Source organism: Xyrauchen texanus, chromosome 11 (assembly GCF_025860055.1).
Source record: "Xyrauchen texanus isolate HMW12.3.18 chromosome 11, RBS_HiC_50CHRs, whole genome shotgun sequence".
Classification (NCBI taxonomy): domain Eukaryota; kingdom Metazoa; phylum Chordata; class Actinopteri; order Cypriniformes; family Catostomidae; genus Xyrauchen; species Xyrauchen texanus.
Genome location: NC_068286.1, coordinates 11,747,324 through 11,819,412, shown reverse-complemented (window position 1 = coordinate 11,819,412; position 72,089 = coordinate 11,747,324). Strand labels below are relative to the sequence as shown.

At 38.4% G+C, this 72,089-nt stretch overlaps 1 protein-coding gene across 1 annotated transcript; it reads right to left on the bottom strand.

Annotated features, from left to right (window-relative positions):
• Positions 1–33,807: 33,807 nt before the first annotated feature.
• dtx4b (deltex 4, E3 ubiquitin ligase b) lies at positions 33,808–62,869 on the bottom strand. Its single transcript, XM_052137831.1, has 9 exons — positions 62,580–62,869; positions 62,165–62,379; positions 51,610–52,672; positions 42,269–42,330; positions 41,983–42,144; positions 41,805–41,866; positions 40,507–40,827; positions 38,947–39,036; positions 33,808–36,320 (listed from the first exon to the last, which is right to left on the bottom strand). Coding segments are annotated over exons 1-9 (2,205 nt in total). The 5' UTR covers positions 62,582–62,869; the 3' UTR covers positions 33,808–36,092.
• Between the last annotated feature and the right edge of the window lie 9,220 nt (positions 62,870–72,089).

The window sequence follows — 72,089 nt, the reverse complement described above, 5'->3', positions numbered from 1 at the left end:
TTTCTCCCGGCGAGGCATGCCCCCGGACCCCTCGAGTGTTAGGATTTTGCCACCTCTGCCTCATTTTGAGACAGGAAAAACCCTGACATTGGTCCATATATATTTTGCCTACAGTAGGCTACATAGCAAGGTAGTCTTCAGAATTTATCATTTTATAATTACATACATTTTAGGGGACCCCCCAAGAGTCATAAATCAATTCGAACCCTGCCCATAGAAAATCATTACAAGAACGCTTAAAGTGGTTTAGTGCAGATTAGACTGTCCCGTTATTACGTCGAAATAACTATGTCGAAATAACAGAAACTTATGTTGAAATAATGACTCAATATCTCAAAATAGAAAGTTTTCTTTTTTCCCTGCACCATTTGTTTCAGGGCTGCATAGAACACAGCCTGAATATAGGCTAATCGATTCCAGAAATAATATTTGGCGGTGCTTTGGTCTTTATTGGGGGTGCTGAGCACTGCTAGCCCGCCCTAGCGCCGCCCATGATTAATGTTACCAATATTAAAACACATAAATATATAGCCTGCTGCCTATATAAATGAGATATATAATAGTGTTGTAAACCCTCAAAAACATGAAAACAGTGTGTGTGTCATGATCATATCCCAAATTTAAAAGGTACAATAGTGAGATGATAGAATTCAGCCTAACTATTAGGCTAATAGCCAGACGTTGATCCACACGTTGATCCACACGTACGTTATCCAGACGTTGATCCAGACGTTGATCCACACGTTGATCCACACGTACGTTATCCAGACGTTGATCCACACGTACGTTATCCAGACGTTTATCCACACGTTTACCCACGCGTACGTTATTCAGACGCAAAGTAAATACAATCCTTTTTCAGCTACGTCGCCGCCACGCCGCCACCGACTTTGAGCGCAGCTCCAACACGTGACCGTAACGTGTGACGTCTCAAAACTTACGTCTGACGCCTGAATACTATGGGATTTTGGCCAGACGGCCCGCGAGCGTATACACGTTAGTTCACCTCTCAGTTTGCGTAGCGATCCCCAAAAAGTGCATAAATCACACCTCATACAATCAAACATTCGTATGGCGCTTACTCCGTGCCAAAATCAAACATTCGACCGACCGACCGACCGATCGAACGTCTATCCGAACGTCTTGTACTTTTGAGCGTCTTACCGAGCGGGTTGACCCACGTGACGACCTGACGTGACGTCAACGTCTTGAAAATAGCAGTTTTTTAACCATGCAAGTATCCAAGCTAATGTGTAAAGACTATAAATGGACATTAAAGGCAATACATATAAATATTGTACCCCTAAAACAACACTAAAACATTTCTCCTGAATCCTGTGCATGTGAGGCTATGTGTTTTACTTTCAAAGAGCAGAAATACTGTAGGCTAGCCTATATACAGTCATTCAATAGTCTTAATTTGACCAATATAATCATTTTAACTAGTTTTTATTGTTCATTTTATTGCCCAATGTACAATGTTCTCACAGTCCATAAAAGAAAGCACTCCCAAATTAATAAATGTAGCCTTTCATTTAAAAAGAAGGTTTTCATAAATATATATTATATTTATATATTTGGAAATACAGATAGACCTAGCCTATATAGAATATCCATTTATACACACACACACACACACACACACACACACACACACACACACACACACATTTATATTATAAACTGTTGTGACCTGTGAATCTACAGTTTAAAATATTTGCAGAACTTAAAAAAAAGCTAAGTACAATTTATTGTAATAATATTGTTACTGAAAGTTTTATATAGCATAATTAAAATAATTTACTTTTCCAACAAATGTTACAAGTCCAGTACTGTCATGGTGCTCTTCGGTCACTTTTGACCAAACAATTTTCTGTTTTGAATTTTAAAATTCACAATTATACACAAATGAACTGGTAGGGCTATTACCACACAGCATAATTGAGTCAGAAGACTGAAATAAGAGGTGGAAATGAGATCAGATCCAGATGGATTAAGCTGTGATAAAATATTTGCTGTTTATTTTTTATTTATTGATTTTTTCTGTTATGTGTAACAAAATGCTTTCTCTGTATTCAGGTTTGACTGTAATAATAGCCTAATGCAAATATATTTTTTTTATTGACTCTTGTGTGCATGATCTGAAAGCACTGTTTGATTTTGAGCACAGATAAAATGGTTTTGAGTCTTTTTTTTTCTTTTTTCTTTGTTTTGAAAGAAGAGTCAGATGTTCTCTGAATGTAGTTTGAAAATTTGGTTTTGTGTTTAAGGTTTTAAAAAATTAATGATGTTTCCAAGAAATGTGTTTTAGCAATTCAGGAAACCTGTAGGCTAATATATTAAAAACATTCATACTATTTTTTATACATAGGCTATCACACAGATAACAAACTAATAAAAAGTTAATCTAATCAAGCATAATCTCAGTCTTAATAAAATTACTAAATTATCATAATCTTTCACAAATAGACATCATAAATGTTAAAGTGGAAAGGTTTATTTAAAAAAATTGTATAACAGTTCTAATATTACATATAGACATAGTCAGCTGAATATACTTTGTAATTAAGGTTCGTTGATTTTCATGTCTGCCACATATAAACAATGAGCCAAAACGAAATTATTGATCATTTTCATAAAATCATATGTAACACGTTCCTACGTGTGCTGACGTGTTGTTAACGCGTTCCTATGGCGACCGGTCGGAAGTGCGAGTAACCGATCGTCATCCCAACGTGTTGTTTACGTGTGAAGACACGTTGTAACACGTTTGTGTTTTTCTTACCTTAGTTTAACTTCTTATGCTTCTATTGTGTCCTCTAACTAGTCCACATTTGATTAGTGCAATGGCTGATGGCTTAGAAAGTTATGTGCGGTGTAGGCTATTATTAAAGTTAAATATAGCAGAGGCTAAATATTATTGACAAATCTAATATTATTGATCCTCCTCACTAATGTCTGTAAAACTCTGCTTCACTGATAACTCCAATTCTTTCATTCGTCTTCTAATTGTTCTGACACTCACATCCAAAAGTCTAGCAATTTCAGGAACAGTGAAGTCAAAATGAAGAAGGAATTCAAGGTGCTCTTTAGATATGTCAAAACGAGGGCGTCCCGTTTTTCCTGATCGAATAATTGGTGCTTGGTAACCATTAAGAACTGTGCACTGACAACTGTCTAGTATTTCCAATGCAGACACCAGATTCAGCAAAACTTCTGGAGCATTGGGTATTAAACTGGTTTCAGAAAACCTGGACAATACATTTAGAACTTGTTCAATTCTTATATAGACAAAGTCCATGTCCTCATGAATGGATGCCAATCTACATTTAAGGTCGAGTAATATGTTGGAGACCTCTTCCAAAAATTCTTGGGGTAGCTGTCGCTCATCTCTGAAAAAACAAGACAGCATCACTGTTTTTAGACAAATATTACAAATACATGCAAAACAAACAACCTATAGCAATCTTAGGTCACTATGTCATGGCTGATAGACAAAGGAAGAGGAGATGTGGATTTAAAAAAACAGGTTCTATGCTTAAACAAAAACAGAGAAAGTAATCCATCATGAAGCAAGAAAAACAATGCAACAGCTTCACATAATATAAAGACAACAACCAGTCAAATATTTAAATCAAAATAAGGGTACATTAACACGTGATTACGATAATTCAAATATAAACAGGTGTGGAACACAATGAGTAAGAACTAAAGCAAACTGGTGACTAATAAGATCAGACAAAACAAGAACTAATAGAAGAAAACAAGAACAAAGAAACGACAGGGCAAAAATTAATACAAAATAATAGTCCTAGAACACGCACAAAAAAAAACTTAGCTGTGTTTCGGATTTTTTTTATGACGGTTTCAAGCTGGTCCACGCTTTTCAGCTGGGGATCACTCATAACAACTTGAACAAGGAATACCAAATCAAACAAGTAACAAGACTTACCCTGATGAACTGGATTGGTTCATTTTGATAGATTTTAATTTCGCCAAAAAAAATCCAATGTAGGCTAGTTAGTGAGCGGAATAGGTGCAGATTCAACGAAATTAACGCAGCAGGAGACAGACCTCCCCCCGCATTGGTCCGCAACTGGAGTAATGGGCGTGCAAGAGGTCTTTACAATTGGTCGCGAAAGCTGCCTATATTCCACGCAAAGACGGGCCGTAAACTTAAACACCTTTGGCCTAAAGATTAAAAGGAAGAGATAAATTCAACGTAGACAAGTGTACTGTGTATTGATAATCTTCTCAGACCATTTCTCTTCGTTAACTGTAAAATTGGCGAGAATAATATAAAAAAATTTTTTTTGAAAGTAGCCTAGGCCTATTCTTTCTGCATGGCATTTTTTTCTTCTTATAGTTCAATAATCAAAATTGTTACGTTAGGATGGCTATTTGTGTCATGGTGCTAAAACAAGCCTGCTGAGACTCTCGTGTTGACATGCAAGTTAAATTTATTCTCTTAACTTCTCACTATTTACCATATCACCACAAATAGCGTAATCAAATAACCAATTTACAAATAAGCTATTATTTGAAGGATACAGATTTCTCTTAATATAACAGTTATTCAAAAATATTTTTTTGTCTGCTTGCACATGATTGCATAGCAAAATATGTTAGAGCGGAGATATGTTTTACTTGTAATACAACTATGATTTACAATGGCATGTTTTTCTTTTTAGTAAAAGTGCATGTAAAAAATAACATCAATATTTTGCCTGATAAGGACAAATAGATATGGTTGATAATAAAACATTTACCAGAGAATTATAAAAATCGCAGATTAGTAACAACAGTTTGAACATGCGCTGCATGTCTGTCAACAAAAATAAAATAGATTATATTTCATCTATAAAAAAGTCGTTTCATTTCAATTGTTTCCAATAAAGAGCTGCAATCTCTATGGATGTGATATAAATGCATTTTTAAGTTAAGTTTAAGGGTAAGGGCAGGGATTAGTATTAAAATCATGCTTTTGTATTTATGACATCAAGGCTACTTTATTTGTTCATAGACGGAAGTAATTTAAAATGTTATTTGTGTATTGTAGGCTAGCTAGCCTACTTTTCAGTAGCTATAATAGGCCTACAGAGAATGTCCGTGAGACGGGCTTTGGCCTACAGCAAAACTACAGCTCATCCAAGGATATTTTACGGAGCTGTCAACACTGGAAACTCCGACGGCATGCAGTCAGTTGATCGAACACCCAATTTATAAATAAAATGTATGTTATTAATAAATTGTATACTATTATCAATGTACAAGACTACAAGTTTCGTGCTTGTGTTTCCGCCCCGTTTTATTCGTTGCACCCGCTTCGGAAAATTGCATTATCTAATTTAGATTAATCAATATTCAGGAATTGGCCGGGTTTTTTTTCTCTCCAACGTGAATAAGAACCGTGAAAAAAAATTGCTTATACAGAAACATAAATTAGGATTAAGATAATTATTATATATTATAATGATTATATAGCCTATATATATATATATATTAGTCTCTAACATACTATTATTAGCACTCTTTCTAATGTCAAAATATGCAATCTTTCAGAAGTCTTTATAGGCCTACATTAACAAGGATTTGGGACGATTATAATGCCATGCTGCAAACCACTTTAATAATATGTTTACAAGATGAGAACAGGAGAGACAGTGAAAATTCATGTTAGAAACAGTGACCTCTCTCTCTCTGACAGAAGAAATGTATATATCAGAGTTCATCTATCAGAGTAGCCTATCCAAAACCATCAACAGCTTGTTATGTTACAGTAACTCAGCCCACGAGTCAGCGGAGGCAGCAAAGGCAATTTCAGAAGGAAGAAAACGAAATCATGAACAAAGTCTATTGAATAATCTTAACTGCGTCTTTCTCAATGTGTTACCAATGGTAACTTACCATGAAAAGTGAATGGGCAATTAATGACAACATTGTCCCATATGGCATTGAAAACTTTTAAATTAAAATCATTTTTCTTATATCTTTTAACTCTTACTTGTAAAACAATATATCAGACAATATATAATTAATCAGTTTGACAGAAAAAAAGCTTACCACTGTATGTATGTACAGTTACAATAGGTGAGTTTGGTGTTTGAAACATTAGAGTCATGAAATACAGAGAAAGTCATGATATACAGGTGGTATCTTTTTCAGTTCATCCCTCAGAAAGACTTAGAATAGACCTAGTGTTAGAAATAGGTATATCTCAGCCCTGTCTAAGAGAGAAATGCTGAGTTGCTGCATTCCATTCTTAATACATTATCAGACATATGTTTCATGTTAGCATGGAGCTCTCTCTCTCTCTCTCTCTCTCTCTCTCTCTCTTCCTCTGTGTATACATTGTGTTGTGTGTAGATTGTAATAGTGTGTATGCCAGAGGTCCGAAGGCTCTCAAGGAATATAGGAGCCATCACCATATGGAATCGTTATCTGTGATATCTGTATGATGTAATGCGTGTTCTCATTGGATAACACTGTAAACCTCCCTTTTAGTTTCGCACTATATCTTTGAATGCAAGACTTTAGAAGAGCGAGCTTTTCTATTCTTTATTTCGCCCCCCAACGTTGGTTTGCTTGATTTGATTCACGACTCAATAAAAACCCGGAGAGGAAAAAGGTTTTCTATTTGATTATTTGAATTTTGTTTATTTTGTTTACAGGTGTATATTTTTGTGGTCTCAAAAATTGGAAATAAAATAAATCCACCTTTATTTAATGAATCTCCGAAAGATTTTATGGATAGAAATAATCAAGCCTTTTTTACGGAACCTTATCTATCAAATTTAGCTGGCTGGTCAGAGGGTAAAATACAATTAGATCCATTTCCGCGCGAAGGATCGTTTAAAGATACAGACATGACTGCAGCGAAAGACATGATTTTAGGAAATTGGGGTAATCCAGAATGGGACTTTGATTATATGACACAATCCTATAAAACTTGGGCAATGATGAAAAAGTACTGGGATCGCGGACCTGAGATAGACAAAGCGGCTGGAAAAAATAAAAAAGATCGTAAATTTTCTACTCCGCGGGCTGATCTCAGTGCAGAGTCGGACAGAGTGGTGAGTGTCACTCAGTCAGTCTCACAGCCTGAGGAGAAAGACGAAACTTTCTCTCCCCCCGCTCTCCCTCTGAGTTATGAATATTTTCAGGCTCCTTTAGCGTGTGCGCCCTTAAAAAATGAACTGCATCATGATTTGAAGGCTGCAACAGCAATTCCGTTCGTGGAAACTTCAGAAGGATTTAAGGTTCATCCGTTGCCTTTTGCTGATGTTATAGCTATCACCACGAATAATTTTTTAACGATGTCAATTGATGACCTTGATAAGCGTTTATGTGAGTTTTCCTCTGCTGAAGCCTTTGCTTCCTCAAAAGAAAAAACTCTGATACTGTTACAGTTTGATGCTGCGGCTCAAAAAACGTCCCTTCGTTCACACAAAAAGTCTGTTAAATGTTACTGTTGTGGTCGTTCTGGACATGTTGCAAAATTTTGCAGACAAAGAACTATGCAACAGTTTAATACAAACCAGATGTGTAAACGCTCAAATGTCTATGACAGAAAACCCCCACCTTCGTTTTCTCCTAGCTACAGACAGAGTGTAAAAAAAAAAAAAAAAAAAAGAAATTCAAGGAGATATCCAACTGAATGGAATCGCGCCTGACGGTGCGAGAGCAAAAATCTGAATTTTCAAAACTTTCGATGCAATATCCAAATAAATCAAATGTTTTGCCATTCCTTGAACTAAATGTTGACCATAAACCTACATGTTTTAATTGATAGCGGCGCTTCAGTGTCCTCGTTATCTTCCGATGTGTACTCAGGCTCCGTCACGGGAAAGAAAATTAATTCTGTAGGGATTAATAATGTTCCTGTGAAATGCGAATTGACGCCCACCTTACCAATTACCTCTAAGGATGTACCGACATTGTTTAAAATGCATTCATTTGCAATTATACCGAATTCACCGTTCTGCCTGTTAGGTGCAGACTTGATGCACAAAATTGGTATGAAATTGAATCTTGATGCTAACTCTTTGACACTTTTGTTTCCTTCAGTTTTTTCCATTACAACCGACACAGGAAATGCTCTTGTTGAAGATTCGTCTGCAACTGTGCGGCTACCAGAAATTTCGGGAGTCAACCCTCAATTGTGGGCGGAACACAAGGATGACGTAGGGTTAATAGATATCCACCCCTACAGGGCGATTTTGATAAATACTAGGCCTGTGTTTCATAAACACCCGCTTTCAAAGGAAAAAGAGGAGGGGCTTAAACCTCTCGTTACTCGATTTTTGGAACAAGGCATTCTGGTTCGAACTCATTCACCTTATAATACACCAATTAATCCAATTAAGAAAGCTAATGGTACTTGGCGTTTAACGCAAGACCTAAGAAAAAATTAATGATTTGATCAAACCACTTGCTCCTATTGTACCAGAAGTTCAGGCTATAATTAATTCTATTCCTTCAGAACATAAATTTTATTCTGTTATTGATTTAAGCTCCGCATTTTTCAGTATTCCTGTTCATCTTGATACTCAGCCACTGTTTGCATTTTGTTTTCAGAATTGTCAATATAGTTGGACACGTCTCCCTCAAGGGTTCAGAGATTCTCCGGCTGTTTTCTCCGCTGTAGTGCACGACACACTGAAAGATGTCAAACTTCCTCCAGACACCTGCCTGCTGGTTACCGGTGCCTCTGAGGACATGTGTGCTGCTGCCACAAAAAGAAATTGTTTGCAAAGTCCTGGCTGACAAACTTCAATGGGTGCAGAGAAAAGTCACTTACCTTGGACATGAACTGTCACAAGGCCAAGTTCGTCTGTCTGCGGACAGGATCAAAGCCATCGCTACATTTAAGCATCCATCCACAGGGAAGCAAATGCAAAGCTTCCTGGGACTGGTCAATTACTGCCGCCTGTGGGTGCCTAATTGCTCCATGTATGACAAAATCCTGCGAGAAGCTACGCTGGGTGACAAAGACGATATTACATGGACAAGTGAGATGAATCAAGCACTCAAACATTTGCAATCATCACTCTTAAGGCCGCCTGCCCTTGGCCTACCCTGTTACACACGAGACTTTCATCTATACGTGTACGAAAGTGGTGGCACAGCCGCAGCAATCCTGGCCCAAGAGCATGGGGGCACTTTCCGTCCAATAGCTTATTTATCTAAGACCCTTGATTCGGTCGCTAAGGGACTTCCGGCTTGTTTGCGTGCAGTGGCTGCCACAGCAATCATGATACAGGATGCTGAAAAGGTGGTTTTGTCACATCCTCTTATTGTACATGTTTTTCATCAGGTAGGAGCCATTATGCATAATATTTCGACTCAACACATGACTGCCCAACGCCGTTCTGGCTATGAGGCTCTATTGTTAGTTACTGCTAATGTAACGTTGAAAGTAACTTCTGTTATTCATGGCCCTACTGTACATCTGCATAGGTTGCTGACACAAGGTGAATTTGAGAGCGACGACCACGACTGCCTGAACAGGATCCAAATTTCGACTGCTCGCAGGCCAGACGTTTCTACGTCTGTCCTGGAGGAGGGAATCCATTGGTATATTGATGGATCCTGCTTTAAGCCAAACGACAATACATATTTGTGTGGTTATGCTATTGTTGAATTGCCTAATAAAGTAATTGAAGCGCATAAATCAGCACAAGTCGCAGAACTGATTGCTTTAACAAGAGCTTGTCAATTGGCAAAAGGTCAGTGTATCAATATATATACTGACTCCAAAAATGCGTATGGCGTAGTCCATGATTTTGCTAAATTGTGGGAGGAAAGAAATTTCAAAACCTCCGAAGGAAAACCAATTTCGCATCATAACATTGTGGCCGAGCTAATAAGTGCAGCACAGCAACCATCGAAGCTTGCTGTAATTAAAGTAGCTGGTAACAAAACAGGTGAATCTGACGAGGCCAAAGGTAACAGATTTGCGGACGAAGTAGCGAAATGGGCAGCAAAAGAAGCAATACGTTAGTCCGCATGTAAATGAACAAAACAATGAAGTGCCGATGATGAATTCATCATTGATTAATGATTTGGATGTTAAAATCTTACAAGCGAATCCTACTCAACATGATTTGACTCATTGGGCAGTTAATGAAGTAAAACCAGATCAAGTTGGTATCTTAAGAGATAAACAAGGTAGAATCGCGCTACCAGCATCTACTGTTGTAATGCTGTGTAGGCATTATCATGGTGTATCACATGTGTCAAAAGAGAAAGTGATATAAAATTTGAATCAATCATACTGCATTGCGAACGTTCGAAGAAATACTTTGTTGATATTGGATGCTTGCCTGGTGTGTGTGCAAACAAACAGGCACAAGGCACAAGGAAAAGAAGACGCAAAGACAGTAGTGAAGGTTCTTGCCAAAGAAATTATACCGCGTTTCGGTATTCCAACTGTTATAGCAAGCGACAATGGAACTCCATTTGCTTCTAAAGTAACACAGTTATTAGCTAAAGAACTTAGTATTAATTGGCATTTTCATATCCCGTATCATCCTCAGTCTTCGTCAAACGTGGAACGTTTGAACAAAACGATAAAAGAACGTCTTAATAAAGCGTGCTTAGATACGGGCAGAAATTGGGTTGATTTATTGCCTGCCGTACTGACGGAAATGAGAATGTCTCCGTCAGCCACTACAAAAATGTCTCCCTTTGAAATTCTCATGGGTAGACCTTTCCCGACCCCTTGGGTCAGAGGTCGCGCTGGCAATCTCTCCACAGGTGACACGGAGGTGATCATCGCGGATTATGTGGGTTTCCTCATTAAAATATTTAAACGACATAAATAATGATATTTCTCTCCCTCTGCCTGCAGAAAGTTCTACTCATTTGTTCCTAATCAGCAGGTTCTGTTGAAGTATCTGAAACCAAAAAAGTTAGGTGAGCCAAAGTGGGCCCAACTACTGTACTGCCGGTGACCCGAACGGAGGTGCTGACTGATCTTCAACCACAGTGGATCCACGCAAGCCGCGTGAAGCTTGCTCCAGAGGAGGGCCTTACTGATTCAAGGTGAACGGTGAAAGCACTGGAGGAGCTGAACACGCAGCGCCAGTGCCCGAACCGGAATCTTTGAATTAGGAGGACCTGAGGAGGAACCTGGAACAGTCAACATGAAAACATTCCTACTGACACTGCATAGGGCAGGTGTTCGTGCTTGCCTATGCCCGTTCAGTATCAAAACAAAAGCAAGGAGTCACAAGTGTAATTCCAATTCCTAGAAATAATGTATAATGGTTTATGTTTTATGGTAATATTAAATGAAGATGTTTTTGTTATGAAGGTACGGGTAAACACCCAGAAACAAAGGTACATAGAGTGTGATGCCCCAAGTGACCCTGAAGTATATTTATCAGTGTTGGACAGCCAAGAGGTATTAAATGTTTGGATTAACTCTTGGCTAAAGATGGAGGAGGAATATGTAAAATATTTGGTGACAAATGCTATACATACATCCTGGGTCACATTGATGATGATGGTAAATTCATGAAGGTATGAAAGGAAATGGATAAGTTGAATAAAGAATTAGCTGATAATGTTAGGGAATATGGGGACATTTTCCAATGTGTTTGGGTGGTTTCGCACCCTGAATGTCTTCCATTATATCGATTGCTGTATGCATTCTACTTATGTTATTATTTGGCCTATGTTTGTTACAATTACTAATGATTTTGAAAGAAATGTCTGATTGAAATATGTTTCATGTATTATTATGTAATAATGGACAAACTGAGAATCATGTAATGTGATAATTATGTTATAATATAACGTCATTATCAAAGTGGGCACTGTTAGAAATAGGTATATCTCAGCCCTGTCCAAGAGAGAAATGCTGAGTTGCTGCATTCCATTCCGAATACATTATCAGACATATGTTTCATGTTAGCATGGAGCTCTCTCTCTCTCTCTCTCTCTCTCTCTCTTCCTCTGTGTATACATTGTGTTGTGTGTAGATTGTAATAGTGTGTATGCCAGAGGTCCGAAGGCTCTCAAGGAATATAGGAGCCATCACCATATGGAATCGTTATCTGTGATATCTGTATGATGTAATGCGTGTTCTCATTGAATAACACTGTAAACCTCCCTTTTAGTTTCGCACTATATCTTTGAATGCAAGACTTTAGAAGAGCGAGCTTTTCTATTCTTTATTTCGCTCCCCAACGTTGGTTTGCTTGATTTGATTCACGACTCAATAAAAACCCGGAGAGGAAAAAGGCACTGAGGTTTAGAATATCTTATTTCTAACACCTAGCCTACAACACCTTTTTTTCAAAGGCTTATTCAGGGAAGTGCAGCAGAATGCAGGAAATGGTTGAGTATTTTAGGTAAAACATCTGTATTTAGTGCCTTTCATGTCCATTTATAGTCTTTACACATTGGATACTTGCATGGTTAAAAAACTGCTATTTTCAAGACGTTGACGTCACGTCAGGTCGTCACGTGGGTCAACACGCTCGGTAAGACGCTCAAAAGTACAAGACGTTCGGATAGACGTTCGCTCGGTCGGTCGGTCGGTCGGTTGAATGTTTGATTTTGGCACGGAGTAAGCGCCATAGAATGTTTGATTTTGGCACGGAGTAAGCGCCATAAGCGGCGGCGTGGCGGCGACGTAGCTGAAAAAGGATTGTATTTACTTTGTGTCTGAATAACGTACGCGTGGGTAAACGTGTGGATAAACGTCTGGATAGTTTACTATTTATATATTATTTTTGCTCTTGCAGGAGGCCTATATGTTCAAATGTTATTTTTTATACTTTGAAAAAAATACCTTTTACTTTTATTTAAAAACATTTAATTAGCTTCATGCATTCTTTTTTTATCAACACTTGAATGTTGGTGAGTTTCATAAAGAAAGGCAACATTTTAAACAAAAAAGTTGAGAATATCTGATCAGATTCAGAACGATGAACAAAACACAGATGGAGTCGATTGAGTCAGACACCCCTAAAGCTTCACAGTCGTTTTCTCTTCATGGGTTACGCTTTATTTTATTTGGAAACATTAAGCAGTTTTGATTTACACGCTGTTTAATGATCACATTATTTTACATATGAGTGAGCAATCTTCTATCACTTGTTTCTGCTTCTTTCCTGTGTTTTGATCCAGAGATTCTGTACTAAAGATGTGTAATAGTGCCCCCTACCGTATAACAGTGATAACAGGGATAGTTGGAAAATTTAGTCAATGGCAGGAAAGATTAAAGTAGAATTAAAGTAAATTCCTATGTACACTAGCAATGGACTAGCCTACACAGAAATTCAGAAACGCAGAATTAGAAAATTATCTGTTTTTGTCACATAACACACACAGGAAACAACAGTAATCCAATAGCAGTAGTTTTTAATGGGGTAATCCAAAATCGTAGTCTTCCAGGCAGGGGTCAAAATCCAAATAATCAAACCAAACACAAGAACTAAAACAAGAAACAAGCTAGAAACAGAACTCAGAAGTGGTGTGACATATAACAAGGACTCCGTGACAATGACTGAACAGACAGGGTATAAATACACAGATACTAACAATGAATAACAGGGAACAGCTGGGTACAAAGATGACAGGGAACAGTCCAATGAACAGTGATTGGTACAGACAAGGATTGTGGGGAATGCAGTTCCAGAGTGAATGGTGACAGTATGGGGAAGAGACCTCTAGTGGACACCCGGGGAAACACAAACCAGACACTGTGACAGTTTTATATCAATATTTTAATCAATATTTTCAAACGTTATAAGTTATAATTATAAAATATATATAATTATATATAATTATAGAAATTATAAGACTGTATACGAAAAACTATGAAAAAATTATGTATATATATATATATATATATATATATATATATATATATATATATATATATATATATATATATATATAAAATAGGCAACTCGATCAAAAGAGTTAACCCACTACCAGCCAAGCTTTGAATACTACTTTTAAGTATCTTGATCAAAAGATTGCGTACAAGTGCAGGCCAAATATACTTGGACTTTTCTCTCAGTATAAATCAAGTAGGGCCTATACCTAATGTAATTTTAAGTATATTTCTGAGAGGTACATAAAATATATTTTTGAGAAGTATATAAAATGTAGACTGAAAGTATACTTTCTTATTTTTTAGTTGAAAAGAAATAATAGAACAATTTTGGTAAGTGTTAGCCTTACTAAATGTATAGTTTTATAAAATTGCTGTAGGCTGCAGTAAAATCTGTCAAATATCAACTGCAAATTTCAATTAATTGATTTACCTTTTTCTAACTGGCAGCCTTAAGATGACAGTTTTTGCAGTTCTACTATAAATCTTGCGTACATATAAATATACTAATTATACTGATTACTAATAGTGTCTATCTACACTGTTGTACAACCCACAAAAAACATGAAAACGTGTGTATTATGATTACATCCCAAATTAAAAAGGTACAATAGTAAAGATGATAGATATTTGCCTAAGTATTAATCCAGGCGCTTATCCACGCGTACGTGATCCACGCGTAAGTTATCCACGCGCTTATCCACAAGGTTATCACACGTCATTGGTCACGGCAATCGACACGATGATTGCTTAGTTTGCAAAGTAAGTGCACAAATCACACCTCATATCCAGGAATGTCACTTTTCCGGTTGTCACGACGTAACCATTTACGTGGCCACGACGAAAGATTCGTAATGTGATTATGTTGCCGTTACGTAATGGTCACGTAATTTGGCTAGCTGGGTAAACTCGTACGACTTCATCACATGCAAATTCCCAGATGTCTAAAGCAGGAGTTCCGCACACGGGGTCTTAAAGACATGCGTATTAATATTATGCACTTACCCAAACCCCTTATCTAAACTGAACCATTCAGTAGAGCGTAAACATGATAGGAAGCGTTTGTGTGTGACAGAAGCAAGTAATTGACGCGTATTAGAAGGAAACAATGCCCAGCAACATTGTTTACTGGGAATTTTGAAGGCTGCAAGTTGTCAATTCAATGCATTTTGATACAACAAAATAATTGAATTTGTACTTATATTTAATTATGCCTTGATAATTGTAAATGCCAGAAATCATGCCATTGTATCTTTGTGGACTCTTGACTGCATTTGTGAACTATACGCCAGAAGATGGCGACAAATGAGAATATTTTTAGTTTAACGGACGGTAAGTCATGGAATCGTTCACTCAGTTGATTAATTGAAAACACCGAGTCATGCAATAAGTGAGCGAAAACGCATATTGTAAACCCCTGGTCATCATTTTTATTTGCAAATGAGCTTTGCGCCCAAAACTTCACTGTTACCACAGGTTTGCCACTAGTTGCAAATTGCCCATGTTATAACATCTTTAGGTAGGCCTACGAGTTTTAGCATTTACAGGATGATGATGAATCAGCTGATTTATTAATATTATGTTATTATTATAGCAGATCAATTTTTTTTAGATTTCTTCTGAGTCTTGTATAATTCGACTGTTGTTAAATATATATTTAAAGTGCAATTTTAAAATATTTCTATGTAAAATTATAATTTTCTGCAATCGATTACTAATTTTAATCTAATTAATTACATCATATGCCAATTAATTAATCAAATTATTTTAATTAATCGCTTATTTCAATATTTGGCAAAGGCCCCCAAATAAAAATTATTAAATATATATAATGTTTGAATAATTATATTGCTTAAAATAAATCACCAATCATTATTTAGGCAAACGAGTAAAAAAGTGGCTTAAAAAGTCAACGTGTTGTTCATTTTTATATAATTGAAGAAGCTTGTCATTGGCCTATATTTCATTGTCATCCAGTCAGGCCGAGGTGGCCTAAGGGTTTTCTCAGGACGCGAGCACATGGCTATGTCTTTACTTCGGTTGCGTTGCTAAACTTGAGCTGGAGACTTCATTCGGAGTTGTGCTCCGTTCAGCTATATATAATTAATATATTATAATAATATATAATTAATCGCATTCAATTAACCCGTTAAATCCACAACTCTAACACACACACACACACACGCATATGAACATACATGAAAGGAATGTCATATTGTCATGCGCAGTCATAATAGTAACAGCCTTGAATTCGCTTTGGATTAAAAAAAAAAAGAAGAAGAAGAAGATAAAAATGTAAATTAATTTACATTGATTGATTCCACTAATCAGGGACGTAGGCTGGACGTATGCACTGTGCATCCCATGAGCACTCCGACTGACATGCGAAACATTTACTCTCAGAAAATGTAATGAATCATGAACCGTGTCCCATAATTCTGTCGGCTGTTTAAAAGAACTAGCAATGCCCAATTTGCGAATGAATAATTATTTTGAGTCGGTTCTTTTCAGTCAATTGGCCATACATGCTTGCAAACGGTCTGAATTGATTCGTGATTCAGTACAATTCGTTCGGAGCGCGCTCTCACGGAATCATTTGGAGCGGTTTCTTACACAGTAAAACAGTTTCTGGATATTTACGAGTACAGAGAACAAACAGCGCTGGATACAGTGTAAATTTACCATCAATAAACTGGAACAAAAGGCTGTCTTTTTGAAAGGTAACTTTGAGAAAGTTCAGCTAGTGCTGTGTCATGTGAACAAGGGGCTGTTCAAAATGACCGTTACGGCCGCTCAGGTTGATTTTCAATCGTTTTCCATATAAACATTCGTTAGATTCATTTTGAAAACTGCGTCACGTTTCACTGTGTTTTTAGCATCTCTCAAGTTAAAAAATAATGGTTACTGGAAGAAATGCTTTAGCCAATAGTTACATGAATGCTACACTCATTGAATGCTTTGATGTTGTTTTTTTGCACAAAAAATTAATAAATAAATAAAATAAAATCTCCCGGGGGACCATGCCATAGATATAAGGTTTATTAGGCAGATTTCTGTGCATACCCTCAGATTAAATCCTGCTACTAAAAATAAGAACAGCAAGAAAGGCAATGGGGTCATACAAGGTCAAATTAAGGGGTCATACAAGGGTCTACTTTACCTTTTCACTTCAAAATAAAAAGCAATCCTCCATTAACAAATAGACATACAACTTTTAATTTGCAACATAATAAAAATGCACTCACTCTATCACTATTACATGTTTAAAGAGAGAGACATAAAATCTATTCAGATGAGATTAGCCACCTACCTTCTTTCACCGTTCAAAGTCATAACCAAGTACACCGAACTGTATTGCAATACTTTCTGTGATTTGTCTTAGTTAAAATGTACAGTCTGAAAAGACTAATTTTGGGTGATTGTATGTCAAAGGTGTGTTGACGTTGAAGGGTGTGGAAACGGGTGTAATTTGATGACCGATCCCTATAGCTTGCAATACAGAAGCATCCTCATGGTGTTATTCCCTGTCAACAATAAAGGGTGTAAAAAATAATGCTAATCAATGTCAACATTCAGTGAGAATAATAAAAAGATGTTTCAGTTACGGCAGTTGTGTCCATTTCCACATAAGGTATTTATACGATTAATTAATAAGAATGTAGTATTCCAAAATAAAATCAGATTTTATTCCATTCACTTGATACACATTTATTACAAATATTAACGCTAAATTGTCTCTGAGCATTAGCCTATATTGAATAATTTCATTCACGAGATGGTACCTTATTTGATAAGAAGTCTCAGTAAATTTTGAAAGAAAAATTTTATAAAATTTTACAATTATATTAATGAAGATGTTGTCTAATGAGTCAAATGAACACCTTCATGATGATGTCTAGGAATACAAAGGATAGGATCTTTATTTCTTTCTAACTCTTTTGCTCTCATATTTTATTGTTATACTGGTCAAGGGTGTGTTTAACACTCTTGGAATATTTTATATAAATACACATTCACATGGAAACTTACATAGACAAACCTTTGAGGTTATCTAAAATGGACCATTACAATACAATCTTTATTAATATGTATAATGCAACAGGGTACCTCAACTGAATTGTTTTATGGGCAATAGTCTTCCATGAAAAAGAAAAAAGCATGCAAAAATGCTCCAATGTTAATGGAAGCTATAAGCATAAGTACAGTCATTGCATCATTACGTTTCCATGAGCACTTAACCAGTCACTAAAAAAAATAAAAATAATTATTGTTGCACTTTAATCTGTTTTGTATACTATTCTGATGCTAGTGAAACTTTGTAGTATGGCACTTTTCATACCACTGTCTCCTTAAGATGATTCACTTATGTTTTCCTCTTTTTTAAGTCACTTTGGATAAAAGTATCTGCCAAATGAATAACTGTAAATGTATATGTTGCTTCAACTTATAAAATATTTATTAAACTTTTGTTGTAACTTAAAGTTTTGTTGACCCGCTCTACCACCTGAGCCACAGCTGCCCCGATTAATGATGTCTGGGATTGAGAATGCTGACACAAGTGTATATAGTATACTTTGTAAATTGTACAGTAGTTATAATGGGGGAAAAAATTAAAATTTTAACAAATAAATCTTATGTTTGTTACTTTACTTTAATATTTTTAGTAGCTTACTCTGGCAAAGGTATCTTGCTTATCGTAAAGGAGGAAGTGGGAAGCAGGTGAACAATCACATAGACTTTTAATGGCACCAACAGTTCAACTCAAATGCAACTTAAAAGTGCTGTACAGTACATGAACGCCGGCGCACAAACACACATGCAGCTCAGTTTGACGTTTCTTTTCAGACCAACATGCAGAATGCACATGTATAGCGGCTGCATGCTCTCTCTCGAACTGGCAACTCTGGCTTCTCTTTATCCCCCGCATGGCTGATTGGGGTAACTCAGCGCCAGGTGTTCATCCTTATGGCCCGGCCACGCCCTCATCCTTGTCACAGTTACTTAATATCCATTATTTGGAAACACAGAATTGATATGATTATGTATTAAATCTATTATCTTGAATAATCTATACGCTTTGAAGGCGTGTGCCTTTTCGATATAGTCTTTAGGTTACATTTACTTAAAACATTTGACTGTTGGAGTCAATTTGGTCTAAAAAGCAGGACATGACTCACAGTGGATCATGAGAAACATGCCATTTATCAGTAATTTTAAAGGAATAAAACATCTTTGAGAGCATTACAAATTAGCCAGTGCGGTAGCACTTTAGAATACTGTTTCATACATAATAGGTAACTATGCAGGATATAATGCATGAGGCAGTGGTGGCTCAGGGGTTAAGGCTCTGGGTTACTGACAACAAAGTTGGGGTTTCAGCTCCAGCACCGCCAAGATGCCACTGTTGGGCCCTTGAGCAAGGCACTTGACCCTATCTGTTTCATGGCTGACCCTGTGCTCTGACCCCAGCTTAGCTGGGATATGTAAAAAAAAAAAAAAGTATTTCATTATATATGTATAATGTGTGACAAAAATAAAAACTATTAGTAACTACTATTAACTAATAAAACCCTTTTCCACCTAGTATCTCTTGCCATTGCATATCTATGACACGAATTTTCGTCGTGTTAGGCCTTGTTTGAAAACGCATCTTTTTCTCTCCGTTTTGGCCTTCCGTCCACACTGAGACAGCGTTTTGTCAGTGAAAATTTCGCTTTTTGAAGCTTGAAGAAATTTTTGCTTGAGAGATGGAAGTTCGTGGGCTACCTTTCAAAATGGGGGAGTGGGAAACCACAAGCTTATGGCCACCTCCCAAGGTTGAATGCCACTCTCCCATTCTCTCCACAACCCATAGGTGGAGGATAAGGAGAAATGGTTCCGCCTCATCCCACGAAGCATCTTTACTAGGGGAAATTGGTCCAGCCACAGCTGCCCAGGAGGCGCCCGAGTCCGCTGCTGACCACCAGAAGGCACCTGAGTCTCCAGCTGACTGCCAGGAGGTGCCCGCCTTGTCTGCCACTGACTCCCAGGAGGTGCCCGCCATGTCTGCCTCTGAATGCCAGCAGCTGTCGCAGACCAAGCCCCCTCCCCAGCGACCACCTCTGCCCCTGCCCCTTCCCTAGCGGCCGATGTTGACCCCTTTAGCCTGTTTCTGGTGTTCCGGTCGCACCTTGGTCTTTCCTGCCAGCTCCTCCCTGGTCTCCAGCCACACCCTGGTCTGTGTCCCCTGACACGCCCTGGTCTGTGCCTTCTCTCCCCTACTTCCTGTTCTGACCCAGTCTGTGTGTGTTTTGTTGGTCTTGTCTTGTGTTAGATGTTCCCTATTGGGACACCATTTAGCGTCCCTTTCAGAGGGAGTTCTGTCATTATCCTGCCACTTCTGTTGGCCTTGTTTATAGTTTTTCAGCTGAATCCAGCCATGTATGTTTTGTCTCTCATGTTGTGTGTAGGTGCAAAAAATGTATCCTTAAATTATGAATTATGAATATGAATAGGTGAGTGGTGGTGGCGTAGTGGGCTAAAGCACATAACTGGTAATCAGAAGGTTGCTGGTTCGATCCCCAGAGCCACCGTCATTGTGTCCTTGAGCAAGGCACTTAACTCCAGGTTGCTCCAGGGGGATTTTCCCTGTAATAAGTGCACTGTAAGTTGCTTTGGATAAAAGCATCTGCCAAATGCATAAATGTAAATGAATATGCAATGAAAATTGTTTATGTTTTGGTTAGATTTTTTTATAGATTTAAACATTAATGATTTGTATTTTAATCATGGATTTTCATAGTTTGATATTGAAAGTCTGTGAACAAGACTAAAACAACCAAATCTACACAATAAATAAATGATGACGGCATGATAAAGTTTCAAAGTTAGTATTAATGTGAACATCTTGTAACAAAAAGGAAAAAGTTTAAATCTTTTAGTTTTAATAAAAATCAGCCCTGGGACATGAAATTGCCTGAAGTTAAAGAAATACACTAAGAGTGAGATGTTAGGCTTAACAACAGGCTATCATTTAAAACATTGAAATTTAAATAAGTCTGCATAGTGCTCCATAGTGAATGTTAGAGCTACAGATATGAGGTAGATTTAATCAAGTTTGTATATTAACAACGAACAATAAAAATCTATCTATTTCTATATTTCAATATTGAGGGTCGCCACGCCACCCTGGACAGCAATCCTTTGTGCGGCTGCCCTGCCCCACACTGCCGTAGTTACACCACTGACCTGTAGTGGAAAAAAATCTATAAAATAAGAAAAATGCTCAATAGAAACTGTGGCAGGGCGGAGGGCGGGGCCGGGTCATGATTCCGCACATCCGGCCCCTATTCAGGCTAATCAGGCCTCAGAGAGGGATAAAGGGTGACTGGAAGCTGCAGTTCGAGAGAGAGAGAGAGAGAGCGAGAGATTTACGGACAGCTGTCTGACACCTTTGTGTGTTTGTCTTTTTGATTCAGTTTTATATAAAAAAAATTGTATATTGTCAAGCCGGTTCTCGCCTGCTCTTTCCCTTTAACCCCTTTACACTGGTTCCGAAACCCTGGATTAATAGACACTCAAAGGTGTTGGACAGCTGTCCATAAATCTCTCTCTCTCTCGCACTGCAGCTTCCAGTCGGCCTTTATCCCTGTCTGAGGCTTGATTAGCCTAATTAACGGCCGGGTGTGCAGAATCACGACCCAGCCCTGCACTCTGCCCTGCCACAGACACATTTTCTTTCAGGTGGCATAAGACTCTTGGAGACCACTGTAGGCATATTTTAAATCCCATTCCATACCTGAGAGAGATAACCCACAATTTTTGATTGAGCCTGGGTAGCTCAGTGGTAAAGACATTGACTACCACCCCTGGAGTTGTGAGTTTGAATCCAGGGTGTGCTGAGTGACTCCAGCGGGTCTCCTAACCAAATTGGCCCAGTTGCTAGGGAGGGTAGAGTCACATGAGGTAACCTCCTAGTGGTCACTATAATGCGGTTCGTTCTTGGTGGGGTGTGCGGTGAGTTGAGCGTGGATTCTGCAGTGGATGGCGTGAAGCCCCCATACGTGCTATGTCTCCGTGGCAACGCGTGATAAGATGTGTGCATTGATGATCTCAGACATGAGGGCAGCTGGGATTCATACTCATATTGGCATAATTTCATCCCAATTATAATTAGGCAATATTTATTATTTTAGAAAGATATTTTAATTGCGGTCAGTAAAATACCCTCCCTCACTGATCAAATGCATAACCATGTGCACCGAAATATATAATTGTCCTTGCAGAGCTCTCTGCGAAATTAGAATCAGAATCAGCTTTAGTACCAAGTATGCCTACACATACAAGGAATTTGTCTTGGTCACAGAAGCTTCCAGTGCACAAACAATACAAGACAGAGATAATAATAAAACAATAGAATAGAATATAAAATAGTATAAAAAGTATATATAGAATATATATATATATATATATATATATATATATATATATATATATATATATATTAGGGCTGTCGATTTAACGCGTTAATAACGTGCAATTAATTTTACAAAAAATAGCATGTTAAAAAAATTTACACATTTAATCGCAATGCTTTCTTGAGAAATTCAAGCTTGTAGTACCACCTGTTTACTCCAGAGGGCAGTAAGCGAAATTTCAGCTGTGTGAGTAACGTACAGTTTATTACAGTGAACAAAACATTAACAATTCTTCAGCGGACACACACACACAAACGTGCGTTAAGTTCTTTGCGTTCAAAACACTTGAAGGAGCGCAAATGCGAACCAAGGGATTTCAAGATGTGTTTAAAGATTGAGTATTAAACTATATTTAACTTGACACAGTGACCTAAACATTTTATTTTTATGACGCAATGCACCCGAGACGCGACACAAGCATGTCTGACGCAGGTCGTATGTTCTTTATCTCACAAATATTTAATTACCAACGAGGTTAAGGAGGTGTCCTTTATACTCTTACACCGTTTTTACCAAGTCAATCTTTGTTTAAGAAACATGCTCCCTGAAATCGATCCACTTTGCTCCTTATGTAATGCTGTAGATCACCTTTTTTGGGAATGTGTCCACGCAGTATTATTTTGGAGAAAATGTTGTTTGTTTGTACGTACCTCTATTTGAACTTGTTTTTCTTTGCTTTGTAAAGATGTTTTATTTGGTTTTCACAACGTAAGTTAATATTTTCTGATTAATCTGTTTATTTTTCTTGCCAAGTTTTTTTTATACATAAGTGTACATTTATGTCTATAAAGCCCCTATTTGCACTTTTTTGTAAAGACTTTTACAAAAAAATATTATTTAAATACTTTTGCACCTCCAACAACTTCAAAGCATTGAAAACCATTGCACTATGTAATGAATATAATGTCTTGGCATTATTGTAAAATATATCTGTAGTATTGTGTACTATGTATACCCCTGGCTCGTTTCTAAAAAATAAAAAATGTCTGACACAGGTGTACATTGACGGTTCCTTAAACAAGCCCTCATAATAAATCTCAAACTGATTGATTCACTTGTGATATGGATTGCTGTGAACCGTATGCAATGATTGTCTTATGATCAATAATATGGTAATAAACAATACATTGTATTCTAAAGCTGCTTTTCATAAGAATGTAATGCATTTTAATTATCTGAATATTTTTATTTATATATATATATATATATATATATATATATATATATATATATATATATATATATATATATTATAATTTGTAATATTTAAAGATAACTATGTATCATTATTTCATCATTATTTATTGAATTATTGTTATATGAGGGGCTTTCTCAGCAAATATTTGTATATGCGATTAATCATTATTCGGGACATGTAATTAATTTGATTAAAATCTTCTTCACTGTCTAGTGCACTATCAAACAGAAACAATCTGACAGAACCTTGTAGACAGCAGCAGGGTTTCTGTTAGCCAGTAATCAGTACTGCCACTACTCTGCGTAGGGCACCAACCCCCTAGGTGGACACCAGAGACTCCACCGGTTGCCTTTACTGGCACATTATACGTTATTAAAAGACCCAGTAGCAGTCGCGAACACATACAATCGCCTTGCACTCACATTTTCACTTCGTGCTCGCACCGCACCTCACAAATTTCGTAACGTGCCTCGCAGTGCAGGTGTTCAAATGGAAGCTGTCATGTCGCTGCGATCATGCTACAAAGTTCCAAGCTCTATCTGTTTCAGTTTCAGCCTGTAACCAGGCAGAAGCAGAATGGAAGAGTGGTCTGATTTGCCAAATGGTGGGTGGGGGAGGTATTTGTAGCCATACCGGACGGGAGAGTAGCAATGGTCCAAAACCCGGTCCCCTCGTGTGTTGAAACTGATGTGTTGGTAGTATTTTGGTGCTATTGACTTGAAGTTGGCTTTGTTAAAGTCCACGGTCAGAATGAATTCGGCCTCAGGGTGCATGGATTCCTGCTTGCTTATACTCCAATACAGTTCCTTATGTACCCGGTCTGTGTCGGCTTGTGGCTGGATGGACACCACTGTGAATTCACTCAGTAGCCAGAATGGTTGACACAGAAGCATGAGAAATTACCGATCAGGAGAGCAGAAAGACTTGATAGAATGTACGTTCCTCTGATCACACCAGGATTTGTTGATCATAAAACATACACCACCTCTTCTGCTTTTACCTGAAAGGTCTTTCACTCTGCTCGGTGCACGGAGAACCCCACGGGTTCAATGGCTGAGTCTGGAATCTCCACAGACCTCCATGTTTCTGTAAGGCAGATAATGTAGCAGCCCCTCGTCTCATGTTGGAAAGAGACCCACTCTCTCAGCTTGTAGAACTTGTTGTCCAGAGACTGAACATTTGCCAGTAGAATGCTGGGTAACTGGGTCAATTTGCATGACGTCTTAGTCTGATGAGAATGCTGGCTCTCCTTCCCTTTTCTGGCTGCGTTTCTACGGCCGGGTTGCCCAGACAAAGGGCTCCACTCTCATGTATGTAAACAGCGGGTCGGCGTTGAGGTATTTAAAGTCTGGTTTTCGGTGTGCAATTGCAGATCCAATGTACAAAAGTGTTTGTCTATCGCAGACAATAAGGCAGACAACATCCAAGACAAAAAAACATAAGAAATGTAGACAATACAATAAAAAAAACTGCAACATTGAGTCGGAGCTCAAAACGCAACTGACATACTCGGTGCCATCTTGAACACAACAGTCATCATTTTGCTGTTTGATGAAAAACTTGATTGTAGATCATGACTTAAAAAATATTGTTTGTTTTTAGACCCCCAGAGAGCAAGCCAAATTTGAATGTGGCAAGGTACACTAAATTCCATAAGATGTAAGTTAATGAAGAAACAAATCTTGGGAGATACCAGGCTAATGGGGCAGCCAGCCCCCATCTGGCTAAACAGCATGAATATACAGTTGAAGTCAAATGTTTACATACACCTTAGCCAAATACATTTAAACTCAGTTTTTCATCATTCCTGACTTTTAATCATAGAAAACATTCCCTGTCTTAGGTCAGTTAGGATCAGTACTTTATTTTAAGAATGTGAGATATCAGAGTATCAATAATAATACAATTATAAAAAATAACCAGGAGAGATGAAAGTCAACTCTGAATGTGGAAAGCACCAACAGTTTATGTGGCATATCCTGAAGTAAGTTCAAATAATTAAGTTCATTTTCTATAAACAATTTATAATGCCGTGGAAATACTCTGGTAGTTCTGGGTTTCAAATTGAAAGATGAGAGGCAAACTTCTCATATTACTTGAATACTAAGAGACTAAAATAACAGAGAGGAGGGGAAACAAGAGGGAAAATGGTAGAGGAGAATAAGTTTAGCAAAAATAGCAGTGTGTAAAATCTAAAGATATGGGATGAAAATAACAAAATGTACATATATGACTACTTTAGTTACTTACATTTTTTTTAAATGATCAAGTTTGGTGATCCTGGGTTCAGAGTGACATTTTTATTTATTTAATTTTTTATTTTATATATTTTTTGTTTTACCGCGTTTCTGTATAGCAAAAACACAGGTATGACAAAGAAGAAGTGTAAGTTCAGAATACAAAAATTCCACAGAAAGTAAGGACAAGTTTAAGGTGTCAGGTGTAAACTTCAACAATATAGAGGTGAAGACAACTTTTTCAATTCAATGGGCAGAAAGGTATGAAAAGAGAATGAACACTGCTATCAGGTGTTGAAAATCCAGTCCTTTTCCAATGTGGGCTAACACCCCGTTTAGAGGGGGTCTAACAAGATTTTTCATGGCAAAACATATATTTTAATAATCAGGCTCTAAATGTGTAAGCTAACTGAATACTTTGTACTTGGTACAAGGTTAATAACATTAAGAGAAATTCAGTTAAGCTTTATGAACTGGTAACCCATTTTAGAAAGACTATTATGATGTCCAGAAGCTGTATTTAAGGGAAAAATCTGTAGAATTGCCCAAAAACCTCAACTGATTTAAATGCTTTAAATGGAGCTGAGACTGTAAATTTGCCAAAATATGATTGGTGTTTAAATTCTGTTGAAATCTTTGGAACTTTCTGCTGAGCTCTGTGTGCACAGATCCTGTGTCAGTCTGCGTCATCCCCTCCTTCATTTAACTTTTGGTTATGTTCTTTGTGTGGTTTAGCTGGTGTGGTATTTTCCATTGAATTTCACAGCAATACTTTCATTGTTTTCAAAGACAACATTAACAGTTTTATTAAAACAATTAATTTAAAAATGAATCCTTTTATAGTATAATCGTAAAACTAAGCATGAACAGGTCAAATATCCTAAGGCAATTTTTCGCACTACCATATAACACACATATCTATTTTAGTGCCAAGAAACTGAACAAATTGCATATCTTTTATTTTATACAATCAACTGTAAGATAACACTTCATCTAATCCTGTTTGACTGGAATGATCACTTCTTTATAAATGTTATTAAATAATACTCTTGTAAAAGACCACAGTGGGTTTTCTAGTCCACAGTCTGACATTCAGTATATCTTTTAATAATGTATACACTGGAAAATAAACAAGTAGGCAATGATAAAATAATGTAATTGCAGACAAATTAATTTCAGGCTAATTAAATATCCCCAATTGCTATGATGATAAAGATGATGTTGGCAAACTTGAGATTATAATCAACAAAGGACAGTAGCATATCATAGCATAGTATTTTTCGGGTTTCTTATTATTGTACAGATTCACTCATTGCAATGCACAGTGAAAGGTCAACATGATCTCACAGGAAATCAAAATGTTGTTTCTGAAAGTTCCAGCACCCTCAGTCACTGACAAGCGCCATCTCCCATCAGACATTTTTGCAATGGCTCAAGTGAGATTACCTCCCCTTGCAGCCTGATCTCACAGTGAAATCAGAAAGAGTAGGTAGATTTTTCTTTTATTTCGGCATGCTGACCGAAATTTAAATCAATGCCCCCAGTGGCCAAAGCGGTAAGTGTTGTACTGTACATTTACATTTATGCATTTGGCAGACGCTTTTATCCAAAGCGACTTACAGTGCATTTATTACAGGGACAATCCCCCCAGAGCAACCTGGAGTTAAGTGCCTTGCTCAAGGACACAATGGTGGTGGATCGAACCAGTGACCTTCTGATTACAAGATTACCAGTTATGTGCTTTAGACCACTACACCACCACCACTCCCACTGTAGGGCTTGTATAGGCACATGTGTGCTCCATTTATGTCAAGGAGAGGTCACCAAAAGCTAGTTGTGAACAGAGTTCTTTTCAGCTGTACAGGATGTAATAATGTCAAGAGGAATGCATATTTTATGGACTCTGGCCCCCACCCAAAACCCAAACCTATCCATTAGTGTAGTAAAAATGTAATGTTACGGGGAAAGACGCATTCTGTCACCGATCCTTGGGTACCAGAACTTTCAGAGACAGAATGTCGACTTCCCGTGTGATCATGTTGTCCCTTGTGTCACAACCAGAAGTGCGTGGGAGACCCGGATTAAAACCAGGAAGTAATCGCATTCACATAATCGTGACAAGCATGATTTGGAGGTTGGATCTTTCCCCCTAACTTAAAACAACTCACTTTTGGCACCCCTCCGTGGAAATTCTCACAAAAGTAGAGTATCTGTCAATACCAGAGTTTTATAAGAGTACATAGGCAAAGTTTCAAGGTTAATTCTTAGGGCAACTATAGATGTCCAATGACCATACTGAAAAATACACAAAAAAAGTCATAAAAATATTAACCGGGGATCATAAACAAATTCGCAAATGAACACGAATTCAGGCGTTAGCAAGGGCAGTGACCCACTATACATTGGGACACTGATGACTCAATTATCTGCAACTCGATTACGAGTCTGCATATTAAAACACACCATCATTCATCTGTGTTATAGCAGTTCAAATGTACAGTGCTGTCATGAAAGAGAACACATTAAAGAACAAATACATTAAAAAAAAAATGTTTCTAACAACTTTAATACGTAAAGGTTTACCGGATTGCTTCCCTTTCATCCACATAGAAAGATGAAAGATATTATACTTATACATTTATTACATTTGTGCTTGTATTATAATGACTTGATAGACTTCAGAAGACATGCTGACATTTTCGGTAAGGGAACATCTGGAGTAGCTCATTGGTTTTTACAGTCAGAAGAACAAGGTCACAACAATAAATGTTATGATTTTGTGGTGTGGTCCAATACACGTTAAGCTCAATCGACAGCATTTGGGGCATAGTGTTGATTGCCACAAAAAAACATTAAAAATAAAAATACATATTTTGACTCATCCCTCCTTTTCTTTAAAAAAAAAGCAAAAATTGAGGTTACAGTGAGGCACTTGCAATGGAAGTGAATGGAGGACAATGTTTGGTGGGTTTAAAGGCTGATATGTGAAGCTTATAATATTATAAAAGCACTCTTAATTAGTCTGTTAAAACTCATGTATTGTTTGAGCAGTAAAATAGTTTAAATCATAATCTTTACAATAATTTTGGGGTTTTAGGGTTTGGTGACATTGTATCGTCATGGCAACAACATTGTAAAATTGGCTATAACTTTACACAAAAAAGGATAATGATTTAATCACAATAAAATTATGTTTACACATATTGTTTGTCTTGTGGCTATACTTTTGTAAAAGTGAGTATTTTATTGTTCAAAAATGAGCCCATTCACTTGCATTGTAAGTGCCTCACTGTAACCCAGATTTTTGCTTAAAAAAAAAAAAGGGAGTGACAAGTTAAATTAATTTTGTGGTAATCAATATTTTGCCGCAAATCAAGCTTAACTTGTACTGAACCCGGAATACTCCTTTAAATCTAATCAAACACAAGACCATGTATGCATAAACACATATGTTACTTGTTGTAAAAGTTGATTTCCAAGTATCTTGGCCATATTTCAGAAACATATCTCTTGAATGACATCTTATATGTTTAGTAACCATAGCAATTTCAGAATCCTAATTTTGAACGCATTAGTTAATGCGTTCTTTGTTTTTGTTTTAAAACATTCAAAATTAGGATTCTGAAATCGCTTTGTTTTTGTTTTAAAACATTCAAAATTAGTTCAAACGAAAAATTGTATTCTCTCATTTTTTTTCTCACTCTCATGCCATCATAGATGTATATGACTTTCTTATGCTGAACACAAATGATTCAGCTCTGTAGGTCCATACAATACAAGTGAATGGGTACCCAAAGTTTGAAGCTGCTAAAAGCACATAAATGCAGCATAAAAGTAATCCATATGTCTCCAGTGGTTAAATCTATATCTTCAGAAGTAATATGATAGTTGTGGGTTAGAAACAGATCAATATGCAAGTCCTTTTTCACTATGAATTCTTTCAACCCAGTAGGTGGCAATGTGCACAAAAAAATTTAATTGCCAAAAACAAGAAGAAGAATGTGAAAGTGGAGATTCATGGTGAAAAAAGGACTAAAATATTGATCTGTTTCTCACCCAGGCTTATATAACTTCTGAAGGTATGTATTTAATCACTGGAGTACTCGTTCACGTTCACTGTATGTACCTACAGAGCTGAGATGTTCTTCAAAAATCTTTGTTTGTGTTCAGCAGAAAACCGTTTTCACAATCTCTTACACACTAAAAGTGGTACTTGAGGCACACTCAGTGAAACCATTAACTTTTGTAGGTGGCACATCGCCACCTACAAAAACATAACAAAAAAATAGCATACTCTAATATTTCATTGGACCACCTTTAGCTTTGATTGCTATGTGTATTCGTCGTGGCATTGTTTCGACAACCTTATGAAATGTCACAAAAAGAAAATTCTGGCCAGATTTGCATTCGTTTTTGGCTGAAATCTTGTATTGATGACGGGAGAGTCAAATCACTCCATAAAGTCTTCTCAAGCACATCCCAAAGACTTTCAATGGGGTGAAGGTCAGGACTCTGTGGTAACCAATTTATGTGTGAAAATTATTCCTCATGCTCCAAGAACCACTCTTTCACAATTTGAGCTCGATGAATCTTGGCATTGTCATCCTGGAATATGGCCGTGCCATCAAGGAAGAAAATATCCATTCATTGATGGGATAGCCTGGACGTTCAGTACATTCAGGTAGTTAGCTAACTTCATTATATTGCCGCATAACGCTGCTGAGGCTAGACCTGACCAATTGAAGCAACCCCAGATCATACCACTGCCTGTAGAGGCTTGTACAGTGGGCACTATGGGTGCATCGATTCATGCGCTTCCCTTCTTACCCTGATGCGCCCATTGCTTTGGAGTTGGGTATATCTGGAATCATCAGACCACATTACCTTTTTCCATTGCTCCACAGTCCAATAGTTATGCTCCCTTACAAATTGAAGTAGTTTTTTTTTCCAATTAGCCTTAAGTGTCTTTCTTGTGGACACACAGCAGTTTAGTCCAAATCCTGTAAGTTCTCATCGCATAGTACATGTAGAAATGCACCTAGAAATGATCTACTGTTGATTTTTTTACAATATGACTTCAAGCATTTTAGTGATCTAAAATCCCGATCATTCAAGATTTTTTCTGACCACATTTCATCCTCGAATCTGAAAGTTCACCACTATCCTTCCAGGTTTGAATAATGCGTTGGACAGTTCTTAACCCGATTCCAACAATCGCCTTAGTTTATTTCTTAGCTTCCTGCAGGCCAATAATTTCCCCCTTTTGAAACACAATAACATCTATTCCACGACCATGAGATATGTCTTCCTACATGGTTGTTTAAGAAATTAGAAGCTACACACTGCATCAGTTAGGGTTAAAAGAAATGTTGCCAGCTGAAACATTTAATCACTGCAATAGCGATCCAATTATATGCTCTTAAGTATCTGCTTATTTAAATCCAAATTGAAATTTTTGGCCAGGTAGTGTTTTTTTAATTAAGTGTTTGTTAATTAAGATGTGTGATGTTTTGCATGTTGTGTGTGTGTGTGTGTGTGTGTGTGTGTGTGTGTGTGTGTGTGTGTGTGTGTGTGAGCGTGTATTTATCACTTTGTGGGGACCAAATGTCCCCATAAGGATAGTAAAACCCGAAATTTTTGACCTTGTGGGGACATTTTGTCGGTCCCCATGAGGAAAACAGCTTATAAATCATACTAAATTATGTTTTTTGAAAATGTAAAAATGCAGAAAGTTTTCTGTGAGGGTTAGGTTTAGGGGTAGGGTTAGGTTTAGGGGATAGAATATAAAGTTTGTACAGTATAAAAACCATTATGTCTATGGAAAGTCCCCATAAAACATGGAAACACTACGTGTGTGTGTGTGTGTGTGTGTGTGTGTGTGTGTGTGTGTGTGTGTGAGCGTGTATTTATCACTTTGTGGGGACCAAATGTCCCCATAAGGATAGTAAAACCTGAAATTTTTGACCTTGTGGGGACATTTTGTCGGTCCCCATGAGGAAAACAGCTTATAAATCATACTAAATTATGTTTTTTGAAAATGTAAAAATGCAGAAAGTTTTCTGTGAGGGTTAGGTTTAGGGGTAGGGTTAGGTTTAGGGGATAGAATATAAAGTTTGTACAGTATAAAAACCATTATGTCTATGGAAAGTCCTCATAAAACATGGAAACACAACATGTGTGTGTGTGTGTGTGTGTTTTGCACCGCAAAACCTCCTGGAGCCAATTGTGGTTGCCTGTGGTGATGTGTCTGTGGAGTCTATCCAGGGTTATCAAAGGCACACAAGGGCATTTTCCTTGCATGTCAGATTTTTGACCAAATCCACATATACAGTAGTATTTTCTTATCCACTAATGTAAGAGGTATTTACAGTACTCTTGAATTTCTCTCGCCAGGGTGTTCCTGAAAGGGTTATCTGAATAGTTAGTGCTGTGATTTTACAAAGTTCCAAATTGATTCTCTGAAACCCTATTGCCTGTCTGTCCATCCAGTACGTAAACTACACTTCTAACTAATGGCTTCCAAACTATAGATAATAGGGGATCTTTACATTGAGATTTTATAGAACTTGACACTTTTATTACACTTCTGAATTTCTAAAACACAACCCCATTCTCTGAACCAAATGCTCTGTGGCCTGAACCCATTTGTCGAATCATTCACTCTTTTGGCAAAACTCTATACACATTCTCACTCCTTAAAACACATTTGTACTGTGACGCACTTGTGTTGTAAAATGATACACACAGGAGGCAAAAGTTAAACACCACTACAACACCGTTGTCATCGTTTACACACAATGACTCATTGTTCACATTTGTTTCTAATGAAGTGAAATCATAAGGCAGAATTAGTCCCTTGAGTTTGATTTTGCAGTTGCACAACATTTTTGATTGTACTGTAATGTGCTTTTCATTTAGTGTTCTTTGGGTTTTTTTTTATTTTTGTTTTTTTTGTAAACCATATGCAAGTGCTGATGAATATACAGACATTCAATACTCTACTACTTGCAGTACACAATAAATTCACTGAACTATAAATTTATATTACTGTACTTTTTTTTTCTTTTTGACAATAATTACAAAATGTGATTTACTATATACCATTAAAAATAAATTCTGTAACTACATGCCCTGAATGCAGAGTCAGGGGTTTTGAATTTAGTTTGTAGATTTGGTATTGTGTTTAAAGTTGTGAGAAAATGGGTGAAGTTTTCAAGAAATGTGTCTTGGCAATTGTGAAAAACCGTAATGAAGAGACTACTTTCTGGAGAAAAACATATAAAGTACCCCACAAAATGTAGGCTCTTCCTAAGTCAAAAAGAAGCTATTATCTCATGAACAATGAAAAGGAGAGGTTGCTTTTAGTTCAGAAATGTTGTCTGGTTACAATGTTCACAAGAAATTTTTTATCATTTAAATAATACTTTTCATGTTATTCTATCTATGCGCAATATTTTTATACAATAAACAAGTCAATAATCAATTTTAAAGCCTTGAAGATTCCAAGTTACATATTAATAAATGACTTCTTAAGGTGTATGTATAAAGCATACATCCACCTTAAGAAGTATGACACTTTACCATCATAATCACAATTATAAGTTATAAATTTCACAATCTTTACAGCCATGGGATAGGAGTTTCTAAGTAGTTTTAGTGTGAAAAACAAGGCTTCTGAGACCGCATAAATGCTAAATGGACTAAAAAAGAAACTGGGTCTTCTTTTTAAGTCCACTAAAATTGTGAACAAAAGCACTGAGGTCATATGCAGCTGGTTCCCTTTAACTGGCTTTGGTTCATTTAAAACGCACTACATGTGAAACCACCCTAAAGAAAAAAACATGGTTACTGACATGAGTGCCTTTAAATTACTACACATGTTGTGCCTTGCCCTTGATCTTTTCTAGGAAGAATAAAGATCGATGATTATAATAAGATACATTTCTGTGAAAACTATTAATTTATGGGACAATTGCTGAGTTTTCACTTTGTCAATGAGGCCCTAGTGGTTGATAATGAAAGGCAGTGGAACATTTGATTCTCTTTTTCATACATATTTGTTGTACGTTGTATATATGCTATCAGATCACCTCCTTATCTAAACAGTGGAAAGAAAGATTGGCTGGATCTCAGCAGTTTGTAGGACACTTTTTATGGTGTAGTTTGGAGGTCCACTTTTTTCACAACTTCAGAAAATCTGTACAATTCATAACAGCAGAAATGCCATTTGTCCTGTAGGCAGGCAAAAAGAAACTAAAAACAGTTGAGACTCACATTTAAGTATAAAAATTCAGAATACAAAACATTCTAAAACATACTAAACTAGGAAAATAGAAGAATACATCGATATAAAAAAGAAATATGAAGAAAGTTAGGCAGATCAGTAACAAACTGTACCTCACCTCTGGCAGGTGGATGCATAGCATACACTCTTTTATTTAATCAAGCACGAATGCATGCATACGCATGATGCATCGGCTCATAAACACAAGTATCCACATGCACACAAACACCTGCATGTTCTTTAGGTCACTACAAGTGGATCATTGTAAAACAGGTCAATTATTGACCTACCATAAAGATTGGCCAAAAACAGGGGTTAACAAGGACAGTAAAGAACAGTAAACACAAGAGCTAATTTGTATTGTATGTATTCCTTTCTGAAAGTCTCAGTGTGAAGAAAAGGCAGGCAGTTCGTTTTGGTCATCTATTACTAAATTGTCCCTTGGGGATCATTAAACTATCGAAGTGCTTGCTCTCCTGCCAATTCCCTGTATCCAGTTCAATCATAATTCCTTTGCATAATATCTTTCTTTTGAATCAAAAATGAGCTTATACACTGGTGTTGTAAGCAACTCAGCCATTTTGCTAACTTCAACCACATGCTCTCTCTCCTTAAAAACATACCAGCAAACGAGAATGTTTTGCTGTTTGCAGAGCCCAAGACTGCCACAGAGATAGGTGTGATATCTCACAACACCTATTTCATTGATAATTATCATGTAGTAGGTACATTTTATGTGTGGTATTAAAAAAATGTAATAAAATTACAGCACCATAAATGCATCCTGTTTATAAACACAAGGTGTACCATCACTTCCATGCTTAAAAGCACCTTTTCTGTACCATGAATACGTGACATTTAAAGGAATAGTTCACCCAAAAATCATTATTTACTCGTCATGTATTCACCCTTACATGCCGTCTCAAACTCATATTACTGTCTTTTTACTGCAGAACACAAACAAAGATTTGTTTGAAGGAAGTGAGTGGTGTTTTTGACCATACAATACAAGTCAATAGGGTCCAAAACTTTCAAGCTCCAAAAAGGACATAAAGCCAGCATTAAAGTACTCCATTCGACAGTGGTTCAATCCATGTTTTCTGAAGCAATACAACAGCTTAATGAGAGAATTATCATTTTTGGGGAGAACTATTCCTTTAATTACGATCACTAAAAAGAACATTGATGACCATTGTCTCTCAATGAGTTTACATACAGCATTCAGATCGAAGGAAGAACTGTTAGATGGGGTTCTCAACCAGCCAAAATAAATGTATCACTTCCATTAAACTGTTTTGGAACAAGACAATCTAGAATTGATTCTATTTTGATTAATCTAAAATCTAAATCTTATCCACACACAATCATCCATACACAAATGGTACATAATTACATAATACATGGAATGATATTATGATATTACTTGTAATAAAACAAACATTTATTAATCCAAACTATACCTCTCAATTGTAGGAAATGGCTTTGGAATGCTTTGGAGCCAGGAATCCAGTCGGTGATACAGGAGTTCACATGATATTACCCACACTTGCAATTGTTTCACACAACTTAGACAATCTCACAATACAACATAGCTTAAGCAAATAAAACTTGACTTCTGCTTCTTTGACCACCATTTTTTAGTCTTTCTATTTCCCCATTTCTCTACCTCACGAGTCCCCTCCACCTCACATTCTTGCTTTTCATACAGGTTTCTTTCTTTCCCCTCATTCCTTCAAACCTATCTTTCACCTTTAACAACACATTTTTTTAACCAAATATCATTTGTATCTTAGTTTTGTTACTTCATGTCCAAATACCATATTGAGGTTGAGAATACATACATGTCAAAAGATGACTTGAACTGCTGTGTTCATTTACATTTACAACTTTACCATTTGATAAAATAAAACAAAAATCACCTATCAAGTTCTCTTTACTTTATTCTCGTATTTATTCACATATACTTCTGTGCTCCAGAAATTAACCCTATTCCAACAGCACAACTCGGCAATCTAGTACCTTAATGTCTCTGAAATGCCAATGTTTTTTTCTTTCGTTTCTGTTCTCAAAGTAGTTGTCCCTCCTCTTCAGTGATGCCCTGGGCTTTAAGCTCTTCCAGTACATTGTCAAGATAGCCAGGATCTGGATAGCCATGTCCAGTTATATTGGAGCCAAATTCTGTTTTATGGTGGACCTCATTCCAGATGACAGTGTCTGATTCTCCTGTGGTGCTGGAGGTGCCCACTGAAAAGATCAGACGTCGGTCCCACGCCACCAACAACAACCGTAACACCTGAGAACGGCAAAAAGATGATTTTATTAGACCTTAAAGGAATTGGTCACCCAAAAATTAAAATTCCCTCATCATTTACTCACCCTCATGTCATCCCAGATGTGTAGGACTTTCTTCTGCAGAACACAAATTAAGATATTTAGAAGAATATCTCAGCTCTGTAGGTCCATACAATGCAACTGAATGGGTGCCAAAAATTTGAAGCTCCAAAAATCACACAAGTCAGCATAAAGGTAATCCATATGACTCCAGTTATTAAATCAATGTCTTCAGAATTAATGTGGTAGGTGTGGTTGAGAAACAGATAAATATTTAAGTCCTTTTTTACTATTTATTCTCCTCCCAGCACAGGAAATCTCCACTTTAACATTCACTTTCACACTCTTCTTTTGTTTTTGGTGATTCACATTCTTCATGCATATCGGCCCCTACTGTTCAGGGTGAAGAATTTCTAGCACAAATTGACCAAATATTGATCCGTTTCTCACCCACACCTATCATATCACTTCTGAAGATATGGATTAAAACACTGGATTCATGTGTATTACTTTTATGATGCCTTGATGTGCTTCTTGGAGCATCAACATTCTTGCATTTTATGGACCTACAGAGCTGAAATATTCTTCTAAAAATCATAACTTGTGTCCTGCAGAAGAAAATACATACACATCTGGGATGGCATTAGGGTGATTCCAACTGGTCTCTTCTGGACTTCTCTTATATTTGTGTATATAGTGTATATTTAAACGGCTATAAACCTGTGCAATGTTTCAATATAGATGCCTTTTCGTTTGTGTGTCATTCCTGGTTGCTGTCGCCATCTCTTCGCTTCTGATGGCCACGATCGCTGTTTCACGTGTTTGGTTGCTACCCACGCGGAGACATCGTTCATGGATGGTTCATGCCCTCATTGTGAGAACATGACCATGGCTATGTTGCGGTCGTGGCTTTCTTTTGTCAGAGGGAAAGCCACTCCAGCGTCTACCCGCCTCGGTCCTTCTACCTACGGGTATGAGGCAGAGTCGGTTAATACTGGGGGCGATTTGGGGACCTCATTGGGAGCTTCTCTGCTGGGCAAACCGCCACAGACCTCCCATTCCCCAGCATGCTCGTATGCCCTGGTCAAGTTCTGGGATGAGTCTGCGGGCATGTACGTCTCAGGGTGAGTTTGCAATCTCGTTCGGGGCTCGTGAAGAGGATGAGTGGTCATCGGAGAGTGGGCTCGTCCTGTCTGCCGCAGACCACCCTTGTGTGTGGTGGTCCAGTTGCAGGCTGACGTGGAGCTGGCGGTCATGCTTGCCCGGGCGGCTGCGAGTGTCGGACTGGAGTGGAATCCTCTGCTCCCCCCAAACCCTCGTGGCTCGACAGATGGTTACTGGGGCCAGAGCGCTGCTCACGCCCATGCTCCACCCCGTTCCTTTATTCCCGGAGTTGCATGAGGAGCTTACGTGATCGTGGCGGGCACCGTTTACTGCCCGTACCTGGTTCACGGGCTCCTCCGCTTTCACTAACCTCGACGGTGGGGCGTCCCCTGCCCTGAGGTGAAGACGTGCACTCTTATTCCCAGTCGTGTTCACAATGTGGTGTACCCTGGATGCTCTTCCTCCTTAGCCCTGTGGCGGCAAGTTTCCACATGCCTGGTTGCCCCGTATGCAACCCTTTGTGATGTATTTTCTGCAAAAAGGTTCTCCCGTTTTTGCCCTCTGGTCCCTCTGCCCCTGGTCACCGTGTTTGTAGAACCCCTCCCCACCCAGTTAGGAGCTACCATGGGACTTCTCCACATGAGATGCTTCCAACGATTTAGTTCCTTTTGAGGAGAAAAAAGAGAAGTGGCCACGACTGGTTTAGCTGGTCCTTATCTCAGGGATAAGTCGACTTGTCCCCGAGGTGCAGGGGACCGTTTGACGCAGGTGAGAGTGTTGGGGGGAGGTTATGTGACGGCCTGGTGCGCTGTCCACGAGGCACCCGTCTCACACCGCCAGTCCACGTAACACAGTTCAGTTAGTCGTGGCGTTTTGTATAGGGACCCCTGGTGTCACTACATCGACACAACATAGAGTGAGTGACAGCAGGGGAACATTTCAGTTACTGTCGCAACCTCTGTTACCTGATGGAGGGAACAAGACGTTGTGTCCCTCCTGCCACAACACTGAACTATCCGCAGAAATGACTGGGACCTTGTCTCGGTACCTCAGTACGAAACCTGAATGAGTGCTTGCATTCCAGCTCCTTTTATACCCGTATGTTCGGAGGAGTGGCATGCAAATTCCACTTGCCAATTCTTTTTGGCCTCATCTCAAACATCAGAGGTGTGTGGAGCTCCCAAGGGCGACCCCGAGTGTTACTACATCGACACAATGTCTTGTTTCCTCCATCAGGGAATGGAGATTACGACAGTAACCAAGATGTTTTCTGTGCAATGGTTTTAGGAGATCGACTCACCAATACTTTTTTTTATTTATTTATTTTTTTTAATTAATGGTTACTTTTAATATTGTGTAAGTTATGCTCCTCAGATAACACCAACCCAAACTGTGATTGCTCACATTAGATGCTAGTCAGATGACTTTTGCCGTTTAGGGAAAGGTCTGGCAAGGTGAGATTATGGGTTGAAATATGGGTTTACCTTACGCCCCTTTTCACTGTCTGGGAGATAGCAGTGACGGGGAAATCCTCTTGCAGTAAAAGGCTTCCCTGGGTTTGGATGCTCAGAGCCCTTGAGACAGGGAGAGGAGATATGCTATTAAATTAAGATGGTGTAAAAGCCATGTGTAAATACAACAAAAAAGTATTGGGGATGGACTGCAATCTGATTGCTTAAACCACACCAGGCTGTACTAGGTCATTATTGTTAAACAGTAAATTTCCATGTCCCTATTATATCTCATACAATCATTATGATTTTCCTGACTAAATACTTGGTGTTTCCATGATGATTCTGATAGCTGCTGGACTGTTTTCTGCTTCAGGTCTCCATAAGAATTCAAGTAAAACCAATTGATTGAGTGATACAGATAGAAAGCAATGACCATTTTAAGTGTTAGTTGAAGTAAAAATTTGTTCAGGCTCAACTTGTGCAGTTTTTGACTTTCATAATAACTTGAAATTATTATTGAAATGATACTAATGTAACTAACCTTGGGCCTTTGCTTCATGCCATCTTGACTATCGGGTGTAGCACTGACAAATAACAGTCATTACGACTCTAAGGTAAAGTGTCGGCTCTATGGAGCCACATGTTTACTATTTGGCAAATTTCTATAAGAATGCTGCAAATGACTGAAATGACTCAGGAGGTGCTCGGAGTTAAGTTACCATAGCTTTATTTCCGAGGAACAGTTTGAGCTTAACATGCACTGTGAACCCAACTCTGCAGGTTCAAAAATAATAAAATAATACAAAAACACCTTAAATTGATTTATATTTAAACTATCATTATTATGTGCACATTTGTAATTTTCTTTAGATCTTAATTTGTATAAGCAATTTTCCACCTACTGCAAATGAGAGGTGGTTAAATATGATTTTATTTTTTACCACTTTGTTATTTTAACTTCTTTTTCGTTTCGTTTGAAGTGCAATTTGAATTTAGAAATATCTCTGGATTAAGGTTTGTTTTTGTTTTTTTTTAAAGCAAAATCAATAAAGCAAAAATATTACATACACCCTTGGCAGTGGGGGCAATATTGTTGAAAAATATTGTGAACATATTTCTTGCATATCGTCCAGCCCTAGCATAGGTTTCAGCAAAAAGATATAATAAAACCTGCACTCTCTTCTTGGTTTGATCAATCAACATTCACATAGTAGCCTCACCGGAAAATGTCATCATGGACTGCCACTAGTGCATATTCCTGTATCCGTTTCTTAAACGATATTTTGCTTAATTTTGTTAAATGTTTTAGCAGGATAATATTATTAATTATAGGTAAATATCATCCTGTTAGGTATCTTGTTTATTTCTTTCCCTTGTGTAAATAATCAAGTTATGTTCCTGACCTCAACCAGAGCATAATTCTGAAAGCCTGGTATACCATTTTATAGAAATACTTTTTGCAACACAGGTATATACATTTTTTACAAGTTACGGAGCCCAAAAGGTGCAATATAACAGAAAATACCTTACTTTTTTCTAGAATGTCCCAATTGAAAGAGTGTAACTTTATTCTACGTTGATTAGTCATACCTGTATGCCTGGCGGTATGTTGTAGATGATACGAATCGTTTTGCAGTCTGGGTGTCCTGACAGTGAGTGCGGTATGACATGGTACTCCATCTTACCGGGCGGCTGACTGCCCGTCTTTACTCCATATATTGTCTTGCATGTGGGACACTGCAGACTGCCATCTTTGTTGCCATTATTATACATGGCCACTAAACACTGCAGATGATACAGATGTCCACATTGCGCCAGTCTTCCTACTGACTCTGCACGGGCAACACTCGCCACACCTAGACCCTTATAACCCGAGGGCCTTCCCAGAGCTTCCATACAGATAGTGCAATCCTGAACATATCATAAAAAATGTTGATATCACACAACCAATAGCCTTCATGCATAAAGCATTTGAAAATCGGACAAAAAGACAAATGTACAAGACTGTGGCTTAAATTGACAGCTCACCTAAAAATGAAAATTCTCTCATCATTTCTCACCCTCATGCCATCTCAGATGTGTATGAATTTATTCATCAGAACACAAATAAAGATTTTTGAAAAATAGCTCCGTAGATCCATACAATGCAAGTGAATGGTGATCAGACATTTGTAGCTCCAAAAATCACAAAGGAAACATAAAAGTAATCCATAAGTCTCCAGTGGTTAAATACATATCTTCAGAAGTGGTATAATAGGTGTGGGTGAGAAAAAGGTCAAAATGTAATTCCTTTTTCCCTCTAAATCTCCACAATCACTTTTACACCTGAAAGTGAAAGTGGAGATTTAGAGGAATACTAAAAAAGGAATAGAGCTGAGAAATATCAACAAATCTTAAGTTTGTGTTCTGCTGAAGAAAGTCATACACATCTGGGTTGGCATGACAGTGAGTAAAGGATGAGAGAATTGTAATATTTGGGTGATCTATCACTTTAACATCTTTTATGAGTGCATGTACTACAGACCTATGAAGACTGCAAATTATGTAATTGAATTAAAAACAATGGAAAAATATAGAACTATTTAAAGTAGTTGATTATAGAAACAATGCATTTTAATTTCATAGCAAAATATTCAGTAGTTCAAGAGTGAAGGGAGACGACTCGATTTTGTCATTCAAAGTGTGCCATGGGACTGTGTGGTTGTGGTCAGGCTCATTTGTCTGTCACCGAGTTTTTCACAGAACAGTATAACCACAGACACGCAATGCTATTTGTACTGTATATACTTTGCCGCTCTCTCAGATGTCTCATATGTCTGAAACCAGTAATGGTATCACAAACAACATTTTAGATAATTTAGGGAAATAAAGTAATGCGGATGTCTCACTTCTTCAGGTGGGTTCCTGACCTTCTGTAAGTACCTCTTCACCACCTCCTCAGGTGTTTTACCTGGAAATTGATAAATCACAAGCACACATATTATAATATTAAAAATGAACAAGAATATGCACCTTATTTTATCTGTAAATATATGCCTCTAAGAGTATGTACCCAAGGGTTCTCACCTTTGCGGGCTTGTTTTTTGGTGGTCTTGCGGCAACAGTGTCCAACACCAGGAATTGGTTTGATGTCACTCTTGCTAACAGGTGGGGGATGCAGAACTAATTTAGGAGGACGAGTCAAACATACAGGTAGTCCTGCTGCACTCATCAGAATACCAGTAATACCTGTAACACACAATAATGCCTATATTAAAGAAGCAGAATTCTTGAATAGGGTATTTTCAGTGTGTCACTTTTATTTATAACAATAACTGATGACATATTAAGAATACCAATTTTATTTTCCTACCAGCTAAAGCAGGATAAACAGGGCTGAAGCCATTAAGGTTCTTCACTGGTACTGTCGGTACCCTAGAGGGGGAAAACAAATCTACATATGACAGTCTTGCCAATGGACACACTGACAGTCTTGTAAAATGTCTTTCTATATCTTCAAAATAAAATACACATTGCTTTGATTTACCACACATGACGTGAGTCGTGACTGATCCCAACCAATGCTTAGCACTGGCATACTTATTGTTCAGTTATTATCTATGACAAAAGAGTCAAACCAACAGATTTCTCACTGGATCACTACTTATGAAAATGTGAATGCAGGAGGAAATTTTATTTTTAAAATGTTTTAATGGAACCTGGTTATCAAATCCCAACCTTAAACCTATTAAAAGGTCTTGCAGTACTGTTTTTTTTTCCCCCCTCCCCAATTTGGAATGCCCAATTCCCAAAGTGCTCTAGATCTCGTGGTGGCGTAGTGACTCCTTGAGGCTTGTTGAGCACGTTACCGCAGAGACATAGCACGTGTGGAGGCTTCACGCTATACTCTGCAGCATCCACGCACAACTCACCACACAGAGAGCAAGAACCACATTATAGCAACCACGAGGAGGTTACCCCACGTGACTCTACCCTCCCTAGCAACCAGGCCAATTTGGTTGCTTAGGAGACGAGTCGCTCAGCACGCCCTGGATTCGAACTCGTGACACTAGGGGTGGTAGTCAGCATCTTTACTCACTGAGCTACCCAGGCCCCCTGAAGTACTTGTTAAACATCTATTGTGCACATAAGCAAATATTCTTCTTCCAACAATTATATGATAATTCAGATAACCATTTTGCCATGATAAACAAGTTCCTGATCAAATCATGAACTTACAACTGAGGAACAAACCAACAAAATCAGTTTCCATGTCACAGCAAAATGTACTTGCAAGAAAAACTGAAGAAAAAAAGAAAAAAAAAAGAAAAGTAGAAAATCTCTACCCTGTTGCTAGAAGAATGCTGCTAGCATGTTTTCTTGAAACTGTTGCATCTGTATTTAATGTGTATGATTGTAGGAATATCCTCTTATCAAAGATGTTTTTCTGAGTCTGTCTGTATGCAAATGAATAAGACGAGTTAAAAACAAAAGTTTAAGATAATGATAAAGTTTCCAGATGGCAATAGATAAATTATTTTAATCAGTAATAAAACTGTGTGTGAGCAAAAGATTATCTATTTTTACTAAGCAGGCTAATTAACTGGATGACACTTCCCAATGAACAATCAACCATTTAAGACAAAACACAATTTGAGAATTGATGATATTGACGTTCTCACCATATTAGATTTTGATGCTGAATACAGAAGCTGATTAATGATTTGATTACATTTCGGTCTGTTTCACACAAAGTGATCGTAATGCCTCAGAAGACCGGCAAACTTCTGCTTTTACTGTGGATTTTATGTTTTTGTTTTTTGTCCTTTGTGGTCTTGACAGCCCAAATTCACTTAACTTTCATTATATGGCAAAAACACAAAGATTTTGTATTTATTGTGGAGTGACATTAGGTTAAGTAAATGGTCTGCACTTATATAGCGCCTTTTTAACCTTTGTTTTTAAGTATCATTGTTCCTGACAAATAAGAGATAATCCTTCATGGACACTTTTGTATAATGTACATTTCATTGGTACTCAGCTGGATGGCTGTGACCGATCTGTTCTAACAGGGTCACAAGGCAAATGCTAAATACAAATAATAAATTCTAAATGAACATAATCATGCAAGGTTAATACTACAAAATAAATACTGTATTAAATAAGAAACTAGGTAATAAATACTACACTTTTAAAAGGGATTAAAAAAAACATTCCATTACTTTTGGTTGTTTATGTCAAAGGCCATCTGTCCAATCGAATTTTACAATATTTTGGTCCATTTTCATTCGTCACTTGGTAGAAGCAAACCAAGAAGAAAATATTTAACAAAATTATGCAATGCAAAATAATATATAACCCAGAACACATTAAATTTGGATTGCAATGAGGATAAACGTGACTTATGCCGAAAACAACATGAATTATTGGCTGCCGAGACTACGAAACCATCAACATTCAAAAGACATTTAACTATAAAGCCTGTTGAGCTTTACAAAGGATTTTAATGGTAATATTAAAACGACTATATTAATACATTTTGATGTTTGATTTTAAGGACATTTTTGTTTACTTTTGCATGATAAACCATTTTGGTTCAGTGTAAAGTCACCACTTGATGTCCAATGTAAAATCTGAGTCCGAAAGCAAAACCAGTCAAGAACCACTGCTGTATATTGCCACACTATTTCTCTTGAATAAAGTTTTGTAAAAAGGCATGCTTCAATGCATGTTTTTCACACAAAAGTGAAAACTGTAAAAATACAAGAAGTTTGTTTTGAGTGCTTGTTTAAAATGATGACATGATAGGTTCTTAAAGCATAAATACCACAGTGGCAGTTTCTATATCTGTGCCTGTTTTCCCACTGAAATATCTGGAGTGTGGGAGGGTGTCTGATATGGGAGGTTAAGATGGGTGTTTGGGTTGTGCCAGTGGGGAAGCTTTTGACCTTTACTGACCATCGGTCTTGCCACTACAACAACAGACTTGTCTTTTTCTTTTCTCTCAGACACATGCTCAGCAACTGCTACTCTCTTGCTCCAGATGGCTTTAAGACTAAGGCAAAATGTCCTGTTAGAAAGAGCTGCAGTCTAGACTCTCTCAATTTAACACTCTCCTGCATGTGAAAGCACACATGCATGTGACAACACCTTGCTTAGACTACAGCTGCTTTAGAATTAGAACTGCTTTAGAACCTAGATTCGGTACAATTTATGTTGTTCAAAATATTCACAATGTATTAACAATGTCATTATAGCTATACATATTTTGTCACATCAAAATTAGCAGCACAATATCATGCTGAAATTGAAAGCATAAGTAAGAATAGGTTGATAATTTTAAACTGATCAATCAGTAATGTTTTACACTATGCCATCATGTTCCGTTTCTCATAAAACATGTCAAAAGAGATTACACACACACAGACACAGACACATATATATATATATATATATATATATATATATATATATATATATATATATATATATATATATATACACACACACATGGTATATTGGTGGAGCCAGTGAAAATGTTGGCAGGGTCAGTAAATATCTGAACTAACAGCCTGAAATGTCCACCACAAAAATCCTTACATTTGAGATCTGTAGATCCACACAATGCAAGTGAATGGTGAACAAAACATGGAAGCTTCAAAAAGCACATATAGACAGCATAAATGTAATCCATACGACTCCAGTGGTTGAATCCATGTCTTCTGGAGCGATATAATAGGTGTGGGTGAGAAACAGATCAATATTCGAGTAATTCTTTTACTACGAATCTCCACTTTCACAGACTGATTCTTCTGTTTTTTGGTGATTCACATTCTTGGTGCATAATATCGACACCTACTGTATGGCACTAGTCAAAGGTGGAGATTTATAGCAAAAAGGGACTTTAAAATTTCTGTTTCTCACCTAAACCTATCAAATCACTTCATAAGACATGCATTTAACCATTGAAATTGTACGGATTCATTTTATGCTGCCTTTACGTGCTTTTTTGGAGCTTCAAATTTCTGGCTACCATTCACTTGCATTTTATGGACCTACTGAGCTGAGATATTTTTCTAAAAATATTAATTTGTGTTCTGCAGAAGAAAGAAAGTCATACACATCTGGAATTTTCCTTTTTGGGTGAAATATTCCTTTAATTTCTACAACTTCTATTATCGAACTATGCTGACTGCAGCCACTTGCTTAATTGTCCACCTCATTTTATTTCATTGCCTCTTTGTCTCTCAGTCTGTTCACAAGCATCACCCACTTTGCCTGAATGGAGGCTGCTCATCCCACCCCATGCTACATACCCCAAACCCCCCTCTCCGAAATAAATGTCAAACGCTTGGACAGACTGGGACCAAATCATTACAACAGTGACTGTGAAAACCTTTTGTTTGTTACCCCAGCTCCTTCTTAACACAGACATACACACACAAAACCACACAGTCTCTCTTCAGTTAGGCAGCATTGTATTGCTAATGCAGACCAGCCCTTGTCGTGTCAACAAAGGTTGCTGCAGAAACCCAGTGTGACATAAAATCACCACTGAGCTCTGAGGGAAAAGCCTCAGAAACTGCTATAGACATAAAGGCGGTGGAGGGGTAAGGGAGAATGGAAGTGGGGAGTGAGAGAGTAAGACCATTCGGTCCCCAGATGGTCATCAAACAGAGCAGACATGGATGATTTAGCAGTGTGAGAAACAGGAGAAACACACTCCCACACAGAAGAAAATAATCTGAACACACAAATATACGAGTGAGCTTGTAGACATTCTCACACATGGAGCGGGGTGTAAAAGAGACCACATTGTAAATCTGAAATTAAAAAGTTTGCAGTGAAAAATGCAAAACAAAGAAAAGTTATGATGTAAAATGAAGAAATATTTCAGATTCTGCACAATTTCTAGGTCACTAATCAAATTTATTACATTGACCACGTTAATTCATTTGTACTAAAGGTCAGATTTCTTTGCTTCCACTGAACCACACAAGATGCTCTTTGGCCATTTGAACATTCACACATTCAGTGTGGGTGCAAGATGGCGCCAGTGTGGTGGTTGACATGCCGTCATCCCTGTGCCATTACCTGTACTGTGTCTGTTCTTGTTATTAATGTGTGTACTTCGCTGTCCTATGATCGCCAAGCCCATCTTAATATATCACTATAATGGACTTGTGTGTTTGAAATCCTGGTGGAGAGCAATTTTTCTATACCAGCTTTTCTTAACCTTTCCCCATGGGTGACTTCGTCATCATAAGAGATTCCACAGAAAGCGAGGAAAATGAGGTGGTCTCTTGGATAAGAGTAAGAGATATATGCACACGTCTAAGGTGATCGTAGGTTCCGTGTTTGGCGATCTTTGTGGAGATGATGGCTGGCACAAATACAACATCCCTCTTGTGCTTTCGTCAAAAGCATCACAGTATTTTGCTAAGATGGCATTGGTAAACGCAAGATCTCTTCAAAACATTCATCTTAAATTACATCTTCAAATCTTATGAACTGGATTTCCTCTTTGTAATAGACTTGGCTTCACGTTGGTGAGTTGGATCCTCTTTCTGAACACTCTCCAAGTGACTGTGACGTTTTTATAGCTCCAATAGGACTGTGGGGTGAGGTAGGGGGTTGGCTTTAGTTTTTAATAATAGTTTTAATTGCTGATTATTGCCCTCTGTACAGAACATTCTAATAGTTTTGAAGTGCAATTACTACTTAAGGCTCAGCTGTCCAGTCCAGTACTCTTGTGCTCTCATTTATAGGCCTCCTAAATATAATAAGGACTTCATTCAGGAATTTGATGATTTTTATCAAACATTGTGCCTACTACGGACAATCTTACCATTCTTGGTGATTTTAATATTCATGTTTGCTGCCCTTCCAATAATCTGGTTATGGAGTTTGCTCAACTTAGTGACTAATTTATTCTCACACAGCATGTTACTGGCTCAATACATGATCATGATCATAGTCATACTCTTAATCTTGTTTTATCTTTTGATCTTCCCATCTACAGAGTTGAAATGACTAAGATTTGTCTATCTGATCATAAGCCTGTTGTTTTTTGTTACACTAACATATCCTATTCCAAAATCACATTTCTCTGGTCATATTCATGCTCTGTAACCACAGCTACAGCAAGACATTTCTCTGAGGCCTTCTCTGGTTCTTCTGTGTTGTGGACCATGAAGCTAATTCATCCTAGTCTAGGCACAGAGGTGATGGACACTCTTTTTAACAATATCTGTACTAGCATTTTAGACTCTATTGCTACTTTTAAAGCTAGAAAACCTCAATTTAGGACCCAGCCTTGGTTAAACAATAACACATGTGTTCTCAGACAGGAATGTAGGAAAGCAGAGCGTAAATGGGGAAAAAGACAGACTGCAAGTGTCTTATGAAATTATCTATCTGCATACCAGAACTCTGTAAAAGTTGCAAAAAAAACCAAATATCTTTCTGATATAATCTCTAAAAATCCTCATAATCCAAAAATTATGTTTAACATTGTAAATACAGTGCTCACTCCTGCAGCCAACACTTCTCTTGATGCTACACAGGAGACTTGTTTTTAGATTTCTTTATTGGCAAGGTTGATGCTTTACAATCTTGCAGTAACACTAGTAGTCATGACCCCTCTGAAGCAGTCACTTGTTCTGTTCTGTTTGATCGGTTTGAACCAACAGTACTGTGCAAAAGTTTAAGGCACTTGTGAAAAATGTTGCATAGTGAGGATGTCTTCAAAAATAATGTAATAAATAGTTTTCATTTATCAGTTAACATCATACAAATCCAGTAAACATAAAAAAGCTAAATCAATGGTGTGGCCACCTTTGCCTTTAAAACAGCACCAATTCTCCTGGGTACACCTGGACAGTTTTTCTTGGTTGTTGGCAGATAGGATGTACCAAGCTTCTTGAAGAATTTATCACAGTTCTTCTATCTCTTGAGGCTGTCTCATTTGCTTCTGCCTATTGATGTGATCCCAGACTGACTCGATGTTCAGTGGGGGGCTTTGTGGGGCCAATGCCATCTCTTGCAGAGTGACCTGTTCTTCTATTCTAATGTTTTCTATTTGCAAAAGTAATGTTTGGGAGTCTAAAATGTCTTTTTCCAATTGACACACTAAAGCTGAAGATATAAATAACCATCTTGAGACAAATGTTTTTGCGAAACATCTTAAGTGCCTGAAACTTTTGCACAGTGCTGTATATCTCTCACTAAGTTGATAGAAACAGTCCAACAGATAAAGCCTACCACCTCTTCTGTTGATGTTATTCAAGCTTGGCTCCTCAGAGAGGTGCTGGACACTGTTGGTTTTAGTATGTTGGCTATTACGAATAGCTCCTCATATAAAGGCATTGTTCCGTCCTGCTTTAAGCAAGCAGTGATCCAGCCACTTCTTAAGCCAAATTTCGATCCTACTAACCTTAATAATTTCCGTCCTCTTTCTAAACTGACATTTTTATCTGATAACAATATTTACATCAATTTCAATCTGGTTTTAGAGCCCATCACGGAACAGAGTCTGCACTACTCAAGGTGACGAATGGTTTACTGCTAACTTTGGACTCTGCTAGACCTGCAATTTTAATGTTGCTCGATCATAGTGCTGCTTTCGATACAGTTGATCATACTATCCTCTTAGACCGTCTTAGGTGTGAAGTCTGTATTAATGGCACAGCCTTAGATTGGTTTACATCTTGCCTTTCAGATAGAACTCTTTGAGTGTTAGGAATGGCAATTCTTCCTCTCCCTCTGCACATTTCACTTGTGGGTACTTCAAGGTTCCATATTGGGCCCTATTTTATTTTTATATTTATATGCTTCTCCTGGGTTAAAATTTTAGCAAATATAACATTTCATATCATTGTTATGCAGATGATACACAGCTGTATGTCCCACTTAGTCACAATCTAGCAACCCTGTCATTAAATGTTCACCACTTGGGAAAAACTTGGGTGTGATCTTTGACTCTTGAGTACTGTAGTGAAGGGCAGCTTTATCCAACTCAGGTTGATTGCTAAATTAAAACCATTGCTTTCATTTAAGGATTTGGAGATAGATATTCATGCCTTCATCTCATCCAGACTTCACTATTGTAATGCACTGTGGATGGGTCTTGATCATTCATCTCTGTATCGTTTGCAGTTAAACCAAAATGCAGCTGCAAGGTTGCGCGGACTGGAACAAGGAAGAAGAAAAGTATTTCACCTCTTCTAGCATCTCTTCACTGGTTACCAGTCCAATACAGGATTAATTTTAATATTTTATTTGTTTTTAAAGCTAAAAATGGTTTAGCCCCATCTCATCTCTCCGAACTCCTTAATCCTCAACAGTCCTCCAGGACTGTTAGGTCGTCTGATAATCTTCTCCTGCATACACCACGATCATGCTTGAAGTTTAAAAGGGATCGTGCCTTCTCCATAGTCAACCCTAGACTATGGAATAACATACTTCTGGACATTAGATTCGCACCTACACTTCACATTTTTAAATCTTGTCTGAAGACTTATCTATATTCTTTGGCTTTTGTATGAATGCATATTGTGTTGATTTAATTTGCCTATGTACAGCACTTTGGTATACACTTGTTTTTAAATGTGCTCTATAAATAAATTGACCTTGATATTATGCTGGGATTATATGTATCATTAGGTTTGGCACAAACTTCTTTGAGAAGTTCATACCAGCTTGAGTGCATGTGGTCATTAAAGCATTCATGAATTTTAGCTTCTCACTCAAATGTCATAATTATAAAGCTTGATCTCATTATTATATGTAGCTATTCGGATGTCAAATTTAAACACATTGTGTAAGTTTGGATGGACACTGAAACATACAAGAAGGACACATAGGCAGCATCAAAAACATACCTTTTTTGTCTTTACAGCTTTAGAAATGTTAAATATTACAATTCCTGCAATCCTTCAAAATTAAACCATTTTAACTTCAAATTAAGTAATGTATCAACTGCATTAATTGTGATTACACTGAATGCTTAATTTCATTAATTCAAAATACAATAAAATGTTTAATTCCGTGAATTCAATAAGGATTCATCCACATTTGTATGTTAACTCTAAAGTTGTTTATACATAGCATTATTTATGTTTAAGATGCCATCAATACTGTACATTTCAATGTCTATGCAAACATAAGCAAATGTTTGTGTGCTAGAACCACACTTTATGTAAGAATACATACAAAGACTCAACCCACTGTATATAAGAGATCTTGACAACCAAAAGCAAGATAGACCTTTTTCACAGACTGTGATGACACGTTTCCACCCTATTTAGCAGTGTAAATCTAGCAAACTTTTTTATTATTTAGTGTCAATTTATAACATTATACTTTGTGTAATTTTACCCTGGAATTAATTTTTAAAAACAAATGAACACAGATTCAATGAGGTTTCTAATTCAGCTGCTTAGAGAGTGAAAATAAATTTGCCATCTTCTCTCTTCTGACAGTTGTAATCCATCGCTTTCTATATCTTCATTTGGAAATTTGTGGAAACGTAAATGATGTTGGAGTAAATGGGTAAGCAAAAATGAGATTAGGTGTCGTCTCCCATTCACTGCTACCAAATTTTACCCAGCAATTCTTTACTTCCGCGTTCCAAAACTCGATATTCAGCTCTTCCCAACTATTGTGGGTAGAAGAAGGTGAAATATTGAGAGAAAAAGATAAAACTCATCTTACCCAGAGGCAACAAGTGCCCGTGACTGTGCAATGGCAATCCTCTGCAAAGCAGGCCGGCTAAGGCCTGCCAGACTAGCACGAGGTGGTAGAGGGGCAGCGCAGGCAGAAGAGCGTTGGGAGGGCACTGTTGTTGAAGACGACGTTAAAACTGTGGACGATGTGGTACTTGACGTGTCAATGAGCATGGCAGTTGGCACCAATGTTGCTGAAGATGTTGAGCTAGGGGTGGAAGAAGGCTGTTGATTGGTTGATGGCAGAGTTGGATTTGGGGGAACAGGTGGAGGTGGCGGACGGCTTGAAGAGACTGAGAGCGCGGCAGTTTCTGAAGTAAGAAGTGACAATGATTGAGCAAAAGCTGCCGAATTCTTGTCCTCTTCTGAGGGCAAGCCTTTTGAAGCCAGGCCATGTGGAAGTGTGTGAGAATATGAGTTTAAAATAGACGAAGACGGGGTTAAAAGTGTCCCAAAGCTGGATTTATGACTGTTTGGCTTCGTTGTATGAGATTTGCGTCCTAGTGTCTGTGATGCAGTGGCATTTGCCTTTACACTTAACACAAGCATGCATTGCTGGCAGGCACATGGCTGTCCAACAGGAGCAAGAGATGACACTGAAAGTGTCCCACTTGGGTAAACCGTACTTCCTTTTCTATTCAGGGTGGAACTAGAAACTCCTACCCCAAGAAGTGCCCCAGTTGACTCCGCACCTGATGCAACTCCTCTAGACATGCCTCCAGCCCCAAAGCCATTACCCCAAGCCTGTGAGGTTTTAGGCAGTGGCCCAGAGACCAGTGGATAAACCATGTCTGAGCGTCTCTGGATGCGCCACTGTTGCTGCGTTTGCCTGTTAATCTGGGTCATGGTCTGGAAGTCAACAAGGTAGCAAAAGCCCAGGGGTGTCAGGTCCAACCAGGTCTGCTGTCGGTCTCTTGCTGCTTGCAAAGCAATGCTCACCTCCATGTCATAGGGATTCCAGGAACCAGTGTCATTTTCCCACTCCCATATCCAACCCTGTCCTGGTGCTGAGCTGGGGTCATAGAAACTCCTCCGCACTGGTCTTAATGCACCTGAGGAGGTAAACACAAGGGATATTTTAGAGGGGAGACAGAGAAATAATATCAACCAAGGGTATTAGGCCTAAAACAGCTCCAACTGTGCATTAATAGACCTAAACAATTGTTGATTTTCCAGGCCCAAATCCTTGCAATTGGCTGAATAATGTGTTGCATTGTCATCGCAAACAAAGTAAACACGTTACGTACTGCATTAGCATTGTTACCGAATACCTCATCACAGAAAAAATAGATTTTTTTAGAGCAAATTCTATTTGACCAACAATTCCAAACAATGCCTTAATTCCACGCCTGACCCTGAATTGTTCTAATCAGCCAGGAGGGGGATAAAGATGAGCCGGAGGCGCCAGTTCGAGAGAGACAGACACACGTGGCCGCTGTGTGTGTGTGTGTCTTTGTGTTCAAGTTGATTTATGTCATTAAAAGTTTCATTGACTGCTCAGCCGGCTGCTGCCACCTCCTTGCCCATCCTTACCCGTTACACTAAGTTTAAGAAAAACACTACATCAAAGAAACTGGTATTGTAGGGGAGAACAGCAGGATTAATAATTGCACAACCCTAAGCGTTCAGTCCTTATTGTCCGTGAGCCCCACTTAAACCAACTGAATGCCTATTGTTGCACCTGTTCATCAGAATAGAAATGAGCACTCTTGCCATGCACCTGAATCAGCTGGGTTCAGATCAGGATCTGGAGGGGTTGGTGTAGGCATTCTTCATTCTACAAAAGCTTAAGTGATTAGGTGTAAATGGGGTCTATTTCTTTTTATTCAGTCTTCAGACACTTCAAAACAAAAGTTCAATATTTTTAATCTAATGAATGTTGATGTACAATGACGTTGTTGTAAAATTCTGATAAATGCACACCCGTGACCCCAAATTCTGATTATTTTAGTGCTATAAATTTCTACGTTGCTTGGAAACTATAAACAACCTACAGTCAGGGGAAGAATTGCTTTATATTGTTAATATTAACAAATGTGTTTATTGAACATCAATGTCTTTAATCACTGCCACCGTTTTGTAAATGCAATAAGCCACGAGGCTGTGCATTACAGTGATTTTACCACATTTAAGGGGGTTGCCTTTTGCATGCTTCACTTTGGGCCAAGTTCTTCCCAACCACTGACCAGTGGTGAAATCAAGCACAGCCTCTCGTGGCTTATTGCTTTAATTAAATATTGCATGCTGTACATAAAACTCACATTTTCCAGACATGTTATGAAACTTAATATGTGAAAGTATTAAGGGTGTTCCAAAAATTAGGTGGAGTAAGGCAGGACCTCAGTGTTCTTTGATCACCCTTCACTTTACCAGTTCTGTGGCTGAATCACGATTATCTCCTCCCAGCACTATTGTCCATTAATTAAATGAGGCCAAGTCCAACCAAGCCTGAATTTGTTCAGTAAAAGATGAATAAATAACTAAACTCCATGCTTTTTTCCACTTTTCTTGTTCTTACATTCCATGAGTCATTAGTCTCAGCCTTTGTGGAGAGTGAAGGATGGAAGGGTTATTGAATGATAGATAGGAGATTAGTTAAGGCTCCAATACACTCACAGTTACATTCTTCTTTCTTTAATCATTCCAAAACCCCACACTCCAAATATAATTTTGAGACCAAAATGGAGGTAAATAGCAGCATTGTTTGTTCCTGTGGCTGTCAAATTCAACAGAGGCACAATAACACCCACAACTGGCAAACATTATTAATCATAGCCTCAATGATCCGCTTCAAATACAACACTATGAGAATGAGCAAAATGATTGACAGGTGAAAAGCGTCAATGTCCGCGGACATATTTTATTTATTTTTTTTGCCATTTACAAAGTCTACAGCTATCACAGAGACAGGTGAGATATCTCAGGATACTTTTTCATTAATATAAGGGAGTAGGAACATACTTTTACATGAAAACAATTGCTAACAGCACCTTTAACTAATTAAAATACTATATATAGAATATGTAATAGAATATTTAATTTCAAATGAACAAGTAAGTAAAATGTATGTAGTACATAATGTGTAATTTGTCATGTTTACATTCTGCATTCATTGTGCTAATGCTAATGCTAACATGCGATAAGTGGCCATAATAGGTGCATATCTGTTTATAACCGGTTATTTTATTTTATTGTCTTTTGTAGACTTAATTCAACATAATAATAATAATAAAAACACGACATGGTCTTGGAATTTTATTTTTGCAAACATTTGTAATGAGAGCTCAAGCAACTCTGCACTGGTCTATGTGCTTTTGCATCCATACTTTTTTACTTTTTAAACCCAAAAATGAAAAACTAAAAATGCGGTTTCTTTATTAGTTTTAACACTGATGAAAAGAATAAGCAGATACAAACTCATTTTCTGTTGAAAATGGCTTAATTTTGGGTTTTCTTTCATTGTTTAAAAAATGAATTTATGGCTTAAAAATTTGATATGCACATGTAAGCGACACTGAAATGCCCCTTTTTTCTGATTGGTCAACCCGCCGTCACCTGTACTGACTTAATCCTGCCAGAATTAGAGTTGGGAGTGCAAATTTGTCTCAATTTTCATTAAATATTGTCCCGACAGGAACCACCAATAACTGTAACCTATGCGTGCCATATGTATTAGAATCTTGCTGCTTGGCACATCATGGTGTTGTTGCTTCTTAATGGAGGATGCGTTAGTTGGTCTATTATATATTATTTTTAGTTTTAATAACATTGTATGATTTAGTAGTACCTAAGTATTCGTGTCCCATTGATAAATGTAATGGGGAAAAAAAAGTTGCTTTGGATAAAAGCAAATGCTAAATTAATGTTTAGGCATCATGAACATGGATTGGAGTGGACATAAAATTCTAATAGCTAAGATCTGGACACAAGGCATCCCGACTGGTCCGTCGGGAAGCGGCGTGTAAAATCAGGACTGTTCCTGTTATTGGGACGTGTATTCACCCTATCTCCATAAGTGCAATGTTAATTTCTGCAAGACTGTACACTGCTGATAGAGTGTGCTGCTGACGTAATTGCCTCAGCCTGGATGAACATTTAGGAAATATATAATAATAAATGTCAAAAATAAATTAGCTTGTGTTAACACATTAACTCGTGGGGCTTTTATACAAAGTGACAACTTTTTTTAATTACATTTATCAATGGGACGTGGCACTACAGTCACTACAAAATCATACAATGTTATTAAAAATAAAAATAATATATAATTAGACAAACACCCAGTCAGCATATGGCCAAGTGATATGGCTTGCGATCTCTCAGGCATTGTCCATCAGAGGAACCTTGCAACAATACCATGATGTGCCAAGCAGCAAGATTCTAATACATATGCCATGCATAGTTTAGAGATAGTGGTGGTTCGGGACAATATTTAATGAAAATTGAGACAAATTTGCAGAGTGATACCTAACTCTAATTCTAGCTGAAGGCAGTAGGATACAGAAGACGGGGCAAGTTGACCAACCAGATGAAAGTGCAGTTTCAGAGCTCATATGTGCGTATCAAATATTCAAGGCATGAATTAACTTTTTAAACACTGAAATATTTTTTCATTTTTGGGTTAAAAAAGAAAAAGGATTTGACACAAAATTACACAAACCTGCACTCCAGTGCATTCATGCTGACAGAGTGAAGAAATCAACCATGTAACAGATGTTTGCATCAGCGGTGGAGTCACCCACCAATGACATGGACTAATGGCAGTAAAAAGGGGTTTAATAGCGGTACAGAAAAAAAAAAACTTTGCACTGTACATAACATACTGTATTTTTGTACTCGTATAACAGATTTGTTTTAGATTTGCACTACGTATGTGTGTGTATGTATGAAGGTATGTGTCTGAGTGTATGTATGTATGTATATGTATAATTATATTATATACATATTTTTTATTATTATTATATATGTCTTGCTACTGTTTTGTATTGTTTTTTCCATTGTTGTCACCAAGATAAATTACTTGTATGTGTAAGCATACTTGGCAATAAAGCTGATTAATTATATATATATATATATATATATATATATATATATATATATATATATATATGTTTATCCAGATAAAACTAGGTATTTATGTGCCTCCTCTCCACATTGCAGCCACAGCAACAGATGGCCATGTCCATTTTCACATGCCAATCACACTGCCTGCATTTCAGTTTGCAAGCTTGTACTAGTATGTATGTGGGGGTAAAAGGCTGTGCCTCATTAGATCATAAACTGTGACATTGGGTTAAGGATCCCAGGACCTTTTCAGCAACACAAAGCCCTACAGCAGGTGTACAGCCACTGTCCATCTGTTCCATTGTTGCTGGCTCTTTGCCTCCATCGAGCAAACCCCCCACACACATTTTTTTTCTTCTTTCTCTCTCTCTCTCAATCTAACAACATTTTCACTGTCTTTTTCCTCACTCGGTCATATTTCTAAATAAAACAAAAAGCTGTGATTGCACAATATATTTAATAAAAAAGTCTAAGGTGTCTCATTTTACTACCTGGTATTTTAAAGGATATGCAATTACACTACCATTCAAGTTTGGAATCACCAAGACATTTTTGTTTATGGAAGAAATGAATGCTTCTGTTCACCAAAAACATTAGCAATGTTAAAAATTATTATTGCCGTTTAAAAAAGCATTAAATCCTTGAGAAATCATTCTAACATGCTAATTTGGTCCACAAGAAATGTTTCTTTTTGTTAGAACAGTTGAACACTGTTGTGTTATACTGTATAATGACTTTTGAACAGTGTCTTTTCCGGTTGCTGAAGTATTGAGTACAGTTTCTGCAAGTCAATTTGCACTTCCAAGTCAAATTTTGGTTTGAAAAATGGCCGTAAAGAAAAACAATTCTCTAAAAGTCATCAGTCTATTGGGCTTTTAAGAGAGGAAAGCTTTCCTATGAACTACAGACTAACTGGATTTGACCAGGACAGAGAGAGAAGTGGACAGACCAGGGTCACAACAACAAGAAGACAAGTGCATCAGAGTCTCTAGTTTGAGAACAGACAACTCATAGGTCCTAAACTGGTAGCGTCAATGACTAGAACTTTACAAACAGTAGCTTCATCAGCAAATGTGAAGAGTTATGTGTACTTGTGCTAATGAGTCATAATTAGGCCTACTGGTTGTTCAATAGACATGTGGTTTAAAATACAAATTTATGGGGCTTTTTCACTGCACAATACAACTCGACTCAACTCGAATCTGCTCGCTTTTTGGGGGTTTTCCACTGTGGATAGTACCTGGTATCTGATACTTTTTATAGTACCTCCTCCGTCGAGGTTCCAAGCGAGCCGAGCCGATACTAAATATGACGTCAAAATCCTGCAGATCACTGCTTGATCAGAGAGAATTGTCTCTACCAGAGTCACTGGACTTCTGACACGGGACATCAACCCGCTAGTTTTAAAGTTAGCAACAGCGATAACAGTATAATTTGTTCACGTGCCTTTGCAAAACCACGCCGTGGTCAATAAACGAGGTGCAGACTGTCCACTCGTTAGCGAAGAAAGAAATTACACAAAACTAAAAGGTCTTTCAGGACGTGTATCAGCTGTTGGCCGCACACGGCTAACACTGGTCCTACCAACAGTGTAGGGAAAAGTCCATCCATCCATCTTCAACCGCTTATCCGAAGTCGGGTCGCGGGGGTAGGGAAAAGTAAAAAAAATAAAAATAAAAAAAGTGACTACAGAACCATCAAGGAAAAGTCCAGGTACTGGAAAGCTTGCTTCTAAAACAACCAGGCCAATTTAACTGTTAAACTTGTGTAAAATCACCATAAAAAAATTGCTTTATGCAGTACATTGAGTGTAGTAGCTAACAGCTAGCGGTTGTGTTATTGTTTTGGTCAGTAATGTTTGTGTTGCGTTAAAGAAGATGTCACGGAAGTGGAGGCGGCATAACTATGACGATCAGCCTATAATCCCACCCATGTTGAGGCGGCACTATAGAGCAGTGGAAAAGGAAGCTCAGAAAAGTAAAGCGAGTAGAGTTGAGGCGAGTCGAACCGTAACATGCAGTGGAAAATTGCCATTAGTTTCTTTTTAAGAAATTAATAATCTGAAGAAGAATTCTAAATTAAAATAAATAATAAAAATACAACTCTTTAAAAAAGCAGTTCATATTTAAAAATGCTTACAGTATTGTTTATTTGTCCACTAGTAAAAATCTAATAAAATTGTCTGGTAAGAAATCTGACTGGCATGTAAATATTTTCATCTACCTGCCACCTTGGCTGTTAGGCTAAAAAGTACATTTAAGACCCTGTGTTTGCATGGGTGTTATTGGGATGGAGCAAAATACTTGCAGAAACAATTCACTAAATAGTCAGCCTGAAAGCAGTTAAAGAGCCCATATTATGCTCATTCACAGGTTCATAATTTTATTTTGGTGGTCTACTAGAAAAGGTTTTCATGCTTTAATATTTCCAAAATTATCTTTCTCATACTGTACATTGCTGCAGCACCTCTTTTCACCCTCTGTCTGTAATGCTCATTTTAACTACTGTCTCTATAATGTCCCCCTTTCCAAAAAGCCCAGTCTGCTGTGACTGGTCAACCGCTTAGAGCGTGTGTCGGAAATGTAACTTCCCATACTGTAACAGAGTTTCAGCTTAAAGTAGTCCTTAGGCGGGCATTATGCAAATTAGTTGCATAGCTATGTCATGAAAGTAATGGCTGGACTGCAAACCAGGCATTTCAGGCAATTCAGGAGCAGTGTTTTCTGTGGGAGAGAGTAACTCCCTTTGGCATGGACTTCGTTCTTTGTAACTTTGCAGACCTTTTACATACACAAACAGCTACATTACACAATAAAGGAAAGATAAAATCCCAAAAAGCATAATAGGGCCACTTTAAACAAATCTCAACATTCCCTCTACTCTTGAGCCTAACCATGTGAGAGTCATTGGATAATGAGAAACACAATCCATTCCTGTGTATGTGTGTTATACTAATCTCCTGCCTCAATGGAAAACAGTAACTGACAACACCCCCAGGGGCCCAGAGTTGACGAAACGACACAGCTTGTTGCACAATCACAACCACTCCCCTGTTCTTTCCTCCTCTATCAATCTTTATAGTTTCAGTCTATCATTTGGAAGTATGTTTGTTTCTGCTTTATGGAACTTCACTATCCAAGTGTGTCTAAATAACTTTGCAGGATCCAAGGGCAAGTCTTCACAGATCAGTTAGGGTTGCTAATGTCCCTTACCTCATTGTCAGTAACAGAAATTTGAGATAGATGTTTTGCAATGAACATGACTTGAGAAAAGTTGGTATAACCTTAATAAAATGGGTTTCAGAACAATCTGTGCATGTATAAAGATAATTTTTGAGAGGTGTCTGGTTGTATATCTGCATACTGTAAATCTGTGTACAATTTAAGATCTGTTAACAGCATGTGTGACTGACATAATTCCTGTCCATGAAGTTTGATCCATGTAAACAGTAGGTCTGGGTATCGTCATCTACCTCACAAAACAATACTTATTGTGATTTGATCTCAGTTATTATGTCCATTTTTACATACAGTATGAAATAAATGGTCTTACAGCTAATGCTGTTATTAATTATTATGGGGACCTTCTAAATTGGTAAGTTATGTAAATATTAATTTTACAAATCACATTTTATAAACAGTTTTTGATCTTTTTGCTCACATTTTAGCTTCTTAAAAATATAGCCAATAAAATGTGTTCCATCGATAAAGATGATGTCTTGAAATTGCATTTATTACACTGTGCATATATATATATATATATATATATATATATATATATATATATATATTAGTTACATTTTGTTAACGTACATCATATGTTCTATTTACATGTATTTACATTGATCTGCAGAACAAGTCATAAAATGGTACTGTCTCTTTAAGACCAGAGGCAGGGACTTTGACAGAATTGTTTGTTTTGGTCAAATGGATTATTTACAGCATCTGTGCTATAAGTGATTTTAATTCAATGTTTACTTCATTGTTTTTTATCAATAATTGACTGTAGAACATAGAAAGGGTATTAAGAGACATTAAAGACAAATGGATTGTGTGGATCTCGTCTTTGAACACATTAAACAGAAAGAGTCAAACCAAACGTTTACACTTAAAACGCAGTGATAGGATCTCAGTGCAAAATTTCTTCGCCACTACACTACATAACCTCTGACTGCACCGAGGAACACCGCTTTCAGAGTTTGCCCTTATTTAGAAGACCTGCTTCATTATTTAAATGTGATAAATATACTCAAATAGTTGAATATACATATTGATACATGGATGATGGATCTAAAATATTCATACCCTTTCATGAGAAAAAGCAAGGCAATATATAGATATTTGATCGTATCAACACAGCCCTAGTAAACTTTAGTTATGTGAGTGTCATACTGTCAATGTCATGCTAACAAAGATTTAAATTAATATTTTTATTATTAATATTATTATTATTATTATTATTCACAAAATGGACATATGGTAACTCTGCTGTATAACCCACAATACACAAAAGACTGTTGTGACGGGGCGGAGGGCGAGATATACACACCCGGTCCCTTATCAGGCAAATTAAGCCTCCGAGAGGGATGAGGGCCGACTACGGATGGTGGTGTGACGTAGAGAGAGATCGTTTACGGGCATCGGACTGTCGTGTGTTTATGTTTGTGTCTTTTGTTGAAGTTTTTCATTAAAATATTATTTATATTGTCAAGCCGGTTCTCGCCTCCTTTCGCATATAATGCCTTTACAACTGTTTATACCTTACTACAAATACTAAAACTAAATAAATACTAAATGTGCTGAGAAACTAAAACTAAGTGGCGCTTTATAACTTGTGTTCACTAGAGCATAATGAAATCAGGGCTCTGGGGGACTGAGTCTGGGGGACTCAGTTCCAGTTCAAACTCGTACAAATTTGGGGGGAATGACAAGGATTTCTATCTTTTATCCACTAAATAGGCTACTAAAACTATTCAAGTTCCACAAAAAAACTCTGTCATGAATCAAGCTCTGTGTACGATTGTCAGAGACATTGTAGCATTAATTTTGGCAGAATTACATATAGGTTATTAACCGCAGGCAGAGATCCTGTTTGTTTGTTTGTTTTGTGCCCCACATAATTTATGAATGTTGTTCATCTGAAGAGCCCATGCCAAATAAACACCACTGAATAACATGTCTTTTTCTCTACACTCTATAGTGACACACCATACATTTGCTTGTCCATACAAAACAACAGCCGCATTGGTGAACAATTGAAGTACCATCATATTCCATTTAAACGCGTGCTACAAGTCTAACTCAAATTAATGGATAATATATCAATAATGGAAATAACTTTCCAAAGATATTGATAAAACACTTGATTTTACAAAACGTCCAATGGATTTATGAAGAGCCTTTGCCACCTAATATTTAAACTCTGTGCTCTACCATCCTTAAAACGCACTCACTGCATGTTGCACTGAAAATACACCATACCTGTGTCTTGTCTGAACTGATGCATGGAGTGTAGATCGACGATGTAGGGGGACAGGCGGCTGTCAGCTTGGCCTAGAACGACGCTGCCGCCGCGGGGATCTCTTCGTATCACCTCCTCTATGTGGTGAGACACGACCGGGCTGTACGGCCGCCAGCGCCCGTGCTCGTTGAGCCATTCCCAAACGACCACGGCGGAGGCCAGTAACGTCGCATCCCTAAGTAAACACGTAACAAGAAATCAGTGATCCATCGGACCTATTTGAAGGCAGACGGACTGTTTTGCAAATGAGAGCGCTGTTCCATTGCAATGACTGGAATGCAAAACACCGGTAGTCAAAAATATGCGCTGAGTGTAAAACCCTTGTACATATGTATTATGCATATAATAGTATAGAAATCTCAGTTGTGTACTCACATTTATTTAGGGAAAGCTAACGCGAAAGATCGCGTCATTAGGGAAGAAGTCTTCGTATCGTTTCCATGGCTGTGCGCAAGAAATCGCAACAACTCCCAACAGCAAAAACAGTCAATGGACGAATATTTATATTTATTCTTCCTTGTTATCCACATCGGCGTTTGCGTTGATTAGGTCTGTGCTTCTTCCCCCTCTGCGTAATAATGTGTTGCAACACAAGGTCTGATTTATCGAAATATCACGTAGGCTTCAAGTAAGTGTGCCGTGATCGTGGAATCGCGCGTAGTCTGTTGTGCGGCGCCGTGAGTAAAGAAAGTGACACCCAACACCGCCCAACACCGCCCAACATCACAGACGAGGAACGCATCACAGAGGACAAAAACCTGTTTGGTTGGTCATGTCTTTTCATGTAGTTTGGAGGCGAGCAACCAATATAAAGATGATGGCAAACAATGAATAAAGGTTATCCAAAAACTACATAAAGTACAAACTGGTCCTATTTTAGTCTGTCTTGCCTAAATGAGCAAGTATAAACTCTACTGACAGCACTGAAACCTCAATCTATTAGTTTTTATAATGTTTAATAGGATAAGGTGTTGTGAGGGCCTCTTATAATGCTAGCAAATATGTTTTTTTCTTTGTAAATAATAGGCTAATGTGCATTTATAGAGAAGGACAAGTGGACTATGCTCATTTGTTGAACTGTTGAAAGTGTTCATTGATTTAATTGATTTGTTTATGATTAAAGCAAAAAGAGGCCAGTCATAGTGGTATGAATTTAACCCTTGTGCATCCTTGTGGACATTTTTGGCTTTTTCAGTTTTGTTTTTTTGATAACTTTGTCTGTGTTAATGCTAACTGCATAAAATTTTCCACAGGTGTGAATTTTTATTGGAATTTTAATATTTCACTCTATTTTCTTTAAAAAAAATTTTTGCACTAGTTACACAAAATACTCCCTCTTAGCGTCGTTTTGGACAAAAATGGCACATTGAAACCCATTAAAACTGCGATTTTTAATCCCAGTGCCATTTAACTATAAAATTATGCAATCTTGTTTAACATGCTTTCATTATGTTGGCAAGGCTTCAAAATTTACATTTTAAATATTTTTTACCAGATCGTGCCATTTTTTCAGGTTTGGCATATCATCGCTTTTGTTGTTGTTTTCTGCTGTTTTTGGCTTATGCATATTATAGAGCCAATTAGATACATTATGAATATATAATTGTGTGAGTGTGTTGGTATGGATTTCAGAGTGTGGTTTGTATGTGTCTGAGGCTCTAATAATAAAAATAAAAAAATTCTGTTTAGCATTTATTAAATTGAAAATAATTATAATTATTATATTTTTTATAAAAAACAACAGTGGCATTATGTAAACAAACCGGGCGTTTAAAGTGTTAAAATTCTGAAAATAAATGAATGTTTGGTAACTATGATTAGAACTGATTCTGGTTAAAATATAAGTCAGTGAAAGTAGAAAAAATATTATTCTATAATATTTTTATGACACTTTTTGACATGGCCATTTGTGTCCATTATGGACCTAAGTGGTAGCTTTTTTTAAATCTGATACTGCATAAAAAATATGAAAGCATCAAAATGAATGTTGTTGTTAATCATTGACATATCCAAGGCTCTAATAATCAAAGAAAAAGAATTCTGCTTAGCATCTATTAAATTGAAAATAATTACTATTTTTCATTTTTTCCTAAAAAAAACAACAGTGGCATTATGTAAACAAACCAGCGTTTAAAGGGTTAAAATTCTAAAAATGAATGAATGTTTGGTCATTATGATTAGAGCTGATGCTGGTTAAAAAAATTATGTCAGTGAAAGTGGAAAAAAATATAAATCTATAATATTTTTATGACAGTTTTTGGACATGGCCATTTTTGTCCATAATGAACCTATGTGTAACTTTTTTTAATTGATGCACAAGGGTTAACTAAAAAAAAAATTTACTTTCACTATTGTCAGATTTTCTGAATCCTGCCTTATTCATTTTACTTTAAATGTAGGCCTGGGTAGCTCAGGAAGTAAAGATGCTGACTACCACGCCTGGAGTCGCATATTTGAATCCAGGGCGTGCTGAGTGACTCCATTCAGGCTTCCTAAACAACCAATTGGCCCGGTTGTTAGGGTGGGTAGAGTCACGTGGGTTAACCTCCTCATGGTTGCTATAATGTTGTTCTCGCTCTAGGTGGGGCGCATGGTGAGCTGTGCGTGGATGCAGAGGAGAATAGCGTGAGCCTCCACACGTGCTTGGTCTCCGTTGTAACCCGCTCAACGAGCCACGTGATAAGATTGAATGACTCAGACACAGAGGTAACTGAGATTTGTCCTCTGCAACCCAGATTGAGGAAAGTCACTATGCCACCATGAGGACCTAGAGCACATTGGGAATTGGGCATGCCAAAATTGGTGAGAAAAGTGGAGAAAAAATAAATAAAATATATGCATGTAACCAAGTGAAGTTGTTTCAATGCTTTCAATCTTTACTTAATATATTTGTGTTGGGAAACTGGAACCTGAAACTGCAGGGATTTCTAATTCCCTGCATGCTTTGCGTGGCAATTGATATGGAGAGAAAATGTTCAACTTTAAGTGTTATGTAATGTGTAAGATGAATGTAAATAGGGAGACTTGTTGTGTTTAATGTTTTGTTGTGTTGAGATTTTGAAGAGTTTGTTATGTTGGAGTTTTAAGGGTTACAACTATGGTGAAATGTGGAACTTGCACTTATTTTAAGGTCAGGTATGTTGAGAAAGCTCAACCATGAAGTTCATACTTACAAGGTCAGAAATTGTAAATACAATGTGATTTGCGTACAAGTGATTTAAAGGGTTAGTTCACCCAAAAATGACAATACTCTCTTACTCAGCCTTATCCCATCCAAGATGTGTATGACTTTCTTTCAACTGTTGAACACAAACAAAGATTTTTGGAAGAATTTCTCAGCTCTGTAATTCCATACAATATAAGCAGCGGTGCATTAGCACACAGGCTTGTACAGACTGAAGCCCTGGGGCCTACAAGTCCAATGGTGCCCAGCGGGAGATACGGTTGTTGACATGGTGACAGTGTGCAATCATTAATGGCATCCGTACTTGAAGGGGGCCTCAGTGGACCAGCGAGCTCATTGGCCCAGAGGTACCTTAAAGCTCCTCTGATTATAAGTGAATGGGTGCCAAAATTCTGAAGCTCCAAAGTCCACATATGGGCAACATAAAATTACTTTTACTAAAGTAAAAGTCTTATGGATTACTTTTAAGCTCCCTTTATGAGGTATGTGGAGCTTCAGAATGTTGGCACCCATTCACTTACTTTGTGAGGCCCTACAGAAATTCAAAAAATCTTCATTTCTGTTCATTTAAAGAAAGAAAGTCATACACATCTGGAATACCAGGAGGATGCATTAATCATGAGAGAACTTTCATTTTTGGGTGAACTTTCACTTTAAGAGGGACAGAACGGACCCATTTTTGATTTCACATTTGTTTCTCTCAATTCCACTTACTAGTGAAGGAAGGCTTTTTTTTAGCAACAATGAAACAAAATGAAGAGCAAAGCTAATTTTTAGGTGTCTAATGAATAATTTATCTATCTATTTTATCAAACTAGTGAGGCCACATTAAATTATGGGAAATTGAGTTTTGTTGCAAACATTTCTTGCTGCATAATAAACCAGCTAAAAGAGTCTTATATTCATTATTAGTTTCAGGTTGTAAAGAAATTCTTCATTAACAAAAACTGCATACAAACTGCAGTCAAAATCCTCAAGTAAAACTAAATAATTAGTAATAATAATTTGCTTCCGCTATGATTCTTAAATCAGCACACTCTCAACTCGGGAACAAAGAAACCCAAGTCGGTTCAATACAAGTTCCCTATCGAGAGGTCTCTCCTATTGTGTAAGTAGCTTACGACATTAGCGGACACGAGCACGGGCACCAGCACAGTAAGAGAGTTCGCTGAACGCTTCACTGCAGCGAGCAAAACGTGTAAAACATTACCCAGTCCCCTACAGGCGGCTGGAAATGTCTGTACAGCAGTCAATGGGCCAGTCACAGAACTTGCTCACCTGCAATCAAACGCCGTTTTAACGGCAACACACAGAAATCACAAGAGTCATTTTCTGCCTGTGTCACTAAGGGGTCACGTGTCCACACTAAAGTGCGCACTCCCACATATCAATACTGTCCAAACAGTGCCGAATACTTTCCCAGCTCGAGCTGGACGCCCCATAAATGTAGATCGTGTGCCTATTGTCATGTATGCACCACTACACACAAGCACTGTTCCCACAGTTATAAACACTTCCCCAGTAAAAGCGGGAAATACTATAAATGTAGCGCGCGTGCCTGCTGTCCTGCACGCACCCCTACACACAAACACTGTATGCATGGCCAAAAACCCCGCCGCTAGCGGGAGGCTTTATGAAAGTGGCGTGCGTGCCTACCACAGTAGATGCACCCCCACCCATAAGCGCTGCCCATACAGTTCCAAACAGATCTCTGGCTCACGTTGCGAGCATCACAGATGCAACGCGCGAGCCAAGAAACTCCCCGCTAAGAGCGGGAAGCTTTATGGAAGTGGCGCGCGTGCCTATTACAATGTATGCACCCCCACCCGTAAACACTGTCTTTTCAAACATTTCTCCGGCTCTTGCTGCGAGCATTACGGAGATAGCGCGCGTGCCTGTAATCTCACACGCACCCCTGCACTCAACAAAGCTGCTCAGCGCGCGCCCGCGCCTCTGAGAGCTGTGAGCTCAGTGTTAGCACATTTTCTGCCTGTGTTACTAAGGGGTCACGTGTCCACATTAAAGTGTGCATTCCCACAGTTACAAACACTGTATGCATGGCCAAAAACACCCCGCCGCAAGCGGGAGGCTTTATGAAAGTGGCGCGCGTGCCTACCACAGTAGATACACCCCCCACCCATAAGCGCTGCACATACAGTTTCAATCAGTTCTCTGTCTCATGCCGCAAGCATCACAGATGCGACGCGCGAGCAAGAAACTCCCCGCTAAGAGCGGGAAGCTTTATGAAAGTGCCGCGCGTGCCTATTACAATGTACTACAATGTACAACTGCGACACGCCCCCAGCCAACATTCAGCCCATATCTGTGCGAGCAAAAGCCTGGGAAAAAATCCCAGACATGCCAAAATGGGTTTTGAACATAATAAAACACTGTTACTCACTTCAATTCGCTCGCAGACCACCCCGCTTTTCAGCGGTGGTCGAGACGAAAGTGAGGAAAGATGTGTCACATGTTCTACGCACCGAGGTGCTCAAACTGATAGAGAAGGGCGCTATAGAAACTGTTCCTCCCTCTATGAGCGAGGCGGGTTTTTACAGCCGCCATTTTCTCGTCCGAAAAGGACGGTGGCCTCCGCCCCATCCTAGATCTCAGACATCTGAACAAAGCTTTAATGATTCAGCTCGTTCAGAATGTTAACAACCAAACATATCCTCGCGCAAGTTCGCCCGGGGATTGGTTTCTATCAGTGGATTTGAAAGACGCTTACTTTCACATTCGATAGCGCCTCATCACAGGCCTTTTCTGAGATTCAGCTTCGAGGGACAGTCATACCAGTACACAGTACTACCATTCGACCTATCATTGGCCCCCGTACATTCACGAAATGTATGGACGCGGCACTTTCCCCCCTGAGACAGCGGGGAGTGCGAATACTGAACTACCTCGACGATTGGCTAATCATAGCACAATCAGAGGGTCAGTTAACGACGCACAGATCTTGGATTATCAGCCATCTAGAATGCCTGGGTCTGAGAATCAATTTTGCAAAGAGCGTGCTATCCCCCAGCCAGAATATCTCTTTTCTGGGAATAGTGCTAGACTCAGTGCAGATGACAGCGTGCCTCTCATCAGAGTGCGCGCTCTCTATTTGATGCCTTGCAACATCATTCAGAATGGGCGCACACACCCCCGTCAAACGATTTCAAAGAATGCTCGGTCTCATGGCCTCGGCATCAGCGGTACTTCAGCTAGGATTGTTGCACATGCGTCCTCTCCAGCGCTGGCTCAAGAGCCGTGTCCCCACTCACGCGTGGCGCTCGGGCCACTTTTTGATCAGAGCGAATCACGGCTGTATAAAAGCCCTGATGCCCTGGAAAGCCGTCAAACCGGCATGAGTCTGGGCGTAAATACGCTGAGAAAAATGATCACGACAGATGCCTCCAAAATAGGATGGGGGGGCCCTTTACGAGGGCAGGCCTGTATCCGGCTTTTGGTCAAACCCGGAAAAGCGCCTACACATAAACTGTCTGGAAATGAAAGCGCTCAGAGCTCTCAGAGCCCTGCTTGATGAAATGAAAGCTCTCAGAGCCCTGCTTCCGTACCTGAAAAACGAACACGTCCTTGTCCGAACGGACAACATGACGGTACTTTCGTATATAAATCGCCAGGGTGGACTCAGGTCGAGCTCCCTGCACTCTATGGCCAGGGAGCTCATCTTATGGTCACAACACCACCTGCGTTCGCTGAGAGCAGCGCATGTGCCAGGCGCCCTGAACCAGGGAGCAGACATGCTGTCCAGAGACAAGGTTCTCCCAGGAGAATGGTCTCTCCACCCCCTGATGGTTCAGTGGTTATGGCAAAACTTTGGCGAGGCAGAGGTCAACCTCTTCGCCTCCAGGGAAAACACGCAATGCCCCCTTTTCTTCTCAAAGAGCACGGACGCGCTCGCCCAAGTCTGGCCGAGCTGCCCCTTGTATGCTTTTCCCCCGATCACGATGCTACCTCAGGTCATCAGTCGGATCAGGGAAGTGAGATGTGCAGTGCTCCTGGTAGCCCCACTCTGGAACAACCAAACGTGGTTTCCAGAACTGATGCAGATGATGCAATCTGCCCCATGGCCGATTCCGTTGAGGCTAGACCTCCTCAGGCAGGCCAATGGGATGATTCTTCATCCCCGCCCCGATCTGTGGGCCCTCCATGCATGGCCCCTCAACGGGTTCCCGAGAACCTCCCCAGTGGAGTTTTGAGAACCATAACTGAGGCGCGAGCACCCTCTACTAGGCGCTTAAATGCCCAAAAGTGGAAAGTGTTCAGTGACTGGTGTGATACCAAGAGCTTGAACCCCAAATCGTGCGAGATACCAAGTGTACTCGCCTTTTTGCAAGAGCTGCTGGAGGCGGGCCGCACACCCTCCACGCTCAAAGTCTATGTGGCTGCCATAGCGGCGTCACACAATCCTGATAAAGGACGTTCATTAGGGAAAAACGACCTAATCATTCGTTTCCTAAGAGGCTAGGAGGATGAACCCTCCTCGCCCCCCCTCGGTGCCGATCTGGGACCTGGCCACGGTCCTGGACGCACTCAAGAGTGCCCCGTTCGAACCTCTCCGAACCGTGCACCTTAAACAGCTCTCGCTCAAAACTGCGCTCTTGCTGGCGCTCGCCTTAGTCAAGAGAGTGGGCGACCTGCACGCGCTGCTTGCCTGGAATTTGGACCTAACGACTGCAGAGTTGTCCTTAGGCCAAAGCACGGGTATATTCCTAAAGTGCTCTCCACACTCTTCAGAGCACAGGTGATATCTCTGGCAGCACTATCGTCCCCAGCAGACAAAAGCGACGCTAATTTACTCTGCCCGGTCAGGGCGCTCAGAGTATATTTGGAACGTTCTGCCCTGTTCAGACAGACGGAACAATTATTCGTATGCTTTGGCGGCCGCACTAAAGGTCTCGCAGTCTCAAAGCAAAGAATATTGCGCTGGATAGTGGATGCTATAGTGCTAGCTTATGAAGCCAAGGGCCTTCAATGCCCCTTAGGCGTCAGAGCTCACTCTACGAGGAGCATGGCCTCCTCGTGGGCTTGGTCGAGTGGGATACCCATTTAAGATATTTGTGCGGCGTGGGCTGGGCCTCGCCTCGACATTTATCAGGTTTTATAACCTACAGGTCCCCTCATTGCATTCCAACATTCTATCAGCCTGACTGTAGAATGGACTGGAGTATGAATATGCTGAGCATTATCTCCTCCCTTATAAGGTCCGTCTCTGACCGACTTAGAGGATTTTTTATGCATATCAGTAAATAGAAAAATGCATTCCAACATTCTATCAGCCTGACTGTAGAATGGACTGGAGTATGTATATGCTGAGCATTATCTCCTCCCTTACAAGGTCCGTCTCTGACTGACTTAAAGGATTTTTTATGCATATCAGTACATAGAAAACTCAGTACATAAGATATGTGCTTGTGTTTGTACTATGAGCGCCCACCATGGACCACCTTGGAAGGGCGCTCTATACTATCCCATTATGTAGCTCGCCGTTGGACTGGCTCGTGGAATAATCACTTTGCTTTAAGGCTCAGGCATCTGCCTCTGGCTTTATAGGCGGAGTCAGCACGCACGGCGTTTTACATGGTGTTCCCATAGCGTAAGCTACTTACGCAATAGGAGAGACCTCTCGATAGGGAGCGACTCGGTTACTAACGTAACCTCGGTTCCCTGAGAGGAGGGAGCGAGTATTGCGTAAGCTGCCGTGCTTGTGCTTGGTCAGTTAAGCTTCAGTCGATTGAACCTGAAGGAACTTCGTATGATGGGGTGCCCATTATATAGCCTGGCTATGCTAATTTCGGCGGGCTCTGAGCGCGCGAACGTGAGGCGCGCGCCCATTGGTCGCGCGTTCAGAGTCGCCCCGTCATTGGTTCGAGCAGTTGCCGCAGCACAGCCAATGACCGAGCTGCCTCGCTCATTACTGTCTGCTGTGCAGCTGCAATGAGTTTTACATAAAGACTTCAATATTTCTCGAGAAACTGAGTTTTCCCATAGCGTAAGCTACTTACGCAATACTCGTTCCCTCCTCTCAGGGAACCGAGGTTACGTTAGTAACCGAGTCATTATGCTTAATCGACAGCATTTGTGGCATAGACTAATGTTGATTACCACAAAAAAAAAAGATTCTACTTTTCGAACCTATCTTAAAAATAAATAAATCAATAAATAAATAAATAAGAAAAAAATATTGGTTAGAGTGAGGCCCTTACAGTATAATGAGTGGCAGTGGACGTGAATGGAAGTGAATGACGCACAAGTAACTGCTGAATTACTGACGTTACCATATTTGAATTATGATGCATGAATTGTTGAATTACTGAAGACACTTTGTATTTGTATGACGCATGAATTGCTGATTTACTGAAGCTACCCTATTTGTATAAGAGGTGTGTTTAGTCTATTCTATTCATGCTGGGAAGATATCATGTGTTAAAAGTTCACTATAATAAGTATAGATTTGAACAGACGAATTGGAGGGTAAAATAGCGCACTTGAATTCAAGTAATACAAATATTGTTGAATTGTTCTTGTGCAAACCAACAAAGTACCTGTGCCAAAAAAACAATTTCTTACATGATATCTCCATTCCACAAATGCTGGTTTTGCATTGAAGTAATAACAAATAGCTCAAATGCTCAATAGCATTTGTAATTGAAAGCCTGACTGTGCTGTAATCTTGTGATTCTTTTTTAGTA

Coding starts and splice junctions, on each gene's coding strand:
- dtx4b (XM_052137831.1), bottom strand. Junction 40,828..41,804: donor TCAGGAACCCACCTGAAGAA/GTGAGACATCCG, acceptor TGATATGTTCAG/GATTGCACTATCTGTATGGA. Junction 39,037..40,506: donor ACATACCGCCAGGCATACAG/GTATGACTAATC, acceptor CCCTGTCTCAAG/GGCTCTGAGCATCCAAACCC.